General features: G+C 38.3%; 1 protein-coding gene across 1 annotated transcript; it reads left to right on the plus strand.

The window, feature by feature from the left end:
- Positions 1 to 44,819: 44,819 nt before the first annotated feature.
- Positions 44,820 to 50,613, plus strand: LOC130962880 (uncharacterized). Its single transcript, XM_057889038.1, has 6 exons — positions 44,820 to 45,408; positions 45,517 to 45,653; positions 45,753 to 45,899; positions 46,502 to 46,729; positions 47,035 to 47,274; positions 47,380 to 50,613. The coding sequence occupies exons 1-6, from the start codon at positions 44,820 to 44,822 to the stop codon at positions 50,611 to 50,613; spliced, it is 4,575 nt and encodes a 1,524-aa protein (XP_057745021.1).
- Positions 50,614 to 72,089: the final 21,476 nt, after the last annotated feature.

Here is a 72,089-nt window from a genome sequence, read left to right on the forward strand (position 1 = left end):
TCCATAGTTTCTTGCAACTTGGTGATAGATGCTTCTAGGCTGGCCCAGTAGTCAATTTCAGGAAATTCAGGGAGGAACTTCTGCGCCCTCTTTTTGATAGAATTGTCTTGCATTTGTCCTTCCATTGACTTCTTGGTGATTGGATGTTCAATGGGTATGAATTCATCTACTCCCACCTTCACTCCAGCCTCTTTACAGAGCAAGGAGATCAAGCTTGGGTAAGCCAGTTTGGCTTCAGTGGAATTCTTATTTGCAATTGTGTAGATCTCACAAGCAATCAGATGATGAACCTCCACTTCTTTTCCAAGCATAATGCAATGAATCATCACTGCTCTCTTGATGGTGACCTCAGAACGGTTGCTAGTGGGCAATATGGAATGCCCAATAAAGTCTAGCCAACCTCTTGCAATTGGTTTGAGGTCTCCCCTCTTGAATTGGTTTGGGACACCTTTTGAATTGGTTATCCATTTAGTTCCAGGGAGGCATATGTCCTCTAGAACTTGATCCAACCTTTTATCTGCTCTCACCATCCTCCTATTAAAGGATTCAGGATCATCTTGCAGTTGAGGCAATTTGAAGACCTCTCTTATTTTGTCCAGATGGAAGTAAATAATTCTCCCTCTAACCATGGTTCTGTAGGTATGAAAAGCAGTTCCAGTCATTATCTGCTTATCTGTCAGCCACAGATTTGAGTAGAATTCTTGAACCATGTTCCTTCCAACCTTTGTCTCAGGGTTGGTTAGAACTTCCCATCCTCTGTTTCTAATTTGCTCTTGGATCTCCGGATATTCATCTTCTTTCAGATTGAATTTGACTTCCGGGATCACTGACCTCAGACCCATTATTTTGTGGTAATGGTCTGCATGTTCTTTGGTTAAGAACTTCTCTTGACTCCAAACATCCTTTGGATTATTCTCTTTCTTGCCTCTTGAATTGGTTTGTTTTCCTCTAGGAGCCATGATCTTGATAAATCTTGGCCTAGTGATCACGGAAAGCACACCAAACTTAGAGGTTTGCTTGTCCTCAAGCAAAAGAAGGCAAAGAGGGGAGAGAAGAGGAGAGCAAATTCGAATGGTGTGGGGAAGGAGGGTGGCCGAACGTGTTTAAATAGGAGAGGATGAGAGATTTTCGAAAATTTGAAGGAGATTTGAGAAGATATGGAAAAATTTTGAGGAGATGATTGAGTTTTTTTTTTGAAAGAGTCTAGGAAGGGATTTGAAATAGATTTGAAGAAGATTCTAATTTTTGAAATTGGAAGGTGAATGATGAAGGTTTGTAATGTGTTTATGTAAAAAGATATGGATTAAAACAAGAAAGTTTGAAAAAAATTTGAAGTGGGAACAAAATCTCCTCCCCCTGCCTTTTTGGCGTTAAACGCCCAGAATGGTATCCATTCTGGCGTTTAACGCCCATTTGGTGGCCTAATTGGGCGTTTAACGCCCAGCCAGGTATCCTGGCTGGCGTTAAATGCCAGAAATCCCTTTATCACTGGGCGTTTTTCTAAACGCCCAGATGCTGCACACTTGGCGTTAAACGCCCAGAATGGTGCCCATTCTGGCGTTTAACGCCCAAAGTACCTCTTACTGGCGTTTTTTCGCCAGTAAGCTCTTTTTCTCTGCTTTTCGCACTGAATCCTTCTGTAACTCTGTGAATTCCTTCAAATTTGATAATTGCCCTTTAGGAATGTGTATTAAATCTTGATTAGACAGAACATATACCCTTCTAATCAATGGGTTGCCTCCCAGCAAGCGCTTCTTTATTGTCTTTAGCTGGACCTTCACTGTAAATCACTCAAGTCTCAGTTTTGAGCATTCTTGCTCAAAATTGCTTTCAAGATAATGCTTGATCCTCTGTCCATTAACAATGAACTTCTTGTTAGAATCAGTATCCTGAAGCTCAACATATCCATATGGTGATACTCCTATAATCACATACGGACCCCTCCAGCGGGACTTAAGCTTTCCTGGGAACAATCTGAGCCTAGAGTTGAAGAGCAGGACCTTTTGTCCTGGCTCAAAGACTCTGGATGACAATTTCTTGTCATGCCACTTCTTTGCTTTTTCCTTATAAATTTTTGCATTTTCAAAGGCATTGAGTCTGAATTCCTCTAGCTCATTTAGTTGGAGCAGTCTTTTTTCACCAGCTAACTTAGCATCCATGTTTAGGAATCTGGTTGCCCAGTAGGCTTTATGTTCCAGTTCCACGGGCAGATGACAGGCCTTCCCATACACCAGTTGGTATGGAGAGGTTCCGATAAGAGTCTTGTATGCTGTTCTGTATGCCCACAGAGCATCATCCAAGCTCTTTGCCCAATCCTTTCTACGGGCAATAACAGTCCGTTCCAGGATTCTTTTGAGCTCTCTGTTAGAGACCTCAGCTTGCCCATTTGTCCGTGGGTGATACGGAGTTGCTACTTTGTGGCTAATTTCATATCTAACCATAGCAGAGTACAGTTGTTTATTGCAGAAATGGGTGCCTCCATCACTGATCAGTACTCTGGGAACACCAAACCTGCTGAAGATGTGTTTCTGGAGGAATTTCAGCACGGTCTTGGTATCATTATTGGGTGTGGCAATTGCTTCCTCCCATTTAGATACATAGTCTACTGCCACTAGAATATAAGTGTTTGAGTATGATGGTGGGAAGGGACCCATGAAGTCAATTCCCCATACATCAAACAATTCAATCTCTAAGATCCCTTGCTGAGGCATGGCGTAACCATGAGGCAAGTTACCAGCTCTTTGGCAACTGTCACAGTTACGCACAAACTCTCAGGCATCTCTATAGAGAGTAGGCCAGTAGAATCCGCATTGGAGGACCTTAGTTGCTGTTCGCTCACCTCCAAAATGTCCTCCATATTGTGATCCATGGCAATGCCATAGGATTCTTTGTGCTTCCTCTTTGGGTACACATCTGCGGATTATTCCGTCTGCGCATCTCTTAAAGAGATATGGCTCATCCCATAGGTAGTACTTGGCATCTGAAATTAATTTCTTTCTTTGCACTCTGCTGTACTCCTGGGGTATGAACCTCACAGCTTTGTAATTTGCAATATCTGCAAACCATGGAGCTTCCTGAATGGCGAAAAGTTGCTCATCTGGAAAGGTCTCAGAGATCTCAGTAGGAGGGAGAGACGCCCCAACTACTGGTTCTATTCGGGACAGATGATCAGCTACTTGATTCTCTGTCCCTTTTCTGTCTCTTATTTCTATATCAAACTCTTACAGAAGCAACACCCATCTTATGAGCCTGGGTTTTGAATCCTGCTTTGTGAGTAAGTATTTAAGAGCAGCATGGTCAGTGTACACAATCACCTTTGATCCTACCAAATAGGATCTAAACTTGTCAATGGCATAGACCACTGCAAGTAACTCTTTTTCTATGGTTGTGTAATTCTTCTGTGCGTCATTTAGAACACGGCTGGCATAATAAATGACGTGCAGAAGCTTGTTATGCCTCTGTCCCAACACTGCACCAATGGCATGGTCACTGGCATCACACATTAATTCGAATGGTAATGTCCAGTCTGGTGTAGAGATGGCTGGTGCTGTGACCAGCTTGGCTTTCAGGGTCTCAAATGCCTGCAAACACTGTGTGTCAAACACAAATGGTGTGTCAGCAGCTAGCAGGTTGCTCAGAGGTTTTGCAATTTTTGAAAAATCCTTTATAAACCTTCTGTAGAATCCTGCATGCCCCAGAAAGCTTCTGATTGCCTTAACATTGGCAGGTGGTGGTAATTTTTCAATTACCTCTACCTTTGCCTTATCCACCTCTATTCCCCTGCTTGAAATTTTGTGCCCAAGGACAATTCCTTCAGTCACCATAAAGTGACATTTCTCCCAGTTTAAAACCAGGTTAGTCTCTTGGCACCTTTTCAGGACAAGTGTTAGGTGGTTACGACAGGAGCTGAATGAGTCTCCATATACTGAGAAGTCATCCATGAAGACTTCCAGGAATTTCTCTACCATATCAGAGAAGATGGATAGCATGCATCTCTGAAAGGTTGCAGGTGCATTACACAGACCAAAAGGCATTCTCCTGTAGGCAAACACGCCAGAAGGACAAGTGAATGCTGTTTTCTCTTGGTCCTGAGGGTCTACTGCAATTTGGTTGTAGCCTGAATAGCCATCCAAAAAGCAATAATAATCATGACCAGCTAGTCTTTCTAGCATTTGGTCTATGAATGGCAAAGGAAAATGTTCCTTTCTGGTGGCTGTATTGAGCCTTCTATAGTCAATACACATGCGCCACCCAGTGACTGTTCTTGTAGGAACCAATTCATTTTTTTCATTATGAACTACTGTCATGCCTCCCTTTTTGGGGACAACTTGGACAGGGCTCACCCAGGGGCTATCAGAAATAGGATAAATAATCCCAGCCTCTAGTAATTTAGTGACCTCTTTCTGCACCACCTCCTTCATGGCTGGATTTAGCCGCCTTTGTGGTTGGACCACTGGTTTGGCATTATCCTCCAATAGGATCTTGTGCATGCACCTTGCTGGGCTAATGCCCTTAAGATCACTTATGGACCACCCAAGAGCTGTCTTGTGTGTCCTTAGCACTTGAATCAGTGCTTCCTCTTCCTGTGGATTTAAAGCAGAGCTTATAATCACTGGAAAAGTGTCACCTTCTCCCAGAAATGCATACTTCAGGGATGGTGGTAGTGGTTTGAGTTCGGGTTTGGGAGGCTTATCCTCCTCTTGAGGAATTTTCAAAAATTCTTTTGTTTCCTCTAGCTCTTCCTGATTAGGCTGAGCATCCTTGAAGATGTTCTCAAGCTCTGATTCTAGACTTTCAGTCATATTGACCTCTTCCACTAAAGAGTCAATAATGTCAGCGCCCATGCAGTCATTTGATGTGTCTGGATGCTGCATAGCTTTTACAGCATTCAACTTGAACTCATCCTCATTGACTCTCAGGGTTACTTCCCCTTTTTGTACGTCAATGAGAGTTCGTCTAGTTGCTAGGAAAGGTCTTCCTAGAATGAGAGTTGCACTCTTGTGCTCTTCCATTTCCAGCACTACATAGTTGGAAAGGCAAATGGCCCAACCTTGACAATCATGTCCTCAATTATGCCTGATGGATATTTAATGGAGCCATCAGCAAGTTGGAGGCATATCCGGGTTGGTTTGACTTCTTCAGTCAACCCAAGCTTCCTAATAGTGGATGCAGGTATTAGATTGATGCTTGCTCCAAGGTCACACAGGGCTGTCTTGGTGCAAGCACCTTCTAATGTGCATGGTATCATAAAGCTTCCTGGATCTTGAAGCTTTTCTGGTAAGCTTTTCAGAATGACTGCACTGTATTCTTCAGTGAGAAACACTTTTTCAGTTTCTCTCCAATCCTTCTTATGGCTTAAGATTTCCTTCATGAATTTAGCATAAGAAGGTATTTGCTCAAGTGCCTCTGCAAACGGAATCTTTATTTCAAGAGTCCTTAGATAGTCTGCAAAGCGGGCAAATTGCTTATCCTGTTCCGCTTGGCGGAGTTTCTGAGGATAAGGCATCTTGGCTTTATATTCTTCAACCTTGGTTGCTGCAGGTTTATTCCTTACAGAAGTGGTTGGAGAAGCCTTTTTAGAGGGGTTACTATCAGCACTTGCAGGTGTCTGGTTCCCCTCTGGCGTTTGAACACCAGGATTGGGTGGAAAATGGGCGTTTAATGCCAACTTTTCCCCCTTTTCTGGCGTTTGAACGCCAGAAATGGGCAGGGAATGGGCGTTTAATGCCAGCTTTCCCTCCTTTTCTGGCGTTTGAACACCAATAGTTTTCCTCTCTGGGCTCTTACTGTCCTCAGAGGGATTTTGGATAGTGGTTTGTCCATCCTCTGTCAATTGCTCCTTTATTGACTTTTTGCTACTTTGAGCAGTGTTATTCAATGTCTTCCCACTCCTCAGTTGAACTGCTTGGCATTCTTCTGTTATCTGTTTAGATAGCTACTGTTTTGCCTGATTCAACTGTGATTCTATGTTCTTGTTAGCAATTTTAGTCTCTTGGAGCATCTCTTTAAATTCTGCTAACTGTTTTGTCATCAGGTGTAATTGTTGATTAAGCTCAACCATCTGTTCTTGAGGATTAGGATCAGTGGCTAATGCCATAACTTCCTTTTGTGTAGAGGACTCATTGCTAGAGTACAAATGTTGATTTCTAGCAACAGTATCTATAAGCTCTTGAGCCTCCTCAATCGTCTTCCTCATATGTATAGATCCACCAGCTGAGTAGTCTAGAGACATCTGAGCTTTTTCTGTAAGCCCATAGTAGAAGATGTCTAACTGTACCCACTCTGAAAACATTTCAGAGGGGCATTTTCTTAGCATACCTCTATACCTCTCCCAGGCATTATAAAGGGATTCATTATCCTCTTGTTTAAAGCCTTGGATGTCCAGCCTTAGCTGTGTCATCCTTTTTGGAGGGTAAAATTGATTCAGGAATTTGTCTGATAACTGTTTCCATGTCCTTATGCTTGCTGTAGGTTGGTTATTTAACCACCTCTTAGCTTGATCTTTTATAGCAAATGGAAACAGTAATAATCTATAGACATCCTGATCTACCTCTTTATCACGTACTGTGTCAGCAAGTTGTAAGAATTGTGCCAGAAACTCAGTAGGTTCTTCCTGTGAAAGACCGGAATACTGGCAATTTTGCTGCACCATGATAATGAGTTGAGGGTTTAGCTCAAAGCTGCTTGCTTTGATGGGAGGTATACAGATGCTACTCCCATATGCAGCTGTAATGGGGTTAGCATATGACCCCAGAGTCCTTTTGGACTGTTCATTCCCACTTATGTCCATGATGGAGAAAAGGGAATTGATGTGAATAGTAATCAAGATATATATGTATATATATTTTTTTGAAAAGAGGAAAGATAAAAACAACAAAGGGACACCAAACTTAAAATTTTTCAGAAAATCAAACATGAATTTTCAAAAACCTAAAGAAAAACACAAAGAAGACACCAAACTTAGAATTTTTAAAAGATCAAAAAGGGACTAAGGACATGCAAATTCGAAAATTAAAAGAAAAACAAAAGCATGCAATTGACACCAAACTTAAAATATGAAACTACACTCAAATAAAAGACTCTAAACCAACAAAATTAAAACTGTCCTAATCTAAGCAACAAGATAAACCGTCAGTTGTCCAAACTCGAACAATCCCCGGCAACGGCGCCAAAAACTTGGTGCACGAAATTGCAATCACACTTTTGTAATCCCGCACAACTAACCAGCAAGTGCACTGGGTCGTCCAAGTAATACCTTACGTGAGTAAGGATCGATCCTACGGAGATTGTCGGCTTGAAGCAAGCTATGGTTATCTTGTAACTCTTAGTCAGGATATCAAAAATTATCAGGATTGATTGTGAAAAGCAAAAGAACATGAAATAAGTACTTGTTTTGCAGTAATGGAGAATAGGTTGAGGTTTTGGAGATGCTCTGTCTTTTGAACCTCTACTTTCCTATTGTCTTCTTCTTCAAACACGCAAGGCTCCTTCCATGGCAAGCTGTGTGTAGGGTTTCACCGTTGTCAATGGCTACCTTCCATCCTCTCAGTGAACATGTTCAACGCGCTCTGTCACAGCACGGCTAATCATCTGTCGGTTCTCAATCAGGTTGGAATAGAATCCAGTGATTCTTTTGTGTCTGTCACTAACGCCCAGCCTTCAGGAGTTTGAAGCTCATCACAGTCATTCAATCCTTGAATCCTACTCAGAATACCACAGACAAGGTTTAGACCTTCCGGATTCTCTTGAATGCCGCCATCAATTCTAGCTTATACCACGAAGATTCTGATTAAGGAATCCAAGAGATATCTACTCAATCTAAGGTAGAACGGAGGTGGTTGTCAGGCACACGTTCATAGTTGAGAATGATGATGAGTGTCACGGATCATCACATTCATCAGGTTTAGGAACAAGTGATATCTTAGAATGGAAGCAAGCATGATTGAATGAAAAATAGTAGTAATTGCATTAATCCATCAAGACACAGCAGAGCTCCTCACCCCCAACCTTGGGGTTTAGAGACTCATGCCGTAGAAGATACAATGAGAAACGTGTAAAGTGTCATGAGGTACTGATACAATGTCAAAAGATTCTATTAATAGTGAACTAGTAACCTAGGGTTTACAGAAATGAGTAAATGACAGAAAATCCACTTTCGGGCCCACTTGGTGTGTGCTTGGGCTGAGCATTGAAGCATTTTCGTGTAGAGACTCTTTCTGGAGTTAAACGCCAGCTTTTATGCCAATTTGGGCGTTTAACTCCAATTTTTATGCCAGTTCCAGCGTTAAACGCTGGGAATTCTGAAGCTGATTTGCAACGCCGGTTTGGGCCATCAAATCTCGGGCAAAGTATGGACTATTATACATTGCTGGAAAGCCCAGGATGTCTACTTTCCAACGCTGTTAAAAGCGCGCCAATTAGGCTTCTGTAGCTCCAGAAAATCCACTTCGAGTGCAGGGAGGTCAGAATCCAACAGCATCTGCAGTCCTTTTCAGCCTCTAAATCAGATTTTTGCTCAGGACCCTCAATTTCAGCCAGAAAATACCTGAAATCATAGAAAAACACACAAAATCATAGTAAAGTACAGAAAAGTAAATTTTAACTAAAAACTAATAAAAATATAATAAAAACTAACCAAAATATACTAAAAACATACTCAAAACAATGCCAAAAAGCGTATAAATTATCCGCTCATCAGAGTTCAACGCCAGAAACAGAGTACAACCTGGTGTTCAACTCCAGAAACAGCCCAGGCACGTGAGAAGCTTAAGTCTCAGTCCTAGCACACACCAAGTGGGCCCCAGAAGTGGATTTCTGCACTATCCATCTTAGTTTACTCATTTTCTGTAAACCTGGGTTACTAGTTTAGTATTTAAACAACTTTTAGAGACTTATTTTGTATCTCATGACATTTTTTAGATCTGAATTTTATACTCTTTGATGGCATGAGTCTCTAAACTCCACTGTTGGGGGTGAGGAGCTCTGCAGCGTCTCGATGAATTAATGCAATTATTTCTGTTTTCCATTCAAACATGCTTGTTCCTATCTAAGATGTTCATTCGCGCTTCACTATGAAGAAGGTGATGATCCGTGACACTCATCACCTTCCTCAATCCATAAACGTGTTCCTGACAACTACCTCTATTCTACATTAGATTGAATGAGTATCTCTTAGATTCCTTAATCAGAATCTTCGTGGTATAAGCTAGAATTGTTGGCGGCATTCATGAGGATCCAGAAAGTCTAAACCTTGTCTGTGGTATTCCGAGTAGGATTCTGGGATTGGATGACTGTGATGAACTTCAAACTCGCGAGTGTTGGGCGTAGTGACAGACGCAAAAGGATCGATGGATCTTATTCCGACATGATCGAGAACCAACAGATGATTAGCCGTGCTGTGACAGAGCATTTGGACCATTTTCACTGAGAGGATGGGAAGTAGCCATTGACAACGGTGACACCCTACATACAGCTTGCCATGGAAGGAGCCTTACATTTATGAAAGTGAGGAAGCATTATGTTACAAAAATTCAAAAGACAAAGTATCTCCAAAACTCCAATATATTCTCCATTATTTAGTAACAATTATTTATTTTATGCCCTTTCACTTTTTACAATTGAACTTAAAAAAACACTGTTGTTGGTATCCTGACTAAGAATAATAAGATAACCATAGGTTGCTTCAAACCAACAATCTCTGTGGGATTTGACCCTTACTCACATAAGGTATTACTTGGACGACCCAGTGCACTTGCTGGTTAGTTGTGCGGATTGCAAAAGTGTGATTGTAATTTCGTGCACCAGCAATCCACAATAAATTAAGAAAAACAATTACAATATCAGAATAACTATTGGAACGGTAATGACAATTAAAGTAATACCACTCAGTTGCCAAAGTCCACAGGTGCATATTCCCTTTTCCAAGTCCGCTATCATGTTTGTTGGCCACCCATGTACCTTGAATTGTTCATAGTCCGCATCTCTGGACCACATTGGCACCTAATTCTTTGAAGCATTCCTGATCTTTTCCAAGCGGCTACGTTGAATAGGGGGTAGTAACCCAACATGATTCTTGAATTTCATTTTGTTTCGGGCTGTCATCCTCATGATATACATTCTAACTTCCTCGAGTAGTGTGAATTGGTTTAGCCCTTGCTTCCTTGATTATTGCATTGAATACTTCGCAAGCGTTGTTACAGATGTTGTCACATTTTGATTGGGTAGGGAAGAAAGCCCGACTCCATGCATCTCTTCACCATTTGGCAAGGTACTCCCAGGCTTCTTTCTTAGCTCTCTGAATTTTCATCATACCCTCAACAAATCCCTCTTGAGTGGTAGATCTTGCACACTCTCACAGTAATCCTCTGAGTTCGTTGTCTTTCCACTACTTATTGAAGTTTCTCCACAAGTGCCATACACAAAATCTGTGGTGGACATTAGGGAAGACCTCCTGGACAGCTGTGATTAGTCCCTGCAGGAAAATACAAAAATTATTAACTTACAGTATCGGGACCCAACATGGTCCCTCACATAAGTGACATAAACTTAGTCCCTACATATACATAAGTGAGATAAAATTAGTCCCTAAACTTACGTAAGAGACAGTAAACTCGTCCCCATGAGATAGTAAGTTCTACTCATATTCCATTCTATTAATACAGGCATATTGAAACAGAAGCATGAAAGCAAAACATAGCAACAACAATGTCTGAAACAAACCAGTGCATATTGAAACAGAATCATGAAAGCAGGACATGGCAACAAAAAATACATCAACCTAAAGAGTTCAACCATTTCTAAATTACAATAACTAGTAAATAACAAATTTGTCGTTACCTTTTGCATGTCCGAAATGAAACAGCATCTATTTTGGGTGTAGCTCCCTAGATCATCATGCAACAGCTCAAGGAACCACCTCCAATTATCTGTGTTCTCCACTGGTATAATGGCATATGCAATTACGTAAATGTGATTATTGGCGTCATGTCCAATGGCTGCCAAGATTTGTCCACCAAATCTGGTTTTCAGGAATGCTCCATCAAGTCCAATTAGAGGTCTGCGTCCCGCCTTAAATCCCTTCTTGCATCCATCGAGACAAATATACATCTTGTCAAAAGTGGGCTCTTCTTGGTGGTTGGGATGAGGAATTGTTGTGATGCACACAGTAGAACCAGGGTCGCACTTCAGGAGAGTCTCACCATAATCTATCACCATCCCATATTGTGCAGCAGCATCATCATACATAATGTGCCTTGCATCTCTGAGTGCTCTTGTCAGGAAAGATTTTTTCAACTCCAAGTCACATTTACTTTTAAAGTATGTTAAAGCTTCAGAGTGCTTCAGATTCGGAAATTTCCTAAGCTTCTTCACCAACTTGCTAGCTAACCACCCTCTGTTAGCTAATCTATTTTTTGTCTCCCTTGGGCAAGTATGATCATCATTGAAGGTTTTAACTTGCCAGCAAACACTCTCACTATCCTTTGAGGTATAGATAACCCATGGACAGTCCTCAATCTTACATAAAGCCCTACATCGTATTTTATCATTTTTCTTGAATCTAACTCTCCTACCTTCTTGGATGCAATACTCTCTCACAGCCTCCTTAAAAATCCATCTTCGTGTTGAATTTCATCCTTACCTCTAATCAGAGTTCCCCGAACCTTGTTCTTTCTCTGAAAACAGGAAATGCGTCGTCATCCTCAACTTCAGCAAATTCATCCTCTGAGTTGGGGGGTGTCTTCATTTCTTTGGAATGCCAAAAATCTGCCCCATCTAACTGATGAGCGGATAATTTATACACTTTTTGGCATTATTTTTAGGTAGTTTTTAATAGGATATAGTTACTTTTAGGGATATTTTCATTAGTTTTTATGCTAAATTCACATTTCTGGACTTTACTATGAGTTTCTGTGTTTTTCTGTGATTTCAGGTAATTTCTGGCTGAAATTGAGGGACCTGAGCAAAACTCTGATAAAAGGCTGACAAAGGACTGCTGATGCTGTTGGATTCTGACCTTCCTGCACTCGAAATGGATTTTCTGGAGCTACAAAACTCCAAATGGCACGCTCTCAACGGCGTTGGAAATTAGACATCCAGAGCTTTTCAGCAATATATAATAGTCCATACTTTATTCGAGATTAGACGACGTAAACTGGCGCTCAACGCCAGTTTCATGCTGCATTCTGGAGTCAAACGCCAGAAACACGTCATGCCCTCGCCTGACAACCGAGCCTTCCATTCCGTGAGACCAGAGTTTTCGTGGTATAAGCTAGAATTGATGTCGGCATTCATGAGAATCCGGAAAGTCTAAACCTTGTCTGTGGTATTCCGAGTAGGATTCCGGGATTGAATGACTGTGACAAGCTTCAAACTCGCGATTGTTGGGCGTGATGACAAACGCAAAAGAATCAAGGGATTCTATTCTGACATGATCGAGAACCGATAGATGATTAGCCGTGTCGTGACAGAGCATTTGGATCTTTTTCACTGAGAGGATGGGATGTAGCCATTGACAACAGTGATGCCCTACATACAGCTTGCCATGGAAAGGAGTAAGAAGGATTGGATGAAGGCAGTAGGAAAGCAGAGATTCAGAAGATGCACAGCATCTTCATACGCCTATCTGAATTTCCCATCAATAATTTACATAAGTATTTTTATCTTTATTTTTTGTTTATTTACTATTATTATTCGAAAACTCTATCACCATTTATTATCCGCCTGACTGAGATTTACAAGATGACCATAGCTTGCTTCATACCAACAATCTCTGTGGGATCGACCCTTACTCACGTAAGGTTTATTACTTGGACGACCCAGTACACTTGCTGGTTAGTTGAGCAAAGTTGTGAAATTATGTTTAGACCATGATATTGAGCACCAAGTTTTTGGGGCCATTACCTGGGAATCAATTTCGAACAACAATTTAAGTATGAATCACAATTTCGTCCACCAATTTTTGGCGCCGTTGTCGGGGATTGTTCGAGTTTGGACAACTGACGGTTCATCTTGTTGCTCAGATTAGGTAATTTTCTTTTCATTTATTTTCAAAAAAATTATTTTTTTTTTCAAAAATCTTTTAAAAAATTTTCTCCCTCTATTTTCGAAAAATCCTTCAGAGTTTTTTAAGAATGAATTCTAGAGTTTCAAAATGGTATGCTGAAGCTTGGCTGGCCATCAAGCTTTAGACTAACCTGGTATTATTCCTGGGATTTTGATTGAGGACTTTGAATTCATTACTTCCTTTTTCCTATATGTTTTTCGAAAAATATAAAATAAAATCCAAAAAATAATAAAATTATAAAAATAAAAAATATTTTTGTGTTTCTTGTTTGAGTCTTATGTCATGTTTTAAGTTTGGTGTCAATTGCATATTCATATTGTTCTTGCATTTTTTGAAAAAATTCATGCATTCATAGTGTTCTTCATGATCTTCAAGTTGTTCTTGGTAAGTCTACTTGTTTGATCTTGATAATTTCTTGTTTTGTGTTTTTTGTTGTTTTTCATATGCATTTGTGCATTCATAGTGTCTAAGCATTGCAAATTTCTAAGTTTGGTATCTTGCATGTTTTCTTTGCATCAAAAAATTTTCAAGAATATGTTCTTGATGTTCATCATGATCTTCAAAGTGTTCTTCGTGTTCATCCGGACATTCATAGTGTTCTTGCATGCATCATGTGTTTTTATTCATAATTTTCATGTTGTGAGTCATTTTTTTATGTTTTTCTCTCTCATAATTAAAAATTAAAAAATAAAAAAAATATCTTTTCCTTTTTTCTCTCAAAATTTCGAAAATTTGGGTTGACTTAGTCAGAAATTTTTAAAATTAGTTATTTCTTGTAAGTCAAGTCAAATTTTCAATTTTAAAAATCTTATCTTTTTCAAAACTTTTTCAAAAATCAAATCTTTTTCATTTTTCTTATTAATTTTAAAAAATTCTTTAAAATATTTTTCAAAAATCTTTTTCTTAATTTTTTCTTTATTTTCAAAAATTATGCTAACAATTAATGTGATTGATTCAAAAATTTGAAGTTTGTTACTTTCTTGTTAAGAAAGGTTCAATCTTTAAATTCTAGAATCTTATCTTTTAGTTTCTTGTTAGTCAAGTAATTAATTTTAATGTTAAAAAATTAAATCTTTTCTAACCATATCTTTTTAATCATATCTTTTTATCTTATCTTTTATATCATATCTTTTTCAAAATTTTATCTTTTTCAAAAATTTGATTTTAAAATATCTCTTTTAACATCTTATCTTCTTATCTTTTCAAAATTAATTTTCAAATCTTTTTCAACTAACTATTTGACTTTTTGTTTGTTTCTTATCTTTTTCAAAATCACCTAACAACTTTTCTCTCTCTAATTTTCCAAAATACCTCCCTCTTTTTCAAAAATTCTTTTTAATTAATTAATTATTTTAAATTGTAATTTTAATTTTATTTCTTATCTTAATTTTCGAAAATCATTAACTCCTTTTCAAAATTATTTTCGAAAACTTCTGTCTCTCATCTTATTCTATTTATTCATTCATTTACTAACACTTCTCTTCATCTCAAATCTCTGCCCCTATCCTCACCCTTGTGTTTGGATTCTCCTTTCTTTATTCCCTTCTTCTTCTACTAACAATAAGGAACCTCTTTACTGTGACATAGAGGATTCCTCTTCTTTTTCTGTTTTGTTCTCTTTCATATGAGTAGGAACAAGGAAAAAGGCATTCTTGTTGAAGCTGATCCAGAACCTGAAAGGACTCTGAAGAGGAAACTAAGAGAAGCTAAATTACAACAATCCAGAGACAACCTTGCTGAAATTTTTGAACAAGAAAAGGAGATGGCAGCCGAGCCCAACAACAATAATGCAAGAAGGATGCTTGGTGATTATACTGCACCTACATCCAAGTTTGATGGAAGAAGCATCTCAATTCCTGCCATTGGAGCAAACAATTTTAAACTGAAACCTCAATTAGTTGCTCTAATGCAACAGAACTGCAAGTTTTATGAACTTCCATCAGAAGTTCCCTACCAGTTCTTAACTAAGTTCTTGCAGATCTATGAGACTGTTAAGACTAATGGAGTAGATCCTGAAGTCTACAGGCTCATGCTTTTCCCTTTTGCTGTAAGAGACAGAGCTAGAGCATGGTTGGACTCTCAACCTAAAGATAGCCTGGACTCCTGGGATAAGCTGGTCACGACCTTCTTGGCTAAATTCTTTCCTCCTCAAAAGCTGAGCAAGCTTAGAGTGGATGTTCAGACCTTCAAACAAAAAGATGGTGAATCCCTCTATGAAGCTTGGGAAAGATACAAGCAGATGACCAAAAGATGTTCTTTTGACATGTTTTCAGAATGGACCATGATAGATATACTCTATTATGGTCTATCTGAGTTCTCTAAGATGTCACTGGACCATTCTGCAGGTGGATCCATTCACCTAAAAAAATGCCTGCAGAAGCTCAAGAACTTATTGACATGGTTGCAAACAACCAGTTCATGTACACTTCTGAGAGGAATTTCGTGAATAATGGGACGCCTCAAAGGAAGGGAGTTCTTGAAATTGATGCTCTGAATGCCATATTGGCTCAGAACAAAATGTTGACTCAGCAAGTCAACATGATTTCTCAAAGTATGAATGGATGACAAAATGCATCCAACAGTACTAAAGAGGCATCTTCTGAAGAAGAAGCTTATGATCCTGAGAACCTTGCAATAGCAGAGGTAAATTATATGGGTGAACCTTATAGAAACACCTATAATTCATCATGGAGAAATCATCCAAATTTCTCATGGAATGATCAACAAAAGCCTCAACAAGGCTTTAATAATGGTGGAAGAAATAGGCTCAGTAATATCAAGCCTTATCCATCATCTTCTCAGCAACAGACAGAGAATTCTGAGCAGAGTACTTCTAACTTAGCAAATTTAGTCTCTGATCTGTCTAAGGCCACTTTAAGTTTCATGAGTGAGACAAGGTCCTCCATCAGAAATTTGGAGGCACAAGTGGGCCAGCTGAGTAAGAAAATCATTGAAACTCCTCATAGTACTCTCCCAAGCAATACTGAAGAAAATCCAAAAAGAGAGTGCAATGCCATTGATATAATCAACATGGCCGAACCTAGAGAGGAAGGAGAGGACGTAAATCCCAATAAGGAATACCTCATGGGACGTCTCTCAAGCAAGAAGGAGTTCCCTATTGAGGACCCAAAGGAATCTGAAACTCATATAGAGACCATAGAGATTCCATTAAACCTCCTTCTGCCATTCATGAGCTCTGAAGACTATTCTTCCTCTGAAGAAGATGAAGATGTAACTGGAGAGCAAGTTGCTCAATATTTAGGAGCTATCATGAAGCTGAATGCCAAGTTATTTGGTAATGAGACTTGGGAAGTTGAACCTCCCTTGCTCATTAGTGAACTAGATATATGGGTTCAGCAAACTTTACCTCAAAAGAGACAAGATCCTGGCAAATTCATAATACCCTGCACCATAGGCACCATGATCTTTGAAAAAGCTCTGTGTGACCTGGGGTCAGGTATAAATCTTATGCCACTCTCTGTAATGGAGAAGCTGGGGATCATTGAGGTACAACCTGCCATATTCTAATTACAAATGGCAGACAAGTCAGTAAGACAATCTTATGGATTAGTAGAGGACGTGTTAGTGAAGGTTAAAGGCCTTTACATCCCTGCTGATTTCATAATCTTAGACACTAGGAAGGAGGAGGATGAATGCATCATCCTAGGAAGACCTTTCCTAGCCACAGCAGGAGCTGTGATAGATGTTAACAGAGGAGAATTAGTCCTTCAATTGAATGGGGACTACCTTGTGTTTAAGACTCAAGGGTGTTCTTCTGTATACATGGAGAGGAAGCATGAAAAGCTTCTCTCAGTACAGAGTCAAACAAAACCCCCACAATCAAGCACTAAGTTTGGTTTTGGGAGGCCACAACCAAACTCTAAGTTTGGTGTTGAATCCCCACATCCAAACTCTAAGTTTGGTGTTGGGAGTCTACAACATTGACCTGATCACTTGTGTGGCTCCATGAGAGCCCACTGTCAAGCTATTGACATTAAAGAAGCGCTTATTGGGAGGCAACCCAATTTTTATTTATCTAATTTTATTTTTCTTTTAATTGTTCTTTTATGTTTTATTAGGTTCATGATCATGTGGAGTCACAAAAAAATACTAAAATTAAAAACAGAATCAAAAATAGCAGAAGAAAAATCACACCCTGGAGGAAGGACTTACTGGCGTTTAAATGCCAGTAAGGAGCATCTGGCTGGCGTTCAACGCCAGAACAGAGCATGGATCTGGCGCTGAACACCAGAAACATGCACCAATCTGGTGTTTAAACGCCAGGATTGCACATTGAGGAAAGCTGGCGTTCAACGCCAGAAACATGCTGCACATCGGCGTTGAACGCCCAGAACAAGCTTAGAGCTGGCGTTTAATGCCAGAAACAAGCACCAATCTGGCGTTAAACGCCAGGATTGCATGCAGAGGGCATTTTACATGCCTCATTGGTGCAGGGATGAAAATCTTTGACACCTCAGGATCTGTGGACCCCACAGGATCCCCACCTACCTCAACTCACCTTCTCTCTTCTTCACCAATCACTCAATCTCTCCTCCCCATCACCTCTTCACCACTCACATCCATCCATCTCTTCCCCACCCAATCCCACCCATATGGCTGAAACATACACATCTCTCACTCTCCTCTATATTTTCTTCTCCTTCCATTCTTTCTTCTTTGCTCAAGGGCGAGCAACATTCTAAGTTTGGTGTGGTAAAAGTATAGCTTTTTTGTTTTTCCATAACCATTGATGGAACCTAAGGCCAGAGAAACCTCAAAAAAAAAAAAAGAGAAAAAAGGGAAAGACAAAAAATTTTTCCACCAAGGGTCCATAGCTTAGTAGAAGAGCATTTGACTGCACATCAAGAGAGCATGAGGAATTCCCTCATCAAGAAATCCCTGAGATACCTCAGGGGATACATTTTCCTCCACATAACTATTGGGAGTAACTAAGAATAAGAGCACCAAAATCACTAGGGATCAAGCAACAGAGGCAAGGAAGAGACATAAAGGAGCTCAAAAAGCACCATTAGTCCTTCAAAAAGGTGCCACCCTCACTAAGGTGGACTCATTCCTTAACTTCCTTGTTCTTATCTCTGTTTTTCAATTTTTATGCTATATGTGTGTTTATGTTTTGTGTCTCTACCTCATGATCATTAATATTGAGTAACTATGTCTTAAGGCTATGAATAATTCCATAAATCCTTCACCTCTCTTAAATGAAAAATGTTTCTAATTCAAAAGAACAAGAAGTACATGAATTTCGAAATTATCCTTGAATTTAGTTTAATTATATTGATGTGGTGACAATACTTTCTGTTTTCTGAATGAATGCTTGAACAGTGCATAATTTTGATCTTGTTGTTTATGAATGTTAAAATTGTTGGCTCTTGAAAAAAATGGTGAACAAAGAGAATGTTATTGACAATCTGAAAAATCATGAAAATTGATTCTTGAAGTAAGAAAAAGCAGTGAAAAAGCAAAAGCTTGCAAAAAAAATGGCGAAAAAAATTATTAGAAAGAAAAAGAAAAAAAGCAAGCAGAAAAAGCCAATAGCCCTTAAAACCAAAAGGCAAGGGTAAGGATCCAAGGCTTTGAGCATCAATGGATAGGAGGGCCCAAGGAAATAAAATCCAGGCCTAAGCAGCTAAATCAAGCTGTCCCTAACCATGTGCTTGTGGCTTGCAGGTCCAAGTGAAACGCTTGAGATTGAGTGGTTAAAGTCGTGATCCAAAGCAAAAAGAGTGTGCTTAAGAACTCTGGACACCTCTAACTAGGGACTTTAGCAAAGCTGAGTCACAATCTGAAAAGGTTCACCCAGCTATGTGTCTGTGGCATTTATGTATCTGGTGGTAATACTGGAAAACAAAGTGCTTAGGGCCACGGCCAAGACTCATAAAAGTAGCTGTGTTCAAGAATCAACATACTTAACTAGGAGAATCAATAACACTATCTGAAATTCTAAGTTCCTATAGATGCCAATCATTCTAAACTTCAAAGGAGAAAGTGAGATGCCAAAACTGTTCAGAAGCAAAAAGCTACAAGTCTCGCCCATCTAATTAGAATTAATATTCATTGATATTTTGGGATTTATAGTATATTCACTTCTTTTTATCCTAATTAATTTTCAGTTGTTTGGGGACAAGCAACAATTTAAGTTTGGTGTTGTGATGAGCGGATAATTTATACGCTTTTTGGCATTGTTTTTAGGTAGTTTTTAATAGGATATAGTTACTTTTAGGGATGTTTTCATTAGTTTTTATGCTAAATTCACATTTCTGGACTTTATTATGAGTTTGTATGTTTTTCTGTGATTTCAGGTAATTTCTGGCTGAAATTGAGGGACCTGAGCAAAACTCTGATAAAAGGCTGACAAAGGACTGCTGATGTTGTTAGATTCTAACCTCCCTGCACTCGAAATGGATTTTCTGGAGCTACAGAACTCCAAATGGCGCGCTCTTAACGGCGTTGGAAATTAGACATTCAGAGATTTTCAACAAAAAATAATAGTCCATACTTTAATCGAGATTAGACGACGTAAACTGGCGCTCAACGCCAGTTTCATGCTGCATTCTGGAGTCAAACGCCAAAAACACGTCACAAACCAGAGTTGAACGCCAAAAACATATTACAACTTGGCGTTCAACTCCAAAAGAAGCCTCTGCACGTGTAAAGCTCAAGCTCAGCCCAAGCACACACCAAGTGGGCCCCGGAAGTGGATTTCTGCATCAATCACTTACTTCTGTAAACCCTAGTAGCTAGTCTAGTATAAATAGGACATTTTACTATTGTATTAGACGTCTTTTGACCACGTTACATCTTTGGTCTCGGTTTTATTCCATTATTCATATTAGGAGACTATTGATCACGTTTTGGGGGCTGGCCATTCGGCCATGCGTGAACTTTCATCACTTATGTATTTCCAACGGTGGAGTTTCTACACACCATAGATTAAGGGTGTGGAGCTCTGCTGTACCTCAAGTTTTAATGCAATTACTACTACCTTTTATTCAATTTCAATCTTATTTCTATTCTAAAATACTACTCGTACTTCAACCTGATGGATGTGATGATCCGTGACACTCATCATCATTCGTCCCTATGAACGCGTGCTTGACAACCACTTCCGTTCTACAAGCGAAAGCTAGAGTGTGTATTTCTTGGATTCCTGATGCACAATGCATGGTTGCCCTCGCCTGACAACCGAGCATTCCATTCCGTGAGATCAGAGTTTTCGTGGTATAAGCTAGAATTGATGGCGGCATTCATGAGAATCCGAAAAGTCTAAACCTTGTCTGTGGTATTCCGAGTAGGATTCCGGGATTGAATGACTGTGACGAGCTTCAAACTCGCGATTGTTGGGTGTGATGACAAACGCAAAAGAATCAAGGGATTCTATTCTGACATGATCGAGAACCGATAGATGATTAGCCGTGCCGTGACAGAGCATTTGGACCTTTTTCACTGAGAGGATGGGATGTAGCCATTGACAACGGTGATGCCCTACATACAGCTTGCCATGGAAAGGAGTAAGAAGGATTGGATGAAGGCAGTAGGAAAGCAGAGATTCAGAAGGAGCACAGCATCTTCATACGCCTATCTAAATTTCCCATCAATGATTTACATAAGTATTTCTATCTTTATTTTCTGTTTATTTACTATTATTATTCAAAAACTCTATCACCATTTATTATCCGCTTGACTGAGATTTACATGATGACCATAGCTTGCTTTATACCAACAATCTCTGTGGGATCGACCCTTACTCATGTAAGGTTTATTACTTGGACGACCCAGTACACTTGCTGGTTAGTTGAGCAAAGTTGTGAAATTATGTTTAGACCATGGTATTGAGCACCAAGTTTTTGGGGCAATTACCTGGGAATCAATTTGAAACAACAATTTAAGTATGAATTACAATTTCGTCCACCACTGACTCATCATGATATTCATCATGAGCATCATAACCCCCAATATCAGGACTATGGTTTGCTGGTTGTCCAAAAAAAAAAAACTCATCATCTTCATCGGAATCATCCTCAGGTACTAATCCATCATCAGGTTCTAATATCTCCTTCCACAATTTACTGAGTTTAACTTTTTTAGGATGCTTCATGTTTACCTCTTTCCTTTTACCTTACAGTATTGTATTGGTGACCTCTTCATCACTGGAACTTTCTTCAGCTCCGGCTTGTAAGCACTATCTTATGCACTTTCATAACTGTCCGAAGAGTCTGATTCTGATAACACAACCATATCAGCTTGCTTTCCATTGCCCTTAGTTGTTTGCCTCGCCACATGATCTTTGGCTAGACCCCTGGTTATATATCTCCTATTCAGTGTTATTCTTGGTTCGCCTTTCTTTGCAATTTTTTTTCAATGCAGCACTTTTCTTCTCTGTCCCATTCTTTGAGGGTATTTTCAGTTAGAAAATCTTACCCTGTTTTGGCTTAGGCACCAGTGTTGGAGTACTTTTGGGAATTGGTGTTGATTTGGTGGTTGCAACTGGTTCTTGAGTATGACCCATGTCTTGGTTGGGTGGGGCAGGGGTAGCAGCCATAGAAATTAGGGTCAGAATGATGGATTTAGGGGTTGGGGTTGATTTGGTGGTTACAGATGGTGCTTCAGCATGGTCCATGTCTTGGTTGGGTAGGGCAGGGGTAGTTTTCGTAGAGGTTGCGTCCTGGGTGAGTTCGGTAGTACTCGGACGGTTGATACATGAGGTTGGAACTGGGTCTGGAGGAATAGCCCTGGAGCTTGGTCCTGTTCTCAGCAAAACTGGTTGAGTAGGAACTTCAACCGCCTCCTCCTCCTTATCCTTTTTTAATGGTGGTTCTTCCAAGTACGTTGGAATAAATACCCCATGTTCATAGTACACATGTACCTCTCCGTGGTTGCTTTCAGCAAGGAAGCACATCTTCAGGAGCTCAGCATCAGAATTAAGTTCCCTTAGGCCAGTCTCTAAGGGTCTGTTTGGAACCAACCACCAACAGTGTTTCGTCTTATCATACCCAAGCTCTTTCTAGTAATTCCTGATGAAAAAGACATCTAGCCTATCAGGGTCAAGTTTCAGAATCTCTGAAATATGGTTCCTGGTGTATGACACGACACCGTCTTCACTCCTCACAAAGGATCCCCCATGGTGACACACAATAGTTATGAGACCCATCTGCAAATAACAAATGATCATCAAAATTGCCATCAACTAGGAAAGCACAATAACCCTAATCCCTAACCATCCATGAACACACATAAACTGCATACATAAACAACCTACATACTTCTATTTTAAGCATATTACAATCCATAGCTACCAACATTACAGCAAAAAATAATCAATAAAAATGCAACCACAACATATGGAGAAAATCCTAACAAAAATTTTCAGAAAAACCACATAACAAAACGATGAACGAATAAATATATAACGACTTAACAATGTACAAAAAGTCATTATCAACAAAAACAGAGGAGTAGATGGTAGCTATTTTATTTATCCTTTCTATTTTGGTTACCTCTAACAATCAAAGTGCTTCCCGTCAGACCACTACGTGTGCGATAGAGATGAGATAATCACAATATACTTGATTTACTTGAGAGAGAAGACCCACGAAAATCCCTCTCAAAGTGGCGCCATTGAAGAAAATAAGGAGAAGAGGAAGAGACTGTGTTGGATTGAGAGAGAAGTAGTCACTGCATGTTAAATCCCTTCTACAAACACTAACCGACAATGTTTCAATGCAATTTGGGCGTCAAATTAAAAATGACGTCGTTTTGGGAGTCCAGCCTGGCTTCCAGCGTGGCATCCGTCAATCCAAGTCATCTTTCCGTCACTGGAAAAGGCTTCAAGGACGACTGTGAGCCACATGTGTTAAATTTGGGGATAAGATTGGGGCCATTGCAAGTTTAAGGACCACTTTGAGAGTCGAGTGCAAATTTGATGGTGTTTTTGCGGAAAAACAAATTTCCAACACACAAATCCAACCGGCAAGTATACCGGGTCGCATCAAGTAGTAATAACTCACTTAGAGTGAGGTCGATCCCACAGGGATTGATGGATCAAGCAACTTTAGTGGGTGATTAGTTTAGTCAAGCTAACATTGAGTGAATTATGTGAAGTGTAGCCAACAGAAAGTAAATGGCAGAAATCTTAAAGATGCAGAAAGTAAATTGGCAAGTAACTTAAAGAGCAAGAAATGTAAATTGCAAGAATCTTAAATGACAAGAAATGTAAATTGCATTAAATGTAAAGGGGAGTGGGTGCTGGAAATTAAAGGAAGCAATAGATCAAGCAACTAAAAATTTAAATTGCAGGAAGAATAAAAGGATTTTAGGAGCTGAGATTCAAGAAATCAAACAAGAAATTGTAAATGGCAATCAAACAGAAAAGTAAAAGATGCAGTAACTTGCAACCGATCTCAAACAGAAAGCAGAATTGCTTGAAGAAGCAAACAGAAATTAAATTCAACTCAATTGGAAAATCAAAATGAAGATCTCAGGAAATCAAAGAGACTAGAGAACAAGTCTAGATCTCAATTCCTTCCTTGATCAAAGTAGAAGACAACTTGCAGAAGAGAAGAAAGATGAAAGTAGTAAAAGAAACTTCAGATCCAATTTCTCAATTTTCTCAATTATGTAGAAGAACACAAATGAATTTCAGATGGAGAATTGAAACAGAATTCCTTCAATTCTTGATCCAAAATTTAAGCAGAAAGGAAAATTAAAAGAGAGAGCTATCTACTACTCCCTAATGGAGCCAACCTTCTCCCTTTGTGAGATGGAATTGATGCCTTTATATAGGCTTTACAAAATAAAAAATGAAAATGAAATTAAAACAAATTACAAAAATGAAAATCCTAATTTAATTGATCCATGTGCCTTTGAGTGATGATGTGGGCTTTGCTTGCTTCGGATTTGAGGAGAAATGGGTTTGGTTGGCCTTGATTCAATTTGGAGAGGAATTGAATTTAAATGAAATTTTTGGTTGAATTTTGGCCCATGTTGCTCCCAGGAGGCTGCTGACGATTGGATTTTTGACGGTTTAGAATTTTCCAAATGAAATCTCGTTGTAAAGTATAGTTTCTAAACCAAACAATAATCCTTTCATACAAAAGATTGTTTGTCACAAGTAACAAACCCCTAAATTTATAAACCGAAGTATTGAAACCTCGGGTCGTTCTCCCTAGGAATTACAATAGAGTGTCTTGTTATTGGTTGTGAGTTATTTTGGGGTTTTGATATGAAGCATGAAAGATAAATGGCAAGAAGGTAAACTAACAACTATAAAAGGCTCTTGGCAAGGTATGAAAATTAGAAGTTCTATCCTAGTTATCCTTCTCAATTGTGATGAGAATTGTTCATTGCTACCACTTAGTTAACCCTTACTAAAGAAAAGAAAGTCAAGTGGATGAATTGACTTGAGCCACAAGTCCTAGCCAACTCCCAAGGAAAGACTAGTTTTAGTGCACTCCAAACCAATTAGCAATCTCTCCAATTATCAATCAACAAAGGAATTAGATAACTCAAGTGTCACTAATTACTCTACCTAGGCCAAGAGGAACAAAATCTATACTAAAACTAAAAGAGACATTTCAACAAACACATAAAGTGCAATAGAAGTAAACATTATTAAATGCAAGAATTAAAAGAATCTACAACTACAAAAACAAGAGATCAACAATAGAAAAGCAAAGAAGACACATTTAGTATGAATTACCTCTTATTGAATTGGAAGAATGTAGAAGGAACAATACTAGATCTACAACAAAATACAAGAACAACATAAAGGAAATTGCAATAAAAGAATGGAAGAAGAATGAATGTAACTACAAGGAATTGAGATGTAGAAGTAAAAGAAAGCAAAGATTAAAATCTAGATCTAAGAACTAAACCTAATCCTAATCCCAATTCTAGAGAGAAGAGAGAGCTTCTCTCTCTAGAAACTAACTCTAACTACTAAACTAAACTAATGATCAAAAGTATCTAAAGTATCTTGATTCCCCTTCAATACTTGACTTAAATAGCATCAGAAATGAGTTGGATTGGGCCCACAAGGCTCCTAGAACCGCTGGGGACGATTTCATTAAAGTGGGCCACGGACAGAATCGGCGCGCGTGCGCAAAGTGCGCGTGCGCGTCCCTGAACGCGAAGCAACATATGGCAAAATTTATATCATTTCGAAGCCCCGGATGTTAGCTTTCCAACCCAACTGGAACCGCATCAATTGGACCTTTGTAGCTCAAGTTATGGTCAATTAAGTGCGAAGAGGTCGGCTTGACAGCTTTCCGGTTCTTTCATTTCTTCATGAGTTCTCCAACTTTACATGCTTTTTCTTCATTCCCTTGATCCAATCTTTGCCTCCTAAATCTGAAATCACTTAACAAACATATCAAGGCATCTAATAGAATTAAGGTGAATTAAATTTAGCTATTTTAAGACCTAAAAAGCATGTTTTCACTCTTAAGCACAATTAAAGGAGAATATACAAAACCATGCTAATTCATTGGGTAAATGTGGGAAAAAGGTGATAAAATCCCCTAAATTCAATACAAGATAAACCATCAAATTGGGGTTTGTCAACCTCCCCACACTTAAACCAAGCATGTCCTCATGCTTAAGCCAAGAGAAAGCAAAGGGCATCAACATCTATTCTATGTAAATGAGCTATATGCAACCTAAACTATATGCAACTAAATGCAAAATGGTTTTACCTACTTGGTTAAAAATAAATCAATCCTCCAAGAGCATGTATAAACGGGTAGGGCTAAGGTCATATGACGATTCATGAATCCTACCAATTTAAGTATGAAATGAAGTTCAAGTAGACTTGCAAGAAGAACGCTCATGAAAGCCGGGAATCAAGGAATTGAGCATCGAACCCTCACCAGGAGTGTTTGCACTCTAGTCGCTCGGTGTTTGGGGTTGATTCTCTCAATTCTCCCCTAACCATGCTTTCCAAGATTTGTTTTTCATCTAACAATCAACAATTATTTCATGCATGCATACAATTATCATGAGGTCTTTCCTTTAGGTTGTAATGGGGTTAGGGTCAAGGTAGGGTCATATATGGCTAGTGGACTAGGATTTGGTTCTTTGATTAGCTTGAACTTTCCCACCTAACCTATATAATGACCTATACAATTAAGTACTAAACTAACTACCCATTCCTCGCTTTTTCACATACTCATGTATCCCTTTTCATTTCACAACACTTGTGCATTGATCTTTATTGGACTTTACTTTGGGGCATTTTGTCCCCTTTTATTTCTTTCTTTTTCTTCTTTTTTTTTTATATTTTTTTCTTTTTCATATTGTTTTTTTTTTCTTTTCTTTTTTTTCTTATTTTTTTTATATACAAGAGCATCAATGCATAAGGTTTTACATTTGATCAATACATGAGTATGTACCCAATTCCCAATATTTACACTAATAATACAAAACTACCCTTTTATTCACCCAATGTCCCAAGGTTCCCACACTTGAATGATACTCACACACACTAGCCTAAGCCAATCAAAGATCCAAATTAAGGACTTTTATTGTTTTCCGCTTTAAGGTTTATAATGTGCTGAATTAAGAACAAAGTGGGTTAATCGTAGGCTCAAATTTGGCTAACAAAGGAAGATAAAAGGTAAGGCTATTTGGGTAAGTGAGCTAATGAAACAATGGCCTCGATCATATAAATGCATGAATACAAAGAATAATGGACATATAGACTCAAACAAAGCAAAGATCACAATCATAGGAAGAGAATAATGCACACAAGAAGGAAAAATAAGTGGTTATAAGATGTAACCACACCATTAGGCTCAAATCTCACTTGCTTGTGTTCTTAGCTCAAAAGCCATGTTCCAAAATAAATTCTTTCAAGCAAGTTCCACAAAAAATTTGTTTTAATTGGTAGGGTGCCCTAGAATAGTTTCTCGGAAAAGAATTCATTACTCTAACCAAGTAGTCCTAATAAGAAGAAGGTAGTAAAATATGTACAAATTCTAACTAACATGCAACCTATCATGCAAATGCAATAACTAACTAACATTGGTGTTGGAAAAGAAAATTGTTACCCATGGAGATCGGTCGACGACCTCCCCACACTTGAAGATTGCACCGTCCTCGGTGCATGCAAAGGAGAGCAAGGTGGATGGGTTGCTACAATTGATGAGTTCCTCAAACGGTTGTGCGGATGAACTTGTTTGTTGCCCCATTTAGAAGCTTTCTCATTCCTTTCCTTCTTGGTGGCCAACCTAGAAGGAGAGAAAAAGAAAGAAAATTAAGCCTATAACAAAGACATCAAAGCAGTTAGAACATAGGCGGGGGCTAATGCCAAATAAGAGTATGGTTCTCCACTACATGGTAGCTACAACATGTGAGTGAGGAAACAATATAAGCAAAGGGCATATCAACTGATACTTGATGCAAGAGTAAAGTTAAAGCAAGGAGAGTATATTGAGCATCAAGATCAAATAAGAATTGACACAAACAAGATTAATGATACGCATGAAAGCATTTGATTCTATCCTAACTCAATGAAGAAGCGGTACAAGAAAAAAAACAAAGGGTAATGAATTAGGAAGGACTAAAGCACTAATCTTGTGTGTTGACAAATATTACAATTAATGTAACAAGTCATGAAGCACCAAAACAAATGCAAGAAATTCTCAACAATTGAGTGAGAGAATTCAACACCATTATTAAAATGAGAAATTTAGAAAATAAAATGAGAACAAATTATAGAAACAAAATTAAAATGCAAAGAATAAAAGTATGCAAATGTAATAGACAAAAGAAAATGGAAGAAGAGGAAAAAAATTTTTTTTTATATTTTTAATTTTTTTTATTTTTTTAGTATTTTATTTATTTATTTATTTATTATATTTTTTTTATTATTAAAAAAATTTTTTTTTTTATATTAAAAGAGAAAAGAAAAAAAAATCTTTCAAGAGAGGAAGAAGAAAAAAAAAATGAGAAAGAAAGAAGAAGAGAAGAGGAAAGAAGGAGAAAAGAGGAAGGGGAAAAGCAGGGAGCAAATCCGCGCGCGCGCGCACAGCGCGCTTACACGTGGATGAGGTTGGGACGAGCCGCGCGCGCGCGCACAGCGCGCTCACGCGTGGATGCAGCAGGAACGATCCCCGCGTGCGCGCGCAGCGCGCTTACGCGTGGATGAGCTTGTGCTCCCAGCACAATGCTGGCACAACGCGCGCACAACTCTCTGGTTTTTGTACCAGAAGTTGCAGAAGTGCAATGTCCGCGCGCGCGCACAGCGTGCTAGCGCGCCGATGGCCATTTTTTTTTTTTGCCCAAAAAGCAGAAAAAAATGCCCAAGAGCTCCCTATAATGCCTACAACTCTTCTTTATTCAATCAAATATCATACAATTCACAAAAATGCAATTTGATTTTAGGATTTATTCATCTATTACTAATGAATACAACATACTAACAACCAATCTTTACAAACAAATCAATATGAAATGAAAATTTACCTACAATGGCAACTCAAATCACTTATTAAACAAAACTAAAAGAGGATGGAAAGAGTTTACCATGGTGGGGTGTCTCCCACCTAGCACTTTTAGTTTAAGTCCTTAAGTTGGACATTTGAGGAGCTTATTGTCATGGTGGCTTATGTTTGTACTCATCCTTGAATTTCCAAGGATCTTTGCTTCTCAATTGGTTGACAGAATTTCCAACCATCTTCACCAAACTTGGGCAAAGTTCTACCCAAGATATGAGCTCCCAAAATTGGTCTTCATGTTGTGATCCGGGATCCCATATCTTATTTTCACACCCATCTTCTAGTTGATCATCATGATTCAACTTGGGTGGTAGGCATATAGAATTCTCCTTTATGCACCAAATTCTCCTTCTAGACCCATACAATTTAGCATTCTTCCAACCATAGTATTTATGCCTTGAGGGTTTAACCTTAATGAGCCTAACATTCTCTTTCCAACCATTACACCACTCCCTCTTACTCTTAACTCCACAAAGAGCTCTAAGTTGACCATCATTTTCAATCAACCCATATTCAAGTGAGAAAGTGAAGCTTAGGGATAGAAATTTTACCCACTTGAATGTTATGTTAGGTGATGGTGGCTTGGGAAGGGGGACCTCCCCACACTTAGCCATTGCGATGTCTACGCTCTTGTGCTCTTCCCTTGTAACTTCCACCTCTTGACAAGCTTCTTCAATTTCAATATTTTCCCCTTTTTCACTTGGCTTAGTGTTGTCTTCAAGAACTTCATCTTGCCCAATGGAAGGTGATTCAATTTTGGATAGGAATTCATTGATGAATGAATCCATCTCTTGATCAACCTCTTCATATTCTTCAATTTCAATATACACCATGCCAACTTTTTCCTCTTGGTAGCTCTCTTTTGATTCACTCTCTTCTTCATTGTTCACCAAGGGTATGGGAGGTTGTGCACACTCTTCTATAATTTCAACTCCATGTCCAATGGGAAAGGATTCCATTGTAGAGAGAAATTCATCCATGATTGAATCCATCTCTTGATAAGCCTCTTCCAAGTCTCCAACGATGATATGCCTTGGAGGTTGCGCACCCTCCTCAACATCAATATCAAGCTTCTTGGAAGAGTTCTTCATGATGCTACATTCCCATGGACTTTCAACATCTCCTAAATCTTCAACCACCTCTTCCTTTTCTTCAATGATCATAGGCTCCTCCAATTGTTCCAATACAAAATTTGACTCCTCCTTCTTCACCGGATTTTCCAATTTCTCCTTCATGCTTTGCTCCTCTTTTGACTTTGCACATGGGGTCACGGAAGTACCTTGAGTGTTCAAGCATTGGTAGGCTAAGGTGGACACTACCTTGGTCAAGTTGGTCACAAACTCAAGTGTATCCTGCTTCATAGCTTCTTGTCCTTGAAGTAACAAAGTGAGAGGATCGTCTAGTGGGGCTTGGGGTGAATAGGAAGGATCATTATTTTGGAGAGAGGGTTCATAATAGGAAGGTGGTTCTTGGGAGTAATTTTGATAGGGTTGTGGTGGTTCTAAGGGTTCTTGCTCATAATGGTCATAAGAGTATGGTATGGGGGTTTGGTCATATGATGGATATGGATCATAGGGCGGTGTTTGGTATGGAAAGGCTTGTGAGAATGGTTGAGGTTCATGTTGAGGATGAGATTCATAGGCATATGATGGTGGTTGTTGAGTGTCACAAAAAGAGTCATCATAGCCGTTAAATTGACATGCATTAGGATGGGAATTATACCTATAAGTATCCGGAGGTTGTTGCCAATAGGAGTGATCAATTCCTTGAGGCTCCTCCCATCTTTGATGGTTCCATCCATGGTACATGTTGCCATTAAAGTCCACATTTTCTACAACACAATTAGAGCCAAACTCATAGCCAAAGTGAGAATTCATTATGGAAAAACAAAATAAAACTAACAAAATCTAGTAAACAAGCAAAAGACAAACTATTTACACTATTCACATATGTACAATAACCAATGACATAACACCATTGCAAATCCCCGGCAACGGCGCCATTTTGACGATTGGATTTTTGACGGTTTAGAATTTTCCAAATGAAATCTCGTTGTAAAGTATAGTTTCTAAACCAAACAATAATCCTTTCATACAAAAGATTGTTTGTCACAAGTAACAAACCCCTAAATTTATAAACCGAAGTATTGAAACCTCGGGTCGTTCTCCCTAGGAATTACAATAGAGTGTCTTGTTATTGGTTGTGAGTTATTTTGGGGTTTTGATATGAAGCATGAAAGATAAATGGCAAGAAGGTAAACTAACAACTATAAAAGGCTCTTGGCAAGGTATGAAAATTAGAAGTTCTATCCTAGTTATCCTTCTCAATTGTGATGAGAATTGTTCATTGCTACCACTTAGTTAACCCTTACTAAAGAAAAGAAAGTCAAGTGGATGAATTGACTTGAGCCACAAGTCCTAGCCAACTCCCAAGGAAAGACTAGTTTTAGTGCACTCCAAACCAATTAGCAATCTCTCCAATTATCAATCAACAAAGGAATTAGATAACTCAAGTGTCACTAATTACTCTACCTAGGCCAAGAGGAACAAAATCTACACTAAAACTAAAAGAGACATTTCAACAAACACATAAAGTGCAATAGAAGTAAACATTATTAAATGCAAGAATTAAAGGAATCTACAACTACAAAAACAAGAGATCAACAATAGAAAAGCAAAGAAGACACATTTAGTATGAATTACCTCTTATTGAATTGGAAGAATGTAGAAGGAACAATACTAGATCTACAACAAAATACAAGAACAACATAAAGGAAATTGCAATAAAAGAATGGAAGAAGAATGAATGTAACTACAAGGAATTGAGATGTAGAAGTAAAAGAAAGCAAAGATTAAAATCTAGATCTAAGAACTAAACCTAATCCTAATCCCAATTCTAGAGAGAAGAGAGAGCTTCTCTCTCTAGAAACTAACTCTAACTACTAAACTAAACTAATGATCAAAAGTATCTAAAGTATCTTGATTCCCCTTCAATACTTGACTTAAATAGCATCAGAAATGAGTTGGATTGGGCCCACAAGGCTCCTAGATCCGCTGGGGACGATTTCATTAAAGTGGGCCACGGACAGAATCGGCGCGCGCGCGCAAAGTGCGCGTGCGCGTCCCTGAACGCGAAGCAACATATGGCAAAATTTATATCATTTCGAAGCCCCGGATGTTAGTTTTCCAACCCAACTAGAACCGCATCATTTGGACCTCTGTAGCTCAAGTTATGGTCAATTAAGTGCGAAGAGGTTGGCTTGACAGCTTTCCGGTTCTTTCATTTCTTCATGAGTTCTCCAACTTTACATGCTTTTTCTTCATTCCCTTGATCCAATCTTTGCCTCCTAAATCTGAAATCACTTAACAAACATATCAAGGCATCTAATAGAATCAAGGTGAATTAAATTTAGCTATTTTAAGACCTAAAAAGCATGTTTTCACTCTTAAGCACAATTAAAGGAGAATATACAAAACCATGCTAATTCATTGGGTAAATGTGGGAAAAAGGTGATAAAATCCCCTAAATTCAATACAAGATAAACCATCAAATTGGGGTTTGTCAGCTGCCCTGCCCTTGTGGAGGGTAGAGCAGGAAATGGTGCGTGCGGCCCTCGTTGCGTGCGTTCTTGGTGCGTCAGGATGCTGCCCTGCCCTTGTGGTGGGTAGGGCAGAGTTGCCATGGTGCGCGTTTGTTGCTGGCCGAAACTGCTTTGGTGCGCGACAATTGTGCAAGCTGGCCGTGCCAATTTTTGTGCCATGCACCAAGAATTGCTGCCCTGCCCTTGCGGAGGGCATGGCAATGTTGCCAAAAGGTGAGGTTCCAAGTTTGAAACTTGGTGGAGGCACACGCTGCTCCTTTTCCTTGGTTTCCTTGGCACCTAATTCACGCATAAGGCTTGGCTTCCTTGGATGTCTTGTGTTCGAACCTTGGTGAAAGCATTTGGGGGAGCAATTTTTCTTGATTTTTCATGAAGAGCACGACATTGCCCTGCTCTCCAAGAGAGCAGAGCAGAAAAATGAGCGCTACTTGCTTTGGGGTGAGGCTCCAGCTTCGAACCTTGGTGGAAGCACATTGGTTTATTTTCGCTTATTTTTGGCCCTTAAAGATGCCTTTCGTTCCTGCCTCAATTGTACGCCAAATATGGATTGCTATATATCGTTGGAAAGCTCTGAATGTCAGCTTTCCAACGCAACTAGAAGCACATCAATTGGACGTCTGTAGCTCAAGTTATAGCCCTTTGAAGGAGGCATGGTCAGGCTGTGAGCGCTCAGATTTTACCTTAGCGAAAATTCTTGCTTCCAACCTCACTTTGCATCACGATTCTGCCCTGCCCTTGGCAAGAGCAGGGCAGTGTGTGCTGATTGCCTATTCTCCTTTAATTTGGTCATGGGCCACGCTTTTAAAAGCGTGGCCTAAGGCTCCAAAGTGTGCTCCAACTTCAAAGTGTGTCCCAAAGCTCTTTTTTTCTCCTTTTTTTGTGCTTCTTTGCTTCTTTTTCTTTTTATTTCCTACAAGATTTATAAAATTAAAAGATCAAGGAAATATACCAATTAAGTATAAAAGCATTCAATATTTAAGCACAAATCATCAATTTCTTGTATGAAAAAGCATAGAAAAATAGGTATATGATGACATGTCATCACAACACCAAACTTAAACCTTGCTTGTCCCCAAGCAATAAGAGAATCATGTAATAAAGATTGACAATCCAAGGTAAGAAGAATAGCAACTCAATGTTCATGGTAAGCTAGTTTTTTATGCATGCTTCAATCACAAAAGAAATGTAAAGGATTGATGCTTCCATCTAGCTCAATTTATGAAATCTTTTTCTTATAATTCTTCCTTGAAACAAGCTTTTGATTTTTTTTTTTTAGCTTCTCCTTTTGGGTGCTTTGCCCCATGAGTTAATAACAAAGCTACGACTTCTAAATGCTTTGTTTTCAAGTATTACCACTTGATACATAAGCACCACAAGCATTTAATTAGAGGACTTCACTAAGCTCATTTGTTTCTTTTCTTAAATCTCTAATCATTGATGCTCAGAGCCTTGAGCTTTGAGGGAGTGCTTTTGCACTTGAGCCTAGCCTTGACTTCTAAGTGTTTTGTTTTCAAGCATTTGGCTTGATACATAAACACCACAAGCACTTAACAAATAAATTGCCATTGGTACTCAAAGCCTTCAGCTTTCTCATTCTTTCCCTTTTTCTTTTCTTGCTTTAATTGTATTTGCTTCTTCAAGGTTTTCATGATTTCAAAAGATTTCACAAAATGTCCTAGATAAAAACTTCAATTAAATAAAATCCAATGCAATTGAGCAACAATCAATCATACTAGCTTTCCAATACTTGTATGCACATGCTAAAATCTTCTTTAATGCCTTGTTTGTTTATGATCATGATGCTTTATTGCTTTTGAATTCACAAAGCTCAAGTTGGTAGTTATAATGCCACAGCAACATATTATAAATCAAAATTTAAGCTATGCTTATTCATACACACATGTATACAGAGAAGGTAAAGACAATCATGCAGTTTATGAAACAAATGAGAGGAAAAAGGAACTTTACAACCTTGTAGTTCATCTTCTCTATTGTTGTCATTTTCCTCCCATTTTCCTCCTTCCCATACCAAACTCAGAATGCTTGTTCATCCTCAAGCAATAATTAGAACAATGGCTATGGGGCTAAGATGGATCATGAATGTCTTACACAATGAAATGTTAGTAGTACATGTGTTTCAAGCAAGCAAAATTGAGGATAACAATCAAGGCACGGAGAAACAAAAACACTATGATTGCAAACATAAGATGGTGTGCATGATACATTGCATAAAAAAAATATAAGTGGCACACCAAACATAGTGTGACACTTTCACTTGGAATTGATGCAAGTATCTTGTAAGGATTGGAATCAAATTTTGTTGCATAGCAACACCAAACTTAGAATACGACCATATGTCAATTTATTTGAATTAAAACTAAACAAAAGAAACTGTTATATGTTAAATACAATCACCAAGCCAAGAATATGTCATGAATAAGGATCTCTTGGTGATGTATTAACAAAAACAGTCAAGAAGCAAAATAAGTGGAAGTATTAAAAATAAAGAAATAACTAAAGTAAACAGAATAATAAAGTGTCAAACCAAAAGAAAAACAACACTGCAAAGGCCTTATGATTATGCAGACAAGTGGTGTTGCTTAATGAATTGCATAGAGAATTAAGTGGCACACCAAACTTAGAATCTTAGTGTGTCACTTCCATTTTTGATTTGATGCAATCATCCAAAAAGATTAAAAACAAGTTGTTGCAAGACAACACCAAACTTAGAATGTAACCATATGCCCATTTATTGAATTTAAACAAAGTAAAGAACGAAAACAAAGCAGAGAAGAAATGTTACCTACGGTTGGGTTACCTCCCAACAAGTGCTCTTTTAGTGTCATTAGCTTGACATGTTGTTATTCACTTTCTTCCTCTTCTTCCAATTGGTTAAGAGGAATGGCCTTAAGGGGGGGGGGAAGATTCAGCTACTGTCCCTTGTCTTGGCCTTTCCTCAGCAAGCTTTCTTTTGCAAATGGCTTGATTGATCTTGCTTGCTGGATTAGGGACAGAATTGGTGTTCTTGCTAGTTGCCTTCACTTCTTTGGATTCAAGACTTGGTTGCTGTGTGATTATTGGAGTTTCGTATTCATCCAGAGCTTTTTGAATTGGTGGTTCCATGAGCTTTTCTTCTATGTACTTCTCTGCTTCACTTGAGTGTAACTTCTCTTGAATGTCTTCCTCCCTTTCTTCTTCATGATCTTCCATTAATGCCTCTGGGAGGGAATCTTTGTGTTTCATTGTCACCTCAAGTGGCTCTTGTGAATGTAGAATCCTTGGCTCATGTCCAAATACTTCCACCACATCTTCCTTTTTCACTGAAATTTCACTGGCCACAGAGGCTTCCTCATCTTGCTTTTCCATTTTCTCACCCACAAATTGGTCTTCATCCTCTCTGTTTGATGGTTCTAAGTTCCTCCTTGTTTGCTCTAAGGGCTCATTCATCTTCTTGAGGATGATTTCTTTCCAGGATTGGGGTTGTGTGTATCTTTCCACAAGTTTTCTATGTATTTCAATGGCTTGAAGGTAATCCTCATCTGGTGGTTCAAGAGATGAAGGTTGAGAGTAATTTTGGTGACGTGGATATGTTGTGGTGAAGCTGTGTTGAGGGGTGTGGAATGAGTTGTGTGATTGATGGGATGACTTGTATGGATTTTGGAGGAAACTTTGTGTTGAGGCATAATCTAGTGATGAAGAACTTTCAAATGAGAAACTAGGACGTGAGGGTGAATGCTCTTTCATTCCTTGGTGATACTCCCAGCCACCATTAGAATAATGACTTGAATCATTTTGTGGTGGTGGGTGATGGTGTTTTTGCGGAAAAACAAATTTCCAACATACAAATCCAACCGGCAAGTATACCGGGTCGCATCAAGTAGTAATAACTCACAAGAGTGAGGTCGATCCCACAGGGATTGATGGATCAAGCAACTTTAGTGGGTGATTAGTTTAGTCAAGCTAACATTGAAGTGGAATTGAGTGAAATGTAGCCAACAGAAAGTAAATAGCAAGGAAAATTTAAAGTGCAGAAAGTAAAGTAACTGAAACTTAAAGAACAAGAAAATAAAAGAGCTGAAACTTAAATTGCAAGAAAAGTAAATTGGCAGATTCTTAAATGACAAGAAATGTAAATTGCATCAAATGTAAAGGGGATTGGGTGCAGAAAATTTAAAGGAAAGCAATAAGCAGCACTTAGAATAATTGCAGAATAATTAAATTGCATGAAAAATAAAAGGGATTGGGTACTGGGAATTAAAACTTCAACAAGAAAATGTAAAGTGCAATCAAGCAAAGAAGTAAAAGATGAAGTAAGTGCAGCAGATTCAAACAGAAATGAAAAATTGCTTGAAGAACAAGACAGAAAGAAACTTAGCTCAATTGTAAAATCTAAAAGAGAATTTGAGGATCCAAGAAGAGCAATGAACTCAGGAAGCAAATCTGGATCTCAATTCTCCTTTGCTCAGTCAGAAAATATATTGCAGAAGAAAATGAGGTTTAAAAATAGCAGAGAAGATTAAAACCCAATCCTTAGATCAATTGAGAGGAAGAGTGGAAGATGATTCTCAGAATTTGAATCAATGGAGCTCTTCAACCTCAATTCAAGATCCAAAACAGAAAAGCTAAAGTTCCAGAAGAAGAAGATTTAAAACAGCAAATGAATTTTGAATTATGCAGTAAAAGAACAAGAGAGAATTCAAGGTGAGAATTGAAACAGAATTCCTTCAATTCTCCAATTCAAGTTAAGATGTAAAAGTGAGCTCTCTTCTACTACTACTCCCTAATGGAGCAAGCCTCCCTCTCTTTGTGAGATGGAATTGATGCCTTTATATAGGCTTTACAAAATGAAAAATGAAAATGAAATTAAAACAAATTACAAAAATGAAAATCCTAATTTAATTGATCCATGTGCCTTTGAGTGATGATGTGGGCTTTGCTTGCTTTGGATTTGAGGAGAAATGGGTTTGGTTGGCCTTGATTCAATTTGGAGAGGAATTAAATTTAAATGAAATTTTTGGTTGAATTTTGGCCCATGTTGCTCCCAGGAGGCTGCCCTGCCCTTGTGGAGGGCAGAGCAGGAAATGGTGCGTGCGGCCCTCGTTGCGTGCGTTCTTGGTGCGTCAGGATGCTGCCCTGCCCTTGTGGTGGGCAGGGCAGAGTTGCCATAGTGCGCGTTTGTTGCTGGCCGAAACTCCTTTGGTGCTCGACAATTGTGCAAGCTGGCCGTGCCAATTTTTGTGCCATGCACCAAGAATTGCTGCCCTGCCCTTGCGGAGGGCAGGGCAATGTTGCCAAAAGGTGAGGTTCCAAGTTTGAAACTTGGTGGAGGCACACGCTGCTCCTTTTCCTTGGTTTCCTTGGCACCTAATTCACGCATAAGGCTTGGCTTCCTTGGATGTCTTGTGTTCGAACCTTGGTGAAAGCATTTGGGGGAGCAATTTTTCTTGATTTTTCATGAAGAGCACGACATTGCCCTTCTCTCCAAGAGGGCAGAGCAGAAAAATGAGCGCTACTTGCTTTGGGGTGAGGCTCCAGCTTCGAACCTTGGTGGAAGCACATTGGTTTATTTTCGCTTATTTTTGGCCCTTAAAGATGCCTTCTATTCCTGCCTCAATTGTACGCCAAATATGGATTGCTATATATCGTTGGAAAGCTCTGAATGTCAGCTTTCCAACGCAACTGGAAGCACATCAATTGGACGTCTGTAGCTCAAGTTATAGCCCTTTGAATGAGGCATGGTCATGCTGTGAGCGCCCAGATTTTACCTTAGCGAAAATTCTTGCTTCCAACCTCACTTTGCATCACGATTCTGCCCTGCCCTTGGCAAGAGCAGGGCAGTGTGTGCTGATTGCCTATTCTCCTTTAATTTGGTCATGGGCCACGCTTTTAAAAGCGTGGCCTAAGGCTCCAAAGTGTGCTCCAACTTCAAAGTGTGTCCCAAAGCTCTTTTTTTCTCCTTTTTTTGTGCTTCTTTGCTTCTTTTTCTTCTTATTTCCTACAAGATTTATAAAATTAAAAGATCAAGGAAATATACCAATTAAGTATAAAAGCATTCAATATTTAAGCATAAATCATCAATTTCTTGTATGAAAAAGCATAGAAAAATAGGTATATGATGACATGTCATCACAACACCAAACTTAAACCTTGCTTGTCCCCAAGCAATAAGAGAATCATGTAATAAAGATTGACAATCCAAGGTAAGAAGAATAGCAACTCAATGTTCATGGTAAGCTAGTTTTTTATGCATGCTTCAATCACAAAAGAAATGTAAAGGATTGATGCTTCCATCTAGCTCAATTTATGAAATCTTTTTCTTATAATTCTTCCTTGAAACAAGCTTTTGATTTTTTTTTTTAGCTTCTCCTTTTGGGTGCTTTGCCCCATGAGTTAATAACAAAGCTACGACTTCTAAATGCTTTGTTTTCAAGTATTACCACTTGATACATAAGCACCACAAGCATTTAATTAGAGGACTTCACTAAGCTAATTTGTTTCTTTTCTTAACTCTCTAATCATTGATGCTCAGAGCTTGAGCTTTGAGGGAGTGCTTTTGCACTTGAGCCTAGCCTTGACTTCTAAGTGTTTTGTTTTCAAGCATTTGGCTTGATACATAAACACCACAAGCACTTAACAAATAAATTGCCATTGGTACTCAGAGCCTTCAGCTTTCTCATTCTTTCCCTTTTTCTTTTCTTGCTTTAATTGTATTTGCTTCTTCAAGGTTTTCATGATTTCAAAAGATTTCACAAAATGTCCTAGATAAAAACTTCAATTAAATAAAATCCAATGCAATTGAGCAACAATCAATCATACTAGCTTTCCAATACTTGTATGCACATGCTAAAATCTTCTTTAATGCCTTGTTTGTTTATGATCATGATGCTTTATTGCTTTTGAATTCACAAAGCTCAAGTTGGTAGTTATAATGCCATAGCAACATATTATAAATCAAAATTCAAGCTATGCTTATTCATACACACATGTATACAGAGAAGGTAAAGACAATCATGCAGTTTATGAAACAAATGAGAGGAAAAGGAACTTTACAACCTTGTAGTTCATCTTCTCTATTGTTGTCATTTTCCTCCCATTTTCCTCCTTCCCATACCAAACTCAGAATGCTTGTTCATCCTCATGCAATAATTAGAACAATGGCTATGGGGCTAAGATGGATCATGAATGTCTTACACAATGAAATGTTAGTAGTACATGTGTTTCAAGCAAGCAAAATTGAGGATAACAATCAAGGAACGGAGAAACAAAAACACTATGATTGCAAACATAAGATGGTGTGCATGATACATTGCATAAAAAAAATATAAGTGGCACACCAAACATAGTGTGACACTTTCACTTGGAATTGATGCAAGTATCTTGTAAGGATTGGAATCAAATTTTGTTGCATAGCAACACCAAACTTAGAATACGACCATATGTCAATTTATTTGAATTAAAACTAAACAAAAAAAACTGTTATATGTTAAATACAATCACCAAGCCAAGAATATGTCATGAATAAGGATCTCTTGGTGATGTATTAACAAAAATAGTCAAGAAGCAAAATAAGTGGAAGTATTAAAAATAAAGAAATAACTAAAGTAAACAGAATAATAAAGTGTCAAACCAAAAGAAAAACAACACTGCAAAGGCCTTATGATTATGCAGACAAGTGGTGTTGCTTAATGAATTGCATAGAGAATTAAGTGGCACACCAAACTTAGAATCTTAGTGTGTCACTTCCATTTTTGATTTGATGCAATCATCCAAAAAGATTAAAAATAAGTTGTTGCAAGACAACACCAAACTTAGAATGTAACCATATGCCCATTTATTGAATTTAAACAAAGTAAAGAACGAAAACAAAGCAGAGAAGAAATGTTACCTACGGTTGGGTTACCTCCCAACAAGTGCTCTTTTAGTGTCATTAGCTTGACATGTTGTTATTCACTTTCTTCCTCTTCTTCTAATTGGTTAAGAGGAATGGCCTTAAGGGGGGGGGGAAGATTCAGCTACTGTCCCTTGTCTTGGCCTTTCTTCAGCAAGCTTTCTTTTGCAAATGGCTTGATTGATCTTGCTTGCTGGATTAGGGACAGAATTGGTGTTCTTGCTAGTTGCCTTCACTTCTTTGGATTCAAGACTTGGTTGCTGTGTGATTATTGGAGTTTCGTATTCATCCAGAGCTTTTTGAATTGGTGGTTCCATGAGCTTTTCTTCTATGTACTTCTCTGCTTCACTTGAGTGTAACTTCTCTTGAATGTCTTCCTCCCTTTCTTCTTCATGATCTTCCATTAATGCCTCTGGGAGGGAATCTTTGTGTTTCATTGTCACCTCAAATGGCTCTTGTGAATGTAGAATCCTTGGCTCATGTCCAAATACTTCCACCACATCTTCCTTTTTCACTGAAATTTCACTTGCCACAGAGGCTTCCTCATCTTGCTTTTCCATTTCTTCACCCACAAATTAGTCTTCATCCTCTCTGTTTGATGGTTCTAAGTTCCTCCTTGTTTGCTCTAAGGGCTCATTCATCTTCTTGAGGATGATTTCTTTCTAGGATTGGGGTTGTGTGTATCTTTCCACGAGTTTTCTATGTATTTCAATGGCTTGAAGGTAATCCTCATCTGGTGGTTCAAGAGATGAAGGTTGAGAGTAATTTTGGTGACGTGGATATGTTGTGGTGAAGTTGTGTTGAGGGGTGTGGAATGAGTTGTGTGATTGATGGGATGACTTGTATGGATTTTGGAGGAAACTTTGTGTTGAGGCATAATCTAGTGATGAAGAACTTTCAAATGAGAAACTAGGACGTGAGGGTGAATGCTCTTTCATTCCTTGGTGATACTCCCAGCCACCATTAGAATAATGACTTGAATCATTTTGTGGTGGTGGGTGATGGTGTTTTTGCGGAAAAACAAATTTCCAACACACAAATCCAACCGGCAAGTATACCGGGTCGCATCAAGTAGTAATAACTCACAAGAGTGAGGTCGATCCCACAGGGATTGATGGATCAAGCAACTTTAGTGGGTGATTAGTTTAGTCAAGCTAACATTGAAGTGGAATTGAGTGAAATGTAGCCAACAGAAAGTAAATAGCAAGGAAAATTTAAAGTGCAGAAAGTAAAGTAACTGAAACTTAAAGAACAAGAAAATAAAAGAGCTGAAACTTAAATTGCAAGAAAAGTAAATTGGCAGATTCTTAAATGACAAGAAATGTAAATTGCATCAAATGTAAAGGGGATTGGGTGCAGAAAATTTAAAGGAAAGCAATAAGCAGCACTTAGAATAATTGCAGAATAATTAAATTGCATGAAAAATAAAAGGGATTGGGTACTGGGAATTAAAACTTCAACAAGAAAATGTAAAGTGCAATCAAGCAAAGAAGTAAAAGATGAAGTAAGTGCAGCAGATTCAAACAGAAATGAAAAATTGCTTGAAGAACAAGACAGAAAGAAACTTAGCTCAATTGTAAAATCTAAAAGAGAATTTGAGGATCCAAGAAGAGCAATGAACTCAGGAAGCAAATCTGGATCTCAATTCTCCTTTGTCAGTTAGAAAATATATTGCAGAAGAAAATGAGGTTTAAAATAGCAGAGAAGATTAAAACCCAATCCTTAGATCAATTGAGAGGAAGAGTGGAAGATGATTCTCAAAATTTGAATCAATGGAGCTCTTCAACCTCAATTCAAGATCCTAAACAGAAAAGCTAAAGTTGCAGAAGAAGAAGATTTAAAACAACAAATGAATTTTGAATTATGCAGTAAAAGAACAAGAGAGAATTCAAGGTGAGAATTGAAACAGAATTTCTTCAATTCTCCAATTCAAGTTAAGATGTAAAAGTGAGCTCTCTTCTACTACTACTCCCTAATGGAACAAGCCTCCCTCTCTTTGTGAGATGGAATTGATGCCTTTATATAGGCTTTACAAAATGAAAAATGAAAATGAAATTAAAACAAATTACAAAAATGAAAATCCTAATTTAATTGATCCATGTGCCTTTGAGTGATGATGTGGGCTTTGCTTGCTTTGGATTTGAGGAGAAATGGGTTTGGTTGGCCTTGATTCAATTTGGAGAGGAATTGAATTTAAATGAAAATTTTGGTTGAATTTTGGCCCATGTTGCTCCCAGGAGGCTGCCCTACCCTTGTGGAGGGCAGAGCAGGAAATGGTGCGTGCGGCCCTCGTTGCGTGCATTCTTGGTGCGTCAGGATGCTGCCCTACCCTTGTGGTGGGCAGGGCAGAGTTGCCATGGTGCGCGTTTGTTGCTGGCCGAAACTCCTTTGGTGCTCGACAATTGTGCAAGCTGGCCGTGCCAATTTTTGTGCCATGCACCAAGAATTGCTGCCCTGCCCTTGCGGAGGGCAGGGCAATGTTGCCAAAAGGTGAGGTTCCAAGTTTGAAACTTGGTGGAGGCACACGCTGCTCCTTTTCCTTGGTTTCCTTGGCACCTAATTCACGCATAAGGCTTGGCTTCCTTGGATGTCTTGTGTTCGAACCTTGGTGAAAGCATTTGGGGGAGCAATTTTTCTTGATTTTTCATGAAGAGCACGACATTGCCCTTCTCTCCAAGAGGGCAGAGCAGAAAAATGAGCGCTACTTGCTTTGGGGTGAGGCTCCAGCTTCGAACCTTGGTGGAAGCACATTGGTTTATTTTCGCTTTTTTTTTGCCCTTAAAGATGCCTTCTGTTCCTGCCTCAATTGTACGCCAAATATGAATTGCTATATATCGTTGGAAAGCTCTGAATGTCAGCTTTCCAACGCAACTGGAAGCACATCAATTGGACGTCTATAGCTCAAGTTATAGCCCTTTGAAGGAGGCATGGTCATGCTGTGAGCGCCCAGATTTTACCTTAGCGAAAATTCTTGCTTCCAACCTCACTTTGCATCACGATTCTGCCCTGCCCTTGGCAAGAGCAGGGCAGTGTGTGCTGATTGCCTATTCTCCTTTAATTTGGTCATGGACCACACTTTTAAAAGCGTGGCCTAAGGCTCCAAATTGTGCTCCAACTTCAAAGTGTCTCCCAAAGCTCTTTTTTTCTCCTTTTTTTGTGCTTCTTTACTTCTTTTTCTTCTTATTTCCTACAAGATTTATAAAATTAAAAGATCAAGGAAATATACCAATTAAGTATAAAAGCATTCAATATTTAAGCACAAATCATCAATTTCTTGTATGAAAAAGCATAGAAAAATAGGTATATGATGACATGTCATCAAAATTCAGGGACCACTCTAAGGTTTAACTCTTAATATGTGTCATAAAGACACATGATATGTTTATTATTAGGGAAAAAATTTAAATATTTTTATTTATTAGATATAAAATAAATACATTAAAAATTTATATTTTTTATATTTTTAATAAAAAATGAATTTTATAATCATAATATGTATTTTAATAGCACAAAATAAATAAACTGTTTTCTTAATCATATTTTGTAGATCATAATATCTTATTATGAGTAATGCGATACATTTAAATTTTTTTATGAACTAAGTTAAACCAAGTTAAACAATAAAGTTTAGAATAATATTAATTATAATTAATTTTTATTATGTTAGACTAACTTAATTAGATTTAGTTAATAAAAAAATTTAAATGTGTTGTATTATTCTTTTATTATTAAACATTAATAAGTAAGAATCATGGGATGACACATGTTGCAATAATAATGATGGAAAAACCAAGAAAAATAGTTACAATCTCTATGGCTCTCATTAACGTTATAGCTAGTGTATTGCAACTGTCCCTTCTCGTCTTTCAAAAGCTTTCACAAGGATAACATTGTCAAATACTAGCTTACTAAAAGACAAATAATTAACCAGCAAATTATTCGCACATGATATTTCAAATTTTCAAGAAAAGACAGGGTATACCTGAAACGTTTCCTATATTACAGGAAGCATTCCAGGTGAGGCAATATACTTTCATGGCATTTCAGTATACCATTGTGTATTAACATTTAGATTTAAAATAAAATATTCTAGTAGTGAAGATCATGTCAAAGACTTTATAATGTGAAGATATAGACTGAAAGGTGTATTGTTGGACTTTAACCTAACGCTTAAGTCATCATTTGCTATATTTATCGAAGGTCAAATTTGCCCCCCAACTAATATGGGTGTTGGGTGTGTTGTGGTTTGGGTCAATGGCTTGAAGGTCCATCTGAAATGGGTTGTGAATCCGGATTTGGGTCTCTTGATTTGGGTATTTTTGGTCAGCTATAACACATGATAAAGACAAAAACATTCATGATAAAATATCTTGGGCTCATCATAAAATTTGAAAAGGGAAGTGGTTGTAAACTCCAGATTCCAGAAAAAGGAAAGCTTTTTCTCTCCGTACACTTTTTTGTCTTTGCCTCACTATAACGTGTGTGGCCGCCGATGAGAGGGGGCTTTGTGAGAGGTGGAGCCTCTCGGTCCCATGAGTCAAAAAGAGAATCTAACGCTGAACAAGATCTGCAACAGGGGCTTGGAAAAAAAGTAAAGAAGAATGGGGAAGGTAAAGAATTTTCTGGATCTGTTTGCATTCATCCGAGGGTGGATACTTGGATGGAATGTCATAAAGAGGTAGAAGAACGGGAACATTCCGTAATGCATGTTGATGAAATGCCTCCAGAGGAAGAATAAAAAAAGGGAACACAGGGATGGTCGACTTCTTTTGCCAACATAGTCAAGACAGGAAAAAGTGCCCTTGTCACCCCAGTGCGGAAGTCAATAGGGAAGATAAAGCAGAAAAAGTAAATGAAGAGGAGGACAGAGATGATGAGAATGAAGATATAGATGATGAGGAGATTACTATCAAAAAGATGCCTAATGGCTTGCTGAATCTGATTATAGGGGAGAGTATACAAAAGGAAATTAGGGAAGAATGGTGGAACTCCCTAATAGTGAAACTGCTTGGCAGAAAAATCTCTCTTTTGGCTCTGAAAAGGAGATTGGAAACTATGTGGGCCAAAATGGGAAGCATTGAGGTAATAGACCTGGGTGGTGATTTCTTCCTAATAAGGTTTTTCAATTCAGAGGATTTGGATTACGCGCTTATGGAAGGACCGTGGAAGATTCTGGATCACTACTTGACTGTTCAGTTTTGGAAACCAGATTTTGATCCAACTACAGCGTCCATTGACAAGATTGCTGCCTGGGTGAGGCTCCCAGGACTAGCAATAGAATATTACAACATGACTATTCTACAAAAAATTGGGAATATAGTGGGAAGAACACTGAAAGTGGATAGTAATACTGCAGAGGTCTCTAGGAAAAAGTTTGCCAGAATTTGTGTGGAAGTGGAACTGGACAAACCTCTGGTGTCCTAGTACCTAATCAATGGTATACCTCATGCAGTTGAATATGAAGGGCTCCATCTAGTTTGCTTTTCATGCGGAAGAGTGGGCCATGACAGGGAGAACTGCCCTGAGAAGAAAAAGAATGCTTCAGAGTCTCAAAATGGTAATGGCGAAAACACAGCAAGAAATCCAGAGGTAGAAGAAAGGGACAAAAATGTAAAGGACAAGATTGACAAGGGCAAAAAAGTCCAGCAAAAAAATGATGGGGATTTTGGCCCTTGAATGTTAGTGCAGAGACATACACGTGGCAAAAAATCCACAAATTATGGAGAAGGTACCAGCAAAGGTGGAAATGTGCAAGAAAAAAGACAGAATGTGGGTGGAAATGGGAAACAATCCCGTTTTGCTGTGCTGCAAATAGAAGAATCTTTCAATGATGAGGTACACAAAGAGGCATCCCCACAACGTCATGGGGTGATTAATTCAGATGCTCCCCACCAAGAGAAGGCTCGGTCATCCGAAACTAACCCTACCCAGCCCAAAACCCGAACCAGCCCACTGCCCAAGACCCAGCCAGCCCATTTCAAAGGCATCTCTTTGACCTTACAATAAGCCCAAACTATGTCTAAAGAGAACCCATCTGTCCCTTAACCTGCTTCCTCTTCAGCCCCACCCAAAATTTTTTCGACTAATCACCCCCTGACCCCCAACACCACCAAGAGAATTGGGCCAACCCATCACCCTGCAGCCCAACACCCTCCCTTATTGTTGTAGATTCAGTGTGTAATCCAACTCCTTCTAAAGAACCCCCTGATCCAGTACCTCCAGGCTTTGTTTCCGTTGACTCCAGGGAGCTCTCTATGGTTATGAAGGACGTTAAAAATAGAGAGATTGTAATTGCAGAAGTGGCTATGGAAGAGCATCCTTCTTTGGAGGATGAAATGGTGTGCTCGTAATGAGTGCTAGTTGTTTTTGGAATAAGCTGTTCAAGCAGATACAGAGTTTCACTCTTATAGTTAATGTTTAGATTTTTCTCTATGAAGATCCTTGCTTGGAATATAAGAGGGATTGCCAACCATGCATCGGTTAGCACCCTTAAAGAACTGGTTAGACAGAAGCATCCTGATTTGGTGCTCCTTTGTGAAACTAAATGTAGTGGCGCGAGGGCTAAGGAGATTATCAGAAGCCTGGGTTTCAAATACTATTGTATACATGAAGCACAGGGCTACAGTGGCGGCATCTGGGCTCTGTGGAATTGTGACTCCCTACAGGTAACCTGTATTGAAATGCATACTCAGTTTATTCATATGTCTATAAATGATCAATGTAGAGTTCCTTGGGCTTTAACTGCTATTTATGCGAGTCCCCAAGAAAGCCTTAGAAAAGTATTTTTTGAAAAGATTAAACAGATTGCTTGTAATATGGATATGCCTTGGATGCTAGTTGGCGACTATAATGAAATTGCGGAAGTGTGCGAGAAAAAAGGGGGTGCTCAAATTGATGCCAATGCTTGTAGAAAATTTAAGGACTGGATTAACACCTGCAATCTAATAGACCTGGGGTACTGTGGTACAAGGTTTACTTGGAGAGGGGGCAGCGCAATGGGTTAGAGAGAGTTTTTAAACGGTTGGATAGAGCCCTGGCTAATGCAGATTGGAGAAGCTCTTTCTCAGATGCTAGAGTTGAAGTACTTCCTAGAGTGAGGTCTGATCATCACCCTCTCTTGGTGATTATGAAACCGGAAAGAATGGATAAAGGTGAAAAGCCCTTCTGCTATGAGGCTATGTGGAAATCACACCCCAATTTTGATGAATTTGTTTTAAAAAATTGGAGTCCTTCTAACTCATTTCCTGCATCACTCAATTCTCTTGCTGTCAATTTGTAAAAATGGAATAATGATGTCTTCGGCAATGTTTTTAAGAGAAAAAGAAGAGTCCTAAACAGAATCAATGGTATCCAAAAAGCTTTGACCTACGGCAGAAATCCCTTTCTCGAAGACCTGGAGCAGCAACTTGTTACAGAGCTTGAAGAAATTCTGAATCAAGAAGAAACACTCTGGCTTCAAAAATCTAGACAGAATTGGATTGTTGACGGAGATAGAAATACAAGGTATTACCATACAAAAACAGCCATAAGGAGGAAGAAAAATAGAATCCTTAAGCTTCGAAAAAGTGATGGGCAGTGGTGTGACCAACATGAGGAAGTTATGGAGATGGTAATGAATTTTTTCAAAGCCCTTTACCAAGAAGAGAATGGCAACTGCACCTACCTTAATACAGTTTTCACTTTTCCAGAACTCCGTAAAGATCTTAAAGATGTCCTTTCTATTCCTCCTTCATACACTCAGATCCAAAAAGCGTTGTTTGACATTGGGTCCTTGAAAGCCCCTGGGGAGGATGGTTTTCCAGCCCTCTTCTATAAGGAGAATTGGAATGTAATAAAAGGTTCGTTTATCCCTTTTATTTTACAACTCTGGCATAACCCTCGGATTATTGAATCCATCAATCAAACTCTCATCACTCTAATTCCTAAGGTTCCTAATCCAGAATTTATCTCGCAATTTCGGCCTATAGCACTGTGTAATGTTGCTTACAAGGCCATCACTAAAATTGTGATCTCCAAACTCAAACCCCTCCTTGCCGATAGCATTTCTCCAAACCAGGCTAGTTTTATACCTGGCAGAATGATACATGACAATGTTATTATTGCCAAAGAGCTGTGGCACAATATAAGGAAATTAAAAGGAAAAAAGAAGTTCATGTCTATAAAAATTGACTTCGAAAAGGCATATGACCGGTTGAAGTGGAGCTTTATCGAAAAGGTCTTGGAGGAGTTTGGAGTTCCAGACCAATTGAAAAATATCATTCTCTCTTGTGTGTCTTCTGTTTCTTACAAAATCGTGTGGGACGGGTGTAAGACGGAGGCTTTTTTGCCTACTCGGGGAATTAGACAAGGTGATCCGATGTCACCCTATCTCTTCGTTATGGCTATGGAGAAACTCTCTCACTTGATTGAAGAAAATGTTGTGCAAAGCGACTGGATGCCTATGAGAGTGGGTCGGGAAGGGCCATCAATTTCTCACCTTCTCTTCGCAGACGACCTGTTGCTTTTTGCTGAGGCTTCCACTCAACAAATAGATAATATTGGGCGAGTCCTTGACCTTTCTTGCACTGTGTCGGGATTAAAGATAAATCAAGCAAAATCAACCATATCTTTTTCCAAAAATGTGGAACAAAGCCTGAAGGATATTATCACTAACAGATGCAAGTTCAAGGAAACTGTTGAGCTGGGAAAATACCTGGGTGCTATGATTACCAATGGAAGAACGCAAAAAAGAGACTTCAAGGGTGCAGTGGAGCGGGTCAAGAATAAACTTAGTGGGTGGAAAGTAGGATGCTTGTCTTTCGCTGGTAGAGTTACTCTGGCTCAATCTGTGTTAACTCCCTCTCTGAACTATGATATGATGCATTCCATTATGCCTAAAGGAATCTGTCAAGAAATTGAAAGATTACAACGAAGGTTCATCTGGGCAGAGAATGCAGGAGAAAGAAAATTTCACAATGTGGGGTGGCATATTTTATGCAAACCCAAAATCCTTGGAGGCTTGGGATTCAAATCTCTTTCCTTGATGAATGAAGCCTTCATGCTCAAAGCTTTCTGGAGATTAGTGGTGGATAATGACACTCTCTGGGCAAGAGTACTACTGAATAAATATGATAAAGGGAGACAATTTCCTGGTGAGATGAAAGTCAAAGGCTCAGATTCTCAATTCTGGAAAAATCTTAAAAAGATGAAGACGATCTTTGACAAGAATACAAGATTTTCAATTGGTAATGGTAAATCGACTCGTCTTTGGGATGATCCTTGGGTAGAAAATGAACCTCTTCGTGAGCACCTAACCAGTAATCAGATCCCTGCGGAGTTAAAGAACATGACAGTTATTGAAGCTGTGGAACAAAACAATGATTGGAACTACCCCCTTCTAAAGAATCATCTCCCGGATATTATCATTAACAAAATAAGAGCTATCCATCCTCCTCTTCAAGAAGCGGGCAGAGATGGAATTTGGTGGAATGCAACTCAAAATGGAGTTTTTTCTGTTGCGAGTGCTTATAAACTTTTAGCAGGGCATGGGAAACCACAAGATCAAGTGTGGAATGTGATATGGAAATGGAGAGGACCCCAAAGAATGCAGTGTTTCTTGTGGGTGACCACACACCAAAAACTCATGACTGCAAAAAGAAGATCAAAACTTTTTGGAGCACCTCCTTTCTGCCATAGATGCCAAGGAGTCCAAGAGACCCAAGAGCACCTGTTAAGAGACTGCCCAGCAGCATCTAGAATTTGGACCCAATTCATTCACCCAGCCTTCCTTCAAGATTTCTTTAGAGCTCCCTTCGAAGCGTGGCTCAGATGGAACCTTTCCACTGAGCTTGGCCGTTCAAACCAAATAGATTGGATAACACAATTTGTAGTTACCTGCTGGTGGTTATGGCACTGGAGAAATAAGGAGATTTTTATGCCAGGTTTCACCAGACCTAATTATCCATGCTCCTTCATTTGCAATCAAACAATTTCGATCAAGAATGCTCCTTACAAGTTATATACTGGAGAGTATAGAGAAAAAGTAGAAAGACAGATCTCATGGTCATGTCCACCTACCAACTGGATCAAATTGAATTCTGATGGTGCTTCATGCGGAAACCCAGGGACAGCATTATGTGGAGGACTCTTAAGGAATGAGATGGGGCATTGGGTTGCTGGATACTATTCGAACTTGGGAATCTGTTCAGCTTTCCAAGCAGAGATTTGGGGCTTATTACACGGGCTGAAAACAGCCTGGGAGTTGGGAATCAGGAGGCTTATTGTGGATCTGGATTCAAAAGTGCTTGTGGAGGTCATTACTAAAGAAAATGCAGAAAACCACCCCAGTAATTTGATCAGAATTATCTCTAAGTGGCTGAAAAAGAACTGGCAAGTTAGAGTAAGCCATACTTATAGAGAAGGAAATAGAACTGCTGATTTCTTAGCTAGAGAAGGATTAAAGTGTAACCCAGGTTTCAATTTTGTTGATGTGCCACCAGCACTTTTGAGACAAATTTTGTTTGATGATTGTAGAAGGACTTTCTTACCCCGGTTGATTAGTGTCTTGTAATTCTGGGCTTTAGTCCCGATTAAATACCAAAAAAAAATCATAAAATTTGAACATATCTTTATACACTTTCTCAATTCAATTGAATAAGGTTCCTCCAAAAGATGCATAATTGAGCATCATAGCAAAGTACTCTGAAGTGAAAGTAACAAAACAAAGAATGATGATTATTCATGGAATCTAAAATTAGAATACAACGTATAGCAATGGTAAACAAGTTACAACATAAATTTGTACTAATAGTATTTTTTTAAGTATTTAAAAGTGAACCGACATTTTCTAACACACAAAAAAATAGTAATAAAGAAAATCTATGATAAAAGATTAAAGTAAAAATACAAATAAAAGTAATAATAATCCCTAAAACTAATAATAAAGATAAAATTAAAATAGATTTAAGTTAGTTTAAAATTTTTATGATTATATTGAGGTTATTTGTAGTAATAATAAATATAAAATGGATGTAATATACTCAGTTATATGATTCCTAAAATTGAAAATAATATGCATGGTGAGATTGGAATAGAGGAAAATCCAAAGAACCAAAATTGATTTATATTCACGTTACATTTTTTTTTTGAGTTACCTAGCCACATTTTTGAACGGTAAAGAAGCCATGCGTCTCATTATTTCTTATTTACTCTAATATTAATTTTTATAATTAAATAATATAGAAACTATTTGTTTTATTTTAATTTTGTTTTAGACTACTTTTGTAGTTTTTATAATAATATTAATAATACCAAATAATATTAAATAAAACATTACAAGCTAGAATACCATGTAACATAATTCAGCTAAATGCGAGAAATAACCATGTACTAATATGTTAATAACAATCACTTTTATTTACTTAAAAAATAGAGGGTTAAGTATGATTTTGGTCCTTAACGTAGGGGTTGAAAATTTTTTTCGTTCCTCGCCTTTTTTTCGCTCCAAAATGGTCCCTAAAGTTTCAGTTTGTTTTAAAATCGTCCTTTTTACCAATTATATTTTTTTATTACCAAATTACTCTTTATTAAAAAAATTATAAAATAAAATAAATATAAAATAAATAAATAAAAAAAGAAAAAAAGAAAGAAAGGGGGGATACAGAAGCAGGGGTGGGTGGGGAGAAAAGGGGGGGAGGGGGGAAGGGGGAGGGGGGAGAGAAAGGAGACCCATGCACCGCCGTTGCACCGCCCGCCGCTGCACCGCCGCTGCCCCCGCCGCTGCACCGCCCGCCGCTGCACTGCCGCTGCCCCCGCCCGCCGCCACACTGCCTTCTTCTTCTTCTTCTTCTTCTTCCTCTTCCTCCCGCCGCCACACCCATCGCTGCCCCCACTTCTTCTTCTTCTTCTTCTTCTTCTTCTTCTTCCGCCGCCACACCCACCGCCGCCCCCAGTTCTTCTTCTTCTTCTTCTTCTTCTTCTTCCTGCCGCCGCACCCACCGCCGCCCGCCGCTTCTTCTTCTTCTTCTGTGAATTCTGTTAATTGAATTTTTTTGTAAAATTTCTGGATCTGTTTATCTGAGTTGAGTTCTGAATTTTTATGATGATTTTCTGAGTTGAGTTTTTGTTTGTCTGAGTTTGAATCTGGATCTGAGTTTTGGATCTGAATTCTGATGAGGATGACGATGATGATGTTGATTTTCTGAGTTTCGGTTGGTGTGATGGAGATGGTGATGGAGTGACAGTGGGTGGGGGGTGGTGGTTCTGGTTCTGGTGGTAGTGGTGGTGGCATGATTTTGGGGAAGAAGGGATAGGGGCATTTTGGTCTGAAGGACCATTTTAAAAAAAACTCAAACTTTGGGGACCATTTTGGAGCGAAAAAAAGGTGAGGGACGAAAAAAATTTTCAGCCCCTACGTTAGGGACCAAAATCATACTTAACCCAAAAATAGAAAATATAGTACTCTTTTATTCTAGATAATAATAAAAGTACAATATTCAAGTGGTTTATTTTAAAAAATTTAATTCTTTTTTAACAAATTGTCTTTGTAAATATGTTATTTTAAAATTTTAAAATTTAATTTATCCAAATAATTTATTTTTACAAAAAATTATTGTGGTAAAATTTAAAAATTTTATTTTTATCCTAGAAACAACAATAAATATATATAAAAAGTATATTTAAAATTATTTTTAAAAATATTATAGATTATTTTCATTATGTGTTGAAAGTGTTTAAAGAAAGAAATTAACTTTTATGTTCTTTGAATATAAAAGAAGTTTATAACTATGATCAATCGTACATAGTCATCTAAAGAAGTATATTTGGGATGCTAAGTAAGAGCTCAATTAATTTACTTTGTCAAAGTAAAGTTATAAATATAAAAAAATTTTGAGTCTTCAAAAATTAAAAACTGTAGACACTCAATTTAGATGATTCCTGAGCTGACTAAAAAAAAAAATTTGCACTAATTTAATTGGAGTCTATATTTGTTTAAATTTAGTTATGTATTCCATTTATTTGTTGTTTGAAAATAGTGCTCACATTAGTACTATAGATAACATGAAACAAAATTTTTGTGTTATTATCTAATCAAGAATATTTCTTTTTGCTATTGTTGCCACTATTTCTTGTTATCCATGGTAAAACAATTAGCATTAATGTACATGATCTAATGGTGTTTCACTGCCATTAGGTTGTATAAAGAGGCATGGACCATGCCATAAGTATGTTCGGTCATGTAGTTTAGCAATGCAAAGATCTACTCAAACATTATCAAATTTTAATTTCAAATTCTTGACATATTGAGCCAGAAGTATTTAATGCTCTTGCAGTAGATTACCCAGGCAGTAATTTATCATGATAATCCAAAGTATCTGTCACATCAAAAGGGCCTTATCTATCTAAAAAAGCAATAAAACTAAGAAAAAAAGGATCCCTATTCTGCCGCTAAAGCTTCCCTTCCAAATATCTTTCTATTTCTAATGCACATACCACACAAATGGAAGCGTTCAACTCTTTGGTCCCTTTGTTACATGAGAATCGTTTCCTCTGCCAGTGCCTTTTGTCCGCATGCAAACCGGATCATTTATCCCACCACCCCCTTCACCGTTAAGGTGTGGATTCACATATGGAGCCACACGCAACCCATTCTTGACCTCTAATATGATAGCATCCCGTGCCATTTTTTCAGTGAAGACCTTGTAGTCCTCATCCCTTAGACAAGTCACCTTGGCAAAATGCTTACGTTGGTCTACAAGTGCACCAAGTCTGCTACGGTACCGAAATGCAGCATTACCCGTATCAGTAACTTGTCTATCGGCAATCACATTGTTCTTGGCGCTTTTGCACCACCTCTATAGGACTAGAGTCTCTGGCAAAGAACCGATATTAATACCAACTAGAACTACAATTATGTGAACACAAGGAATTCCATATGACTCCATTTTGCGGTAATTACATTGAAATGTTCCATTGTACGGCTAATGCAAGACATGCCAGGTTGCCTCCGGACGGCGATACTTCTGTATCACATAGCAACATCCATTTTCACAATCTTTCCGGTCTACAAGTAAAATCTTACAGCCAGTTTTAGGGATTCTCAAAATCTATAAAAAAGGTCACAAGTATATAGGGTTGCCGCAGATGTAAATCACGCAAAATTAGCGAATAATTAGTCAATAAATTAAATTTTAATAAAAAAATTAGAAATATGAATATTATATTAAATAAGGATAGAGATCATCAAAGAATTTGGCCCAAAATTGGGTCGAACGGGCCGAACCGGTTGAATCGAGCCTGAACCAGGCCCGTGGGCCCAACCAATCCACTCATTTAAGTGAGCTTCAGCTCACTTCTCTCTCTTCTACATGCAAAGAATGCAGAATGCTTAAAGGGGGACGAACATGAGGTAAAATCACAAAACCTTTGGTTCCAATTCAATCCTCCATAACTTTCGCTCTGAGCTCCGATCACTGCACCGTTTGCAGCCACCCGTCTTTGGCGTCGAGCTCTACAAAGCCCGGTACATTGAAAGGTAAGAAAGTCATGTTTCTCCCTTAATTTTTTCATTTTCAGTTTCAAAAATTCATGTGCAAAGATGTTGAAAATTGTTAAATTTCAGTGTTTTGGATCAAATTAACTTGGTGGACCTATTGAGTCTTGTCCCATTTTCCTGTTAGTAAGGTGAGAATTCTAGAACTCTAGTTACTTCTTTAATTTTGTGTGTTGGTATATTAGGTATTGAATTTTGGGTATGAATATGTTATATATGTGTTAGGTGTGTATATGTATGATATGAACTCTTTGGAGCCATTGGAAGCTTAGTTGGAAAATTGGTTGGTGCTAGAGTTGAACTTCGGTGTGGAAGGCTTGCGAGCTTGTCTTGCGGGATTGTCTTGGAGAATACGCAGAAATTGGCCAAGGTATGGTTTAGGTTTCGCATATTTAATATATAATATTCTGTGAAACCTTAGGCTAGAGGACCATAGGATAGGTTGGAACGATTAAGCATGTTGAATGATAGTGTTTGTGATAATGGTTGAAGACATGGATCGAGTATGTGTTGGTGATTATGATTATGTTGGAATTATAATGCTAAAATGGTATTTGAATAATGATTAGTTTGTTGGTAAGGTTGTTTGTGCATAATTGGTGGATTGCTCATAGTCTTATTATTTAAAGTAAGAATTTAGGTACAAAATTGTATAATATTGATGTATGATGGATGATGTAATGATATGATTATATGTGTGTTGAGAAAGTTATTGATAATATTGTTGATGCAAAATGAGGAATTGGGGTTTGAAATTGTGTAAATATAAAGTTTGGTTGAAGGTGGTGTGATATAAAGAATGTAGTGTTGTGTTGAAGTGCTATGATATGATATTGTGCTGAATCTAGGTATAAAATTATGGATATGAGTTTAGGTTCCAAGAATATTGAGGTTTGAAGTCTTTTGTGAAAAATCGATTTTTGGCCGAACATAAGCGAGCCATAACTTGGCTTCTGGATCCCCAAATGATTTCAAACTTATTTTGTATGAAAATTGGGTCCGTGAAGTTTACGCCATTCGAAGAATGGAAGAAAAAGGATTTTTAACAAAAAAATTATGGTTTCTATTTAGTATTTTAAGCTTTATAATCTGAGTGTTGGCGTTCTAGGATTGCCTCTGGCATTCCCAGGACTTTATATATTATGTGCGTGGCACCTTTACCATGTTGAGAACCTCTGGTTCTCACCCCGTACTGTGTTGCTGTTTTTTAGATACGGGTCAGGAGGCTCCTCAGTAGGCATTTGGACTTCTAAAGCGGAGTGGTTTCTGGGTTTCTTTTGCTATATAGTTTATGTATATATGTATGCACTTAGCTTTCTCTCTGAATAACTTGTTTATTTTGTTCCTCTTAGAAGTTAAAAGAGTGTTAAGGTTTTATCTTTGTATTTTGGGTTGATGGAAGATGTATATACGTATGTAAATATTCTCCGGCCAGCCTTGGCTTCGCAGGTTGAGTTAGGAGCTAGTTATTTTGTATCCTTGACTCTCTATTCTCTCTTTTTGTCTATTTATACCTACGATCTTTAGGTTTCTTCGCACGCAAGTTATCTCGTTTCCTGAGTGTTGCGCTTTTATTTTCACGATTTTGTTTCACCCATTTCTCAAGACTTCTAGTTTATTATATTCTTTCTGCTATTATATGTATATAGTTTATTTTAGAGGTTGTAATGCCACACCACCTCTATTTTACGGCTTAAACGTTAAAGCTCTGTGTGGTAGGGTGTTACATTATAATATCAGAGCAATTCATTCCTGTAGAGCCTGAGGAACGGACTGACTATACTTCTGAGCATACTCTGAGTTGTATTTATATGCTATTTAGGATATCAGACTGATATAAATAGCATAAAGTTCATGAGCATGTATTTGGGTCTTTGAATCATTGGACTTGTGATATTGAGACTGATCACCTTGATATCACTTGCTTGGTGTGAATAGGAACCAAATGGCGTCTCTTGGGCGCGGTCATGGGCGTAATTGAGGTCGGGGATGAAGAGTTAATGAGGTAACCATACCGGTAGGTAGTTTAACCTATTTCGTGACCGTGATGACGAGTGCTATTGCTGCCATTAGTGCTGTTGCTGCTATGACTAGCCAAGTGATAGATAAGATGGAACCACAAGCTAGGACTGGCAACAATGGTGGTAACAAACATGAAGGTGGAAATAATGTTCTGAGTACGGGGGTACCAGTAAGTTATCCGGAGCAAGTTAACACGGGTCAGGAAACGGGAGAAAGCTCAACGAGAACTGAGGTAGCAAGGAGTAACCGCCAGGAACCCTTCACAAAGAAAAAGGGAAAGATTACACCTAGGAGCCAAAGCTTCAAAAAGGGTTGTTATGTCGCTTCACATTCTCAATGCCGGAACAATGACCGAAGAAACGACAACCGTCTGGATCCAAATTCAAAAGGGCAAACTAGTATTCAACCGGAAGACTTAAGATGCCCAAGATGCAAGAAGTACCATCTGAATAGACCATGCAGAGCCAGGCTAGGTGTATGTTACAAGTGTGGGAAGCGAGGGCATATAGCTTGAGATTGTCTACACAGGAAACGCCGGGATGCAACTGAATCTGAATCTCAAACCCGAGGTAACCACGAACTAACAGTTAGATTTCTAACTTCTTTGCATATCATTAATATGTGATATTCATTCGTAATGCATGACAAGCGTTGATAATCGTGAAATCCAAGTTAATGATTAGTCGAAGACCATTAGTCATTGAGACGGAGCGATATTTAGTTAATTTATAGGAGCGGTTAAGCTCTTGAAGGTTAAGGATCAAAGTGACGTAGCAGAAGCAGGTTGGATTATATCTAAGGAATTAGGAGTGTTGAGGGCTACGCAGAGTTATTGTTTGAAGTCCAGTGACGGTAAAACTTCGAGGAAGAGAAATAGAGCAAATTCAACCTTTAGTTGTTAATTGTTAAGATGCGTGTGAAGACGAGACCAAATTTCTACTATGACAAAGTTTTTGAGACAACTCTTGAAGGTGTACCAGAATTTCCATCTCAGAGAGAAAGTGAGTTTGTGATAGACTTGTGCCAAAAGTTGGATCAGTGTTGATTGCACCACAAGCGAAGACACCATTACAATCAGTAGAACTTAGGATTGAGTTGAAGAGAGTACTGAAAGAGAGAATTGTCCAACTAAGTGTTACCTTGTGAGAAGCGCCGATTATGACAGTGAAGAAGGAAGAGAACGGTAAGAGACTTTATACGAGAGGGAATGTGCCAACGAATCCTCGCGACCCGATCTAATCTTTCTTTTCAAACTTTCGTTGAAACTCTATCCGGAGTTCTTCTTAAATGACTTGATCATCTTTCTAGTTTTACTCTCTATACGCATGAATCTTGTTTCTTCTAGGATGAGTTTGAGCTTGTCTTGGTATAATCACGTCTTGCAATGAGTAGGGTTGTTCGTATTCACAAACCGTGCTCTTCTAAATCAGTTGAGACTTCTTTGACTCTATACGCTCTATTCTTCCTACCAAAGGTCCTTGATTCAAACTCTTTTTCTTGAGATGCACCTTAGTTCTTCTCCTCGTGCATTCCAATATTTCAGTACAACTCTGTTTGACCGTACACAAGATTTTCCTACTGATTTCTCATGAACACCGTTCATATTGTTCATTAGTCTTTCGATCTTAATGCCTTTTTTAAAATAAACTCGAGCCTAAACTGGTATCGCGTATGAATCCTAACTATAACCATCGAGATGTTGATTTTCTTAGGGCGATACTTTTGGATGCAAAGGAGTGTGCCTTTCCACCTTACAACTAGAGAAGAATGTGGGGGAAACAATACAAAGGAGAGTGCCTTTCCACCTTCCCCACATCCTCATCACGACAAGAGAGAGAACTTCCGTCCTCAACTTGCCATCCGAACACATTTTCAATTTAACACGCAAGCGGGTTCCTACCCCAAACCTTGCCATCTCGACCAAAGCGACCATACCAGTCATTTCCGGTCTCAACATTCACTCCTAAGTTCTAATTCAATCACATCTTCGCACTTTTCATTTTTAATTTGTCATTTCCAAGTTTACTTCACCCACAAGTTACCACCATTTTCTAGCTTCATCCCATTACTAAGATTAATACTGAGATCTAAGGGTAAATGAGTGAAAATAGAGGTTTAGAGGTTTAAATTCATGTTTAAAATACAAAAATCTTATTTGCTGAAAACAGGGGTCACACGTACACGTGGGCCATGCGTACGCATGGGAGTGCATTTCTAAAAGGTCACATGTACGCGTGGTAATACAATTTTCTATGCTCGTGTGCGCAAGCATTCTGCTCGCGTACGCGAGATACCCAACCCGAAAAGGTTGGTCGCGTCGCGTGCAGGTGGTCGCGTATGCGAGTTATGTAGAACAGCAAAAATGTTGAATGCTGCAGAATTTTCAGCTTTGCACTCCAAACTTCTGATGTGCATAACTTTTTCGTTTTAAAATATTTTTCATCCGTTCTTCGAACGGCGTAAACTTCATAGACGCAATTTTCATTTGAAAAAGTTTGAAATAACTTGGGGGTCGGAAGCCAAGTTATGGCTCACCGAAATTCGGCTAAAAATTAGTTTTTCACAAACACCTCAAACCTCAATTTTCATTACAAACCAAACTTAAATCCCACTTCCTATATATTTAGCTTAACAGCATATTATAACACACCAACACAGTAATAAAACTCCCACTTCATACCACATTCAATTATACTTCAATTATCACAATTTCACACATAAATTTCTCATTTTTAAACCAACAAGATTCCAATCCACTTACTCATTATGTATTTATATCATCATGTTTCCATATATATTCATATCATCATGTTGTTCATCATCAACTAATCACTTAGCCTCCTATTATCATCATAAACCACAATCATCCAACAAATACTCAATTTTTTATCAAAATCATCCCTAAGGGTGCTAAGCATCAAACATATACTTGTATTCCAACCTATCCTATGGTCATCTAGCCTAAGTTTTCACAGAACATTACATATTAAATACGTGAAACCTAAATTATACCTTGGCTGATTTCTATGTATTAACCAAGGCAACCCTCAAGGCAAGCTCACAAGCCTTCCTCACCACAATTCAGCTTCCCAAGCTTCCAATTAAGCCTCCAATGCCCACAAATCAAACTCCAATATACATATATACCTAAATTCACATCACCACACATGCATATATCCAAGACTTAATACCCAATACACAAGCGTCATATAAGCAAGAGTGAATGTTTTTCTCAAGCTAATCGGGTCATATAACATCAAAGAAGCAAAATCTCACCACCACTCCAATAATTTTCAAAAATAAAAAGGGGTAGAGCAACTAGGGTGAAAGTGAAGTTTACCAATGAAATTATTCCGATAGATTCGTAGAGTTCGACGCGGTGGTCGCGTAGGTGCAAATGGTGCGGCGATCGGATCTCGGAGTGGAGAGATATGGTGGTTTGAAATGGAGGTTAGGGTTTGGAACCCTTCTCTTCCCCTTGGATGTTTCAGCGTCCTTCTTTGCTGAATGGGGAAGAAGGGGCTCTCCCTTCATTAAGTATTGGGCCAATGGGTTGGTTCTACCCGTTTGGCCCAATCTCGAGCCAAATTCTTTAAAATAGTGTCAAAATTCTTATTTTAATTTTCTCTATCATGTTAAACTACAAAAATTCATTTTCTAATTTTCTTGAGTAATAATTAATTTATTCTCTAATTATTTACTAATCTCTCGGGTTTTACATCGGGAGGCGGTGGCGATGGGATCGTATGGAGGTTAGGTTAGCGAAAGTTGTGAGATACAGCGATGTGATTAGAATTAGTTGGAAATTCTCTAAGTTTAGATAATCCTGTTTATGGCTTAGAGTTTAAGTTATTTAATTTGTTAAGCTTGTGTATCTATGATGTGAAGTTCAGGATTGCCTTTGGCATCCCGGAACCTTATGTCTTATATATTGGGTACTGTTACTATGCTGAGAACCTCCGGTTCTCATACCATATATTGTTGTTACTTTTCAGATACAAGTCGCAACCCATCTCGGTGAGTTTGTGGATGGTGACAGAGCAAATGATCTTTTGTTATCATTGTATTTTTATTTTTATGTTGTAGTCTCTTATTTTTATTCCTCATCGGGCTTCTAGTATTACTATTTCATTCTATATTTATTACTGTATGAGTTTTAAAACTATCATGACACTTCTTTATCCTTCGCTTTACGGCTAGAGGTAAGGCTTAGGGTAACAGGGTGTTACATTTATGGTATCAGAGCAGTTCGTCCTCGTGAGCCTGAAGGATGGACCAATTGTGCTTCATTGCATTCTCTGGGTCAATTTTCTTTCATGCTATTTAGGTTATTCACTTGATATGCATAGCATGCTTGTTTGTGAGTGCCTTTTTGGGATAATTGAAGCACTAGACTTGAGATATTGAGATTGATCACCATGATATCGATTGTTTGGTGTGGACAGGAACCTGAATGGCTACTCATGGACGAGATCGTTCCCGTACACAGAGAGACAGTGAGGATGATCAACCGATCGGTAACCACGTTGAATTTATGGCAGCTATGACCCACCTAGCAAACGCTATGTAAGCGAATGCTGCTGCGACTGCTCAGGCTATGGAAAGGATAGGACATGGAAATGATAACGGCAATGAGAATGGAGAAGGTGCGGGAAACGACTTGGGCGGTGGTGTTTCGATGATGTTAGAGACCTTTCTGAAAGTTAACCCGCCAAGTTTTAAGAGATCGACAGATCTTACTGAAGCAGATAACTGGTTTCAAGCTATGGAGCGTACGTTGCAAGCTCAACATGTTCCGGAGAATCATTTCTTAGAGTTTGCAGCCTATCAGTTGTTAGGTGAGGCACAACACTGGTGGCAAGGGGAGTGCTGACTGATGTAACCGCAGAATAGGGACATCCCATGGGAACTGTTTCAGACTCTGTTCTATAAGAAGTACTTTTTAGAGTCGATGAGGGAAGCAAGGGAATTGGAACTCATGCAGCTGAAGCAAGAGTTTATGACTGTGGCACAGTACACCAGCAAGTTCGAAGAACTTTGCAGATTTTAGAGGGTATGTCTGATGCACCACTATTTCGTGGTACATCTTGTACTTAATTTGGGTAGATTTTATCCACTTTTCCCACATTTATTCAATGAAATAGCATGGTTTCATGACTTTCTCCTAATTTGTGCTTAAGTGTAAAAACATACCTTTTAGTCCCTTAATTGGTTGATTTTAATTCACCTTTGATTCTACTAGATGCCTTGATGCGTTTATTAGTGATTTGAGGTTGAAAAGGCTAGGAATTGATCAAAGGAGCAAAGAGAAAAGCATGCAAAGTGGAGAATCCATGAAGAAATAAGGATTTGGGATGCTGAGATCGACGCGCACGCGCAGCAGACGCGTACACATGGATTGAAAATGCAATAGATGCGTACGCGTCGGTGCTCGCACGTGACCCACTTAAAGTGAATCCGCTGGGGGCAATTTCTGGGCTTTCCAAGCCTAGATCCAACTCATTTCTGAGGCTATTAGAGGCAGAATTCAAAGAACAATTAGTGGATTAGCACATTAGCACATAGTTTAGTTTACATCATGTTTTAGTTAGTTTTTAGAGAGAGAATCTCTCTCTTCTCTCTAGAATTAGGTTAGATCTAGATTAGGATTTCTTAGATCTAGGTTTAATTCATGCTTTGATTTACTTTTCCTTTGTAATTTCTTGTTCTTATACCCTTCCTCTCTCTAGTTTGGTGCTTTACTCTTTGTACTTGTTTACTTTGTTATTGATGCACTCTTGTTCCTCTTATTTTCCTTTAATGCAATTTGAGTTTGATTTCTTTTATTGTTGATTTGCTTTATTATTGTTAATTCCTTGCAATAGGTAGTGTAGATCTACTTTTCTTGCAATTTGATTTTACTTTCCTTTTATACCTTCCAAGTGCTTGATTAAATGCTTGGAAGGATGTTAGAGTAGATTTTTCTCCTCTTGGCTTGAGTTGAGTAATTAGTGACTCTTGAGTTATCAAACTCATTTGTTGATTCATAATTGGAAATTACTAATTGATTTGCATGTCACTAAAGCTAGTCTCTCCCTAGGATTTGACTAGGACTTGTGGACCCAATTTGATTATCTTCACTTGACTTGCCTTCATAGTTAGAGGTTAACTAAGTGGAGCAAAGAACAATTATTGTCACAATTGATGATGATAATAAGGATAGGACTTCTAATTCTCATACCTTGCTAAGAGCTTTCTTAGCTATTAGTTTTATTCTTGCAATTTACTTTTCTTGTCCTTTATCCAAAATCCCAAAATATACATCTCATAACTAATAACAAGAACACTTTCCTGCAATTCCTTTGAGAGACGACCCGAGGTTTGAATACTTTGATTATTATTTTTATTGGGGTTTGTTACTTGTGACAACCAAATTTTTGCATGAGATGATTATTTGTTGGTTTAGAAACTATACTTGCAACGAGGTTTCATTTGTGAAATTATATACCATCAAAAATTCGTTCATCAAAATGGTGCCGTTGTTGGGGAGTTGCAATTCTGTGCTTTGCTATTGGTTATTGTATATATGTGAATATTGTGAATATGTTTACCTTTTGCTTCTTTGTTAGTTTTTGGTAGTTGCAGGAGTTTGTTCTCTTTATTTGTTACTAGTTTTTATTTTTATTTTCTCTTGCTACTATGAATTCTCACCACTTTGGCTATGAGTTTGGTTCTCATTATGTTGTAGGAAATGGAAGCTTCAATTAGGATATGTATCAAGGATAGGACACTCAAGAGTGGGAGGAGCCATATGTATATGATCAATCCTCTTGGCAACAACCCCCACCAATAAACTATGAACAAGAGCCATTCCATGATGTATATCAATCCAATGGTTATGGTGAATCTCCTTGTGACTATCAAGAACCACCACCATATACCTATGAGCCATATCCTCAACATAGTCATCAATCATACTCACAAGCCCCTTTTCATCAAGCACCTCCATATGATCATAATCCATATCCACCATACCAACCACCTTTTGAGCCATATGAACCATATATGGAACCACCACAATATCAAAACTTCCAAGAACCACCTTCTCCATACTATTACCAAGATGAACCACCTCTGATGCATGAAAACTTTCACCCACAAGATGAATTCTACTTTCCATCACAACCCTCCAGGGAAGAATGTCCATGTCCATCAATCCAAGGACATTATGATCTCACTTATGTTAGCAATTTGGAATGAGAATCAAGGAATCACCTAAAGGAATCAATGGATCGGCTTCAAGCAACCATCCAACAAAAGTTGGACTCATGGGATTCATGCCACAATCAAAACATGTCCATGGATGATTGTGGAAGAGTAACCGAGGAGGGGAGTATGAAGGAGATTGTAGAATCTCAACTTGAGAACAATAGATTGGAGTGTGTGGTTGATGAGCGGATAATTTATACGCTTTTTGGCATTGTTTTTAGGTAGTTTTTAGTAGGTTCTAGCTACTTTTTAGTATATTTTTATTAGTTTTTATGCAAAATTCATATTTCTGGACTTTACTATGAATTTGTGTATTTTTCTGTGATTTCAGGTATTTTCTGGCTGAAATTGAGGGAGCTGAGCAAAAATCTTATTTAGGCTGAAAAAGGACTGCTGATGCTGTTGGATTCTGACCTCCCTAAACTCGGAATAGATTTTTTGGAGCTACAGGAGTCCAATTGGCGCGCTCTCAATTGGGTTGGAAAGTAGACATCCAGGGTTTTCCAGAAATATATAATAGTTCATAATTTGCGCGAAGATAAATGACATAAACTGGCATTTAACGCCAGTTCCATGTTGCATTCTGACGTTGAACGCCAGAAACAGGTTGCAAGTTGGAGTTAAACGTCAGAAATAGGTTACAACCTGACGTTTAACTCCAAAAATAGCCCAGGCACGTGAGAAGCTCAAGCCTCAGCCCCAGCACACACCAAGTGGGCCCCAGAATTGGATTTCTGCACTATCCATCTTAGTTTACTCATTTTCTGTAAACCTAGGTTACTAGTTTAGTATTTAAACAACTTTTAGAGACTTATTTTGTATCTGATGACATTTTAGATATGAACTTTTTACTCTTTGATGGCATGAGTCTCTAAACTCCATTGTTGTGGGTGAGGAGCTCTGCAGCGTCTCGATGAATTAATGCAATTATTTCTGTTTTCTATTCAAACATGCTTGTTTCTATCTAAGATGTTCATTTGCACTTCAATATGAAGAAGGTGATGATTCATGACACTCATTACCATTCTCAACCTATGAACACGTGCTTGACAACCACCTCCGTTCTACACTAGACTGAATGAGTATCTCTTAGATTCCTTAATCAGAGTCTTCGTGGTATAAGCTAGACTCCATTGGCAGCATTCTTGAGAATCTGGAAAGTCTAAACCTTGTCTGTGGTATTCCGAGTAGGATTCAGGGATTGAATGACTGTGACGAGCTTCAAACTCATGAGTGTTGGGCATAGTGACAGACGCAAAAGGATCAATGGATCCTATTCTGACATGATCAAGAACCGACAGATGATTAGCCGTGCTGTAACAGAGCATTTAGACCATTTTTACTGAGAGGATGGGAAGTAGCCATTGACAACGGTGATGCCCTACATACAGCTTGTCATGGAAGGAACCTCGCGTGCATGAAGAAGAAGACAGGGGGAAAGCAGAGATTCAGAGAACAAAACATCTCCGAAACTCCAACATATTCTCCATTACTGCGTAACAATTACTCGTTTCATGCTCTCTCACTTTTTACAATTGAAACTAAAGAACCCTATTGGTATCCTGACTAAGAATAATAAGATAACCATAGCTTGCTTTAAGCCAACAATCTTCGTGGGATCGACCCTTACTCATGTAAGGTATTACTTGGATGACCCAATGCACTTGCTGGTTAGTTGTGTGGAATTACATAGTGTGAGTGTAATTTTCGTGTACCAGTGGTGCAACAAGTAGAACGAATAGAGAACATTGAACCACTGGTGCGGAATTTATAACCCACAAACTAACTGGCAAGTGCACCGGGTTGTACCAAGTAGTACCTCAAGTGAATGGTGGTCGATCCCACGAGGATTGATGGACTAAACAACAACGGTGGATTAAATTACTTAGTTAGACAAACTGAAAAGAGCGTTTGGGTCTCAATTGTATCAAACCGTAAATTCAGAAAATTAATAAAGCAAGCAGTGAACAAGTTGTGAATAATATATGGAGAAAACAGTTAAGGCTTCAGAGATATCTATTTTCCGGATTGACTTTTCTTACTAACTATTTGAATGATGCAAGATTTAATTCATGGCAAACTGTATGTGACTAAACCCTGATTCCTTAGACCTTTTTAGTATCCTCTAAAATTCATCAACCGCCAATTTTTTGGTCACTTAATTCCAATTAGAGGGTGAAGTACAATTCTAGTTTATATGCCATAGAAATCCTAATTACCCAAATATAAGAGGATTATATGTCACGTATCCGGTTAAGTCCAGATAATTAGAAATTTAGGAGAATATGTTTTCAAGCTGTTGTTCAAGTAACTAGCTTTTCCAAGTTATACAAGAACTCAATTAGAACAAGGGTCATACTTCCGTTCCACCCAAATTCATAAGATAAAGAACGAAAACAATTATTGAATTACAAATTAGTACATGAATTCAAATAGAAAAACAATAGAATCAATCCATATAATAGACAGAGCTCCTAACCTTAACAGTGGAAGTTTAGTTGCTCATGGTTAAGAGAGAAAAACTAGGATTCAGGTAAACTGTAATTTACAGAATGAGGTCCCCCAAAAGAGAAGTTTCTTTTTCCTTTTAAATCTAATCCTAATAAATTTTCAAATCTATTTTCTAAAACTAAAATAATATCTTTTTCTATTTTTAAATAAAAAAATAAAGTTTAAATCAGAATTAATTAAACAATCTGCGCGATTCTTGTAAACGCGGGGATCACTAAACTTTACTGAGGACCACGCCTAACTTGGCAACAAGTCACACCTTACTTGAGGGATGCAGTGAGAAAGAGTGTGTTGCCCTCATGTGCTGCGCCTAACTTGGGGGTTCATTGTGCCTTACTTGAGGAGTCACGCCTATGGTTGCATGTTGTTGTTGTTGTCTTGTGCCTAACTTGGGGGTTCATTGTGCCTTACTTGAGGAGTCACGCCTATGGTTGCGTGTTGTTGTTGTTGTCTTGCGCCTAACTTAAGATTCTCAAGTTAGGCGCAACCTTGGCCGAATTGGTGGGAGAGAAGTGTAAACTATTATATATCGTTAGAAAGCTCTGGAAGTTATCTTTTCAATGCCACTAAAGTTACATCCATTGGACCTCTGTAGCTCGAGTTATTCAGGTTTGAGTTCGGAGAGGTCAAGATTGACAGCATCATTCGCCTTCTTCTGTTTTTCTGCGGAAACTCCATCAAATTCATCCGAATGCTACCTAAAATAAACATAATTTCACACGACTCAAAGTAGCATCCATAGTATCTAAAAGATAATTAATTCTTTATTAAATTTAATAATTTGAATGCAAATTCACTAGGAAAAGATTGAAAAGATGCTCACGCATCAACCACCACATCCTTACTATGATGAACCACCTTCCTATTACGAATCCTTTCTCCATGATTATTGATAATGAACCCTTCCATCCACCCCAATCTCCAACAAATGAAACCCTTGGTCTTAATATTCAAGGGCAAGAAGAGATGCAAAGGGATGTACTATATTTCACGGCCGCCTTGGCCGAGGTCGTAAACCGATTAGCCTCCCAATGCTTGAACACTCAAAGCACTCCCATGGCTACATGTGGGGAATCAAATGAAGTGCATAGCATGAAGGAGAGATTGGAAATTCCGGTGGAAAATGAGGAATGTTGCTTTGTGTTGGAACAATTGGAGGAAGCTTTGATTCTTGAAAAAGAGGAAGAATTGGTTGAGGACTTAGGAGATGCGGAACCTCCATGGGAACTCAAAGTTGAAGAAAATCCCTCCAAGAAGATCGAATTTGATGTTAAGGAGGAATGTGCACAACTTCCAAGGCATATCCCATATGAAGAATTGGATGGGATAGTGGAAGAATTAAGTTCCCTTGGCAATTAAGATCAAGCATCAAGTCTTAGTGGTGAAGAATCCTTTGAGCTTGAAGAACCTTCTCAAATTGATGAACAAAGGATTAAATTTGATAAATCTTGTGAAGAGGTGGAAGTCCTTAGAAAAAAGAAGGACGGGAGTTGAACACGCTTTGTCAAGATCCTTAGAAGATTCTTTACCTAGGTTGTCATCTATTCCTTCATTTGAGTGAGTAAAACTCATTTCTATTAGCCTTATTATCCCACTTGAGTTTGGCTTGTTTGGAATGGATGGTCAACTTAGGACACTTTGCGGGATGAAGCGTAAGAGGAGGGTGTTTTGTGGTTGGCGTTGCAAATCAAGGTTCATAATGGTTGATACTTCAAGGATTAGATGCAAAGGTTGGACTAGTGCTCAAGTAGATGGGTCTCGGAGGATAGTTAGACACTTCATTGAGAATTCATCTTGCTTTCCACCCAAATGGAATAATGATGATTAACTTGAAGATGGGTGTAGAAACAAGATATGGGTTCCGGGAATATATGAGGATCAAATTTGGGAGCCTTTAGCTTGTGAAGAACTCCATCAAGACTTGGAGGTATTGATTATGAAGAATAGAGCTTATTGGAAGTCCAAGCATTGATGGATGTTCAAGGATGAGTACAAGCACAAGCAATCTTGAGGAGGAGCTCCCCATAAGTCCAACTTAAGGACAATAAACAAAAGTGCTAAGTGGGAGACACCCTACCATGGTAAAATCTTTTCATTTCCTCTTTTGTAAATATTAGTAAAATCAATTTAAATTCATGTTTTTTTGAGTTTGTTGAGTGTATTTGGTAGTCTAGGATGTTAAATAAGGTTTTATGGTGTTTTGGTAGCTGTTTGGAGGTTTGAAATGCTTGGTTTGGTGCAAGAACTTAGAAAAATTTTGAAAAACAAAGCACCAACCCATGCGTATGTGTGCCCCACGTGTATGCATGATCCAAGTTTTTTCAACCATCCATGCGCCGCGTCACCCACGCGTACGCGTGGATTCAAAATTTCCACCTCCCAGCCAAAATCTCGACAGTTGTGCCTACTTCATGCCAACTTTGTGCCCGAAAGCACGCATATGCGTCACCTCACGCGTACGCGTCGACGCTCTCTGAATAACACACCACGCGTACGCGTGATATACGTGTACGCGTCGATTCCATTTCACCACTCCACGCACACGCGTCGCTCCACGCGTACACGTAGGTCGCATTGTCTCAACACCTCTCTTTTCTTCTCTTCTTTCCATTTCTTTCTGTCCCTTCTTCTTCCCTTCTCTTACTTCTCATTCAACACTACCAAACACCATTTATAACTATTCCTTTTAGTTAGTTAGTTGTTTGGTTAGTTTTATTTTTGTTTAATTTTTCTGTTTTCATTATAAGTGTTGTATTATTAATTCATTTTACTGTTTATTGCTGCTGATCACTGATGAGATGTTGGTTTAACATCATTGTTGTTAATTTTTATTGTTGGATCTCTTTATTGAGGTTACAATTCATAACTTGGTTTTGAATTTTTCATGCTTAACTTTTGTGAATACCAAGTGAATGACTTGCCTTTAGAGCTTTCTAAATCTTTTGAATTGCATGATTTGGCCACCATGTGATTTGAATCCTTTCTTTGTTTAGGCAATTTCTTGATGGATGTTGAGCATTTATCTTAATGCATTGTGTTTCTTGATCATATGCATCCATATGTTTTTCGCTTGAATGCTTTTATGCTTCTTTATTGCTTGTTTAGTTGTCTTAACCTACAAGATTAAAAGTATTTCAAGCACACTAGAATGAGTGAAGTGCATGCTTCTCTTGTGACATAGCTTTTATGCTAGTGTGTGTTCTAAAAGGTGCCTAATTTAGCACTCACACACTCTTTTCTTCAATGCCACACTAATTCACTCACTTCTTTCTGGTGATTATTACCTCATTCCAATAATTTGCGCTTCCTTGCTTTTGTATTTTCTCATCTTATGGTGTTATTTTCTATTTTTCATGAATAATGCACCACAAGCAAAAATAGAAGCGGGAAAAAGAACGTACAGCAGCCAGTTGATCTACTAGCTGAAGGTGGCAATCCGGAAATTTGCCGTACTCCCTTACTCATCTTTGAATGCACCGAGGACGGTGCAAACTTTTAAGTGTGGGGAGGTCGTCCGACCAGTCGGCGTTTTTGGGTGACAAGTTTATAATCCCAACACTCTTGCATTTCATTTTTCTTTTAGGATTTTTAGTTGCATTTTCTTATTTTGCATATATATATATATATATATATATATATATATATATATATATATATATATATATATAAATTTAGTCAAAATAATGAAATCTTAGTCAAAATAATGAAATTTTTCAAGAAATTCACTTATAGGGCGTCCCAATTGATTTGAGTAAAAAAATTTTCTCATTGAACTTGCTTGAACTGTACATTGTGGATCATGTTTTTGAGCTAAGAACACAAACTTGTGAGTTTTGAGCCTAATTGCGTGGTTACATCTTATAACCACTTATTTTCCTTCTTGTGTGCATTATTCTCTTTCTATGATTGTGATCTTTGATTTGTTTAATTCTTTATGTCCATTATTTTGTGTATACATGCATTTATATGATTGAGGCCATTGTTTCATTTAGCTCACTTACCCAAATAGCCTACCTTTTATCTTCTATTGTTAGCCAACTTTGAGCCTACGATTAACCCACTTGTTCTTCATATTAGCACATTACAAGCCTTAAAGCGGAAAACAATAAATGTCCTTAATTTGGATCTTTGATTAGCTTAGGCTAGTGAGTGTGTATGATTCAAGTGTGGAGAAACTTGGGACATTGGTTTAGAAAAGGTGTGTGTTGTACCTTTATTGAAGATCTTGGAAATTGGAAACATTCTCATGTGTTAATTAAATGTAAAGCCATATGCATTGATACTTTTGTAAAAAGGAAAAAATGAGAAAATGAAAAGAAAAAAAATATATATATGAAAAGAAAAAAAATAAATAGAAAAAGAAAGAAAAAGAAAAAAAAGTAATAAGAAGGGGACAAAATGCCCCAAAGCGAAGTTCAATAATAACCAATGCATATGAGTTATGATCAAGAAAAGAATGCATGAGTATGTGAAAAAATGAAGAATGGGTAGTTAGGTTAGCTTTGAAATTGCATAGGTTGTCATATAGGCTAGGTGGGAAGTTTAAGTTGGTCAAAGATTTAAATCTCAAGCTCACTTGACCATATGCATCCTACCTTGACCCTAGTTCCATTACAACCTATGAAAAAGTCCTCATGATATTTGTATACATGCATTGAATAATTGTTGATTGTTAGATGAAAAATAAATCTTGGAAAGCATGATTAGAGGAGAATTGAGTGAATCAATCCCAAACACTTGAGTGATTAGAGCGGATACACATCCGGTGAGGGCTCAATTGCTCAATTACATGTTTTCACCTAGAATCATCACTTTTCTTGCAAGTTTGTAAAATCTTCAATAACTCAACTCAATTGTGGATTTGATTTGATTGCTACTGCTTTATCCCTCATGTGCTCATATATGTCTTCTTAGGAATTGATTTTAATCCATCTTTGATTCCACTAGATGCCTTGATGCGTTTGTTAGTGATTTCAGGTTGAAAAGGCTAGGAATGGATCAAAGGAGCAAAGAGAAAAGCATGAAAAGTGGAGAATCTATGAAGAAATAAGGATTTGGGATGCTGAGATCGATGCGCACGTGCATCAAACGCGTATGTGTGGATTGAAAATGCCATCGACGCGTATGCATGACCCATGCGTACACGTCGGTGCTCGCACATGACCCACTTATAGTGAATCTGCTGGGGGCAATTTCTGGGATTCTCAGGCCCAGATCCAACTCATTTCTGAGGCTATTAGAGGCAGAATTCAAAGGACAATTAGGGGATTAACACATTAGCATATAGTTTAGTTTACATAATGTTTTAGCTAGTTTCTAGAGAGAGAAGCTCTCTCTTCTCTCTAGAATTAGGTTAGATCTAGATTAGGATTTCTTAGATCTAGGTTTAATTCATGCTTTGATTTACTTTTCCTTTGTAATTTCTTGTTCTTCTACCCTTCCTCTCTCTAGTTTGGTACTTTACTCCTTGTACTTATTTACTTTGTTATTGATGCACTCTTGTTTCTCTTATTTTCCTTTAATGCAATTTGATTTTGAATTCTTTTATTGTTGATTTGCTTTATTGTTGTTAATTCCTTGCAATAGGTAGTGTAGATATACTTTTCTTGCAATTTGATTTTACTTTCCTTTTATACCTTCCAAGTGTTTGATTAAATGCTTGGAAGGATGTTAGAGTAGATTTTTCTCCTCTTGGCTTGAGTTGAGTAATTAGT

The sequence above is a fragment of the Arachis stenosperma genome, chromosome 2 (genome assembly GCF_014773155.1).
Source record: "Arachis stenosperma cultivar V10309 chromosome 2, arast.V10309.gnm1.PFL2, whole genome shotgun sequence".
In the NCBI taxonomy this organism is placed as follows: domain Eukaryota; kingdom Viridiplantae; phylum Streptophyta; class Magnoliopsida; order Fabales; family Fabaceae; genus Arachis; species Arachis stenosperma.

Bases quoted from the DNA above. Each gene is read 5' to 3' on its own strand.
- LOC130962880 (XM_057889038.1), top strand. From the start codon at position 44,820: ATGGTCGACTTCTTTTGCCAACATAGTCAAGACAGGAAAAAGTGCCCT. The intron at 45,409-45,516 runs GTAATACTGCAG...TACCTCATGCAG, and splicing joins AAGAACACTGAAAGTGGATA to TTGAATATGAAGGGCTCCAT. The intron at 45,654-45,752 runs GTAGAAGAAAGG...ATGTTAGTGCAG, and splicing joins ACACAGCAAGAAATCCAGAG to AGACATACACGTGGCAAAAA.